Source organism: Bufo bufo, chromosome 4 (assembly GCF_905171765.1).
Source record: "Bufo bufo chromosome 4, aBufBuf1.1, whole genome shotgun sequence".
NCBI lineage: Eukaryota > Metazoa > Chordata > Amphibia > Anura > Bufonidae > Bufo > Bufo bufo.
The window spans coordinates 605,281,876-605,353,964 of record NC_053392.1 but is presented as its reverse complement, the minus strand read 5'-3'; positions in this window follow the sequence as shown (position 1 = coordinate 605,353,964).

Sequence of the window (72,089 nt, the reverse complement as noted above, 5' to 3'; positions counted from 1 at the left end):
ATCAGGAGAAGACTTCACCAGAGTGAATACAGAGGGTTCACCACAAGATGTAAACCATTGGTGAGCCTCAAAAACAGGAAGGCCAGATTAGAATTTGCCAAACAACATCTAAAAAAGCCTTCACGGTTTTGGAACAACATCCTATGGACTGATGAGACCAAGATCAACCTGTACCAGAGTGATGGGAAGAGAAGAGTATGGAGAAGGAAAGGAACTGCTCATGATCCTAAGCATACCACCTCATCAGAGAAGCATGGTGGTGGTAGTGTCATGGCGTGGGCATGTATGGCTGCCAATGGGACTGCTTCTCTTGTATTTATTGATGATGTGACTGCTGACAAAAGCAGCAGGATGAAGTCTGAAGTGTTTCTGGCAATATTATCTGCTCATATTCAGCCAAATGCTTCAGAACTCATTGGACGGCGCTTCACAGTGCAGATGGACAATGACCCAAAGCATACTGCAAAAGCAACCAAAGAGTTTTTTAAGGGAAAGAAGTGGAATGTTATGCAATGGCCAAGTCAATCACCGGACCTGAATCCGATTGAGCATGCATTTCACTTGCTGAAGACAAAACTGAAGGGAAAATGCCCCAAGAACAAGCAGGAACTGAAGACAGTTGCAGTAGAGGCCTGGCAGAGCATCACCAGGGATGAAACCCAGCGTCTGGTGATGTCTATGCGTTCCAGACTTCAGGCTGTAATTGACTGCAAAGGATTTGCAACCAAGTATTAAAAAGTGAAAGTTTGATTTATGATTATTATTCTGTCCCATTACTTTTGGTCCCTTAACAAGTGGGAGGCGCATATGCAAACTGTTGTAATTCCTGCACCGTTCACCTGATTTGGATGTAAATACCCTCAAATTAAAGCTGACAGTCTGCAGGTAAAGCACGTCTTGTTTGTTTCATTTCAAATCCATTGTGGTGGTGTATAGAGCCAAAAATGTTAGAATTGTGTCGATGTCCCAATATTTATAGACCTGACTGTATCTAAGCTCAGGTCCTAATACTCTAACAGTGCCAATATTACAGACTATAGTCAAGCGATTCTGTCCTCTCCATTACGGTCACAGATCAGGACCCAACTAAGGGACTATAAAAAAAAGGTCATCAGAAACCCTTGCAATGCTCAAAATAAAGCAGTCCCCTCGCCTCCGGCATGTATGAGCGCCTGTACGGATTACCTTGTGTGTGGTCGGGGGGGGGGGGGGGGGGCTGGGAGGTGTACAGCTGACAAGCTATTCACATACAAATGAACTTGTATAAGGATTCTTCTGTCTCTGCGGATTTATGCTGGAAATAACAGTAACGCTCGCTCTCCGGGGCACTGGGTATTTTTTATGATTTGTAATAAACATCTTCTCAGCTGGAAGAAAGGTCTCCGGAAAGGTCAGTCAGCTGGAAACCGATGCTGCACTTTGCAAAAAGTTGTCACTGCTGTCAACCTCTGCTAACCCCACGCACCTCAATCCCCACAGGGAGCTGCAGTACATTACTTGCTTTCCAAAACTAAGAAACAGTGTTATGGCTAATGTGATTGATCCTGGCATTTAACTGATATGGGGATTTTCAAGAGAACCTATACTTAAAGGGAAAGTCCAGGAAATAAAACCACAATCCCTGTTACAATCCACCCCCTAAAAAAAACACACCTCTTGACATCAATGGAGCTGAGCTGCAATACCAGACACAACCTATGGCCAGGTGTGGCGCTGTTTCTGTAAGAAAGTAGCAATTAGTTTTCATCCTGGATAACGTCTTTAAACTTTTGTGTCTAAATGACACAATCTAGGAGGTGGACTGGATACATATTGCTTATTTTTTACTCCACTTACAACCAGAGCTGCATTTAGAGTTCTGCTGACTGCCACTTTGTGCTGACAGACACAAAATACTGCACTGAGAGAGAAGTACCTTTTATGTGAAAATTTCTGAGACTGAAGCAGCAGGGGTTGCAATGAGATGTAAGTTCCTCCTGTAGCCAACAGCTATCCAGTATTTACCATTTGCCCCTTACTGGCAAGGGGCGCTACACTTGTTTAGGTGAAGTGCCAGGTGGAGCTGAGCAAATATATCTATGCTAGTTCCACTAGTGTAGAATAGAGGACCAGGACTTGGTGCTCGATTCCCCTGGGATTGTTGTGCGTCATTCTGATGCACTTTTTTTTTTTATGTCTTTTATCCTTTTTTTCTGTAAATATACCAATTCATCTGCCAGCGTAGAACCCATATAGTGATGGAGGCGTGGATAAATGGAGCCATTTAGCCTCTAGTTTTCTGGTATGATAGGATTCTCCATTGCTGGTGACAAGATAATATCCACCTTATGTAGTAATCGCACAGCTGGGGCAATATAAAAATAACAAGTGAGCTGAGAGGACAACCATACACCCCAGGGCGAGAAACAATCAGCAGCGCAATCTGCAATAATCCAACTTCGAGTAGATGTAGAGTCAGATACAGAGAAATCTTACGGGGGAGATCCATTGCTGAACAGCATTTTATTTATCTAGAAATCTGTGCTAATCAATTCCATCATATATTTATAGTCCTGAAAGCTTTGTTCTTCTGTATATATACAGTCATCACTAGAGGGCACTCAGGAGATTACGGCATACAGATATATACAGTCATCACTAGAGGGAGCTCAGGAGATTACTGCATACAGATATATACAGCCACCACTAGAGGGAGCTCAGGAGATTACTGCATACAGATATATACAGCCACCACTAGAGGGAGCTCAGGAGATTACTGCATACAGATATATGCAGCCACCACTAGAGGGAGCTCAGGAGATTACTGCATACAGATATATACAGCCACCACTAGAGGGAGCTCAGGAGATTACTGCATACAGATATATACAGCCACCACTAGAGGGAGCTCAGGAGATTACTGCATACAGATATACACAGCCACCACTAGAGGGAGCTCAGGAGATTACGGCATACAGATATATACAGCCACCACTAGGAGGAGCTCAGGAGATTACTGCATACTGATATATACAGCCACCACTAGAGGGAGCTCAGGAGCTTACTGCATACAGATATATACAGCCAACACTAGGGGGATCTCAGGAGCTTACTGCATACAGATATATACAGTCAACAATTGAGGGAGCTCAGGAGATTACTGCATACAGATATATACAGCCACCACTAGAGGGAGCTCAGGAGATTACTGCATACAGATATATACAGCCACCACTAGGAAGAGCTCAGGAGATTACTATATACAGATATATGCAGCCACCACTAGAGGGAGCTCAGGAGATTACTGCATACAGATATATACAGCCACCACTAGAGGGAGCTCAGGAGATTACTGCATACAGATATATACAGCCAACACTAGTGGGAGCTCAGGAGATTACTGCATACAGATATATACAGTCACCACTAGAGGGAGCTCAGGAGATTACTGCATACAGATATATACAGCCAACACTAGGGGGAGCTCAGGAGCTTACTGCATACAGATATATACAGCCACCACTAGAGGGAGCTCAGGAGATTACTGCATACAGATATACAGGGTGGGCCATTTATATGGATACACCTTAATAAAATGGGAATGGTTGGTGATATTAACTTCCTGTTTGTGGCACATTAGTATATGTGAGGGGGGAAACTTTTCAAGATGGGTGGTGACCATGGTGGCCATTTTGAAGTCAGCCATTTTGAATCCAACTTTTGTTTTTTCAATAGGAGGAGGGTCATGTGACACATCAAACTTATTGGGAATTTCACAAGAAAAACGATGATGTGCTTGGTTTTAACGTAACTTTATTCTTTCATGAGTTATTTACAAGTTTCTGACCACTTATAAAATGTGTTCAATGTGCTGCCCATTGTGTTGGATTGTCAATGCAACCCTCTTCTCCCACTCTTCACACACTGATAGCAACACCGCAGGAGAAATGCTAGCACAGGCTTCCAGTATCCTTAGTTTCAGGTGCTGCACATCTCGTATCTTCACAGCATAGACGATTGCCTTCAGATGATACGAGATGTGCAGCACCTGAAACTACGGATACTGGAAGCCTGTGCTAGCATTTCTCCTGCGGTGTTGCTATCAGTGTGTGAAGAGTGGGAGAAGAGGGTTGCATTGACAATCCAACACAATGGGCAGCACATTAGACACATTTTGTAAGTGGTCAGAAACTTGTAAATAACTCATGAAAGAATAAAGTTACGTTAAAACCAAGCACACTATTGTTTTTCTTGTGAAATTCCCAATAAGTTTGATGTGTCACATGACCCTCTTCCTATTGAAAAAACAAAAGTTGGATTCAAAATCTCCAACTTCAAAATGGCCGCCATGGTCACCACCCATCTTGAAAAGTTTCCCCCCTCACATATACTAATTTGCCACAAACAGGAAGTTAATATCACCAACCATTCCCATTTTATTAAGGTGTATCCATATAAATGGCCCACCCTGTATACAGCCAACACTAGAGGGAGCTCAGGAGATTACTGCATACAGATATATACAGCCACCACTAGAGGGAGCTCAGGAGATTACTGCATACATATATACACAGCCACCACTAGGAGGAGCTCAGGAGATTACTGCATACAGATATATACAGCCACCACTAGAGGGAGCTCAGGAGATTACTGCATACAGATATATACAGCCACCACTAGAGGGAGCTCAGGAGCTTACTACATTCAGATATATACAGCCACCACTAGAGGGAGCTCAGATTACTGCATACAGATATATACAGCCACCACTAGAGGGAGCTCAGGAGATTACTGAATACAGATATATACAGCCACCACTAGATGGAGCTCAGGAGATTACTGAATACAGATATATACAGCCACCACTAGGAAGAGCTCAGGAGATTACTAAATACAGATATATACAGCCACCACTAGGGGGAGCTCAGGAGCTTATTGAGGAAAGAAAGAAAGAAAGACATGGATGAATAATAGATAAAGAATTACTTTATAAAGAATGTATTTCCTGGATTTGTAGGAACATTTGGAAGAATGTCTGGGCCGGTAGAGGGGAGGGGGTGCATTTCATTTCTGCCAAGGTCTTCATGCCGCTCCAAGGCTGGATAATGAATGTTTGATTGTGGATCTCAGGGGTAATCTGGAAACTGATTGCTATTCTCACATTCATCTTCTCAATGATACTACAGGCTGAGATCAGATGCAATGTGGGCAGCAGAGGGTCATTCACGCTGGATAAGTGACCACTATAGATTCAGGGCACTGGAGATACAACACCGCCCATCATCTCTATTTATAGTTCGTAATATTCTGCAACATCAGGAGTGTCATCAAGTTTCACTATAATTTCCACTATAATTTTAGATTACTTCAGGACATTTCTTGTACTCCGGTGACATCTAAAGCTGCATTGAAAATTCATCTGATTTTATGTAACCTCGCATCTTCCTGCTGCCCCCTGCTTGATTGTGGTCATTGAAAAGCATATAGCAGTAATTGCAGTTTTCACACCAAACACTGTACAGGAGCAAAATCCTTTTTATAAAGTTAGAGCTCCCAAAAATATTGGTACTGAGAGAAGACATGGAAACATAAGTCTATGGTTGTTTAGGGTTTATATATTATATAATATATCAATTCTCTAATATTATATATACTGTATATATTAAATATTCCTGGTAGTCTAGGGTGGTTTAGGCTTTGATGAGATCATCCCTGGAGGTCTGTGGTGGTTTGGGGATGAATTATAAACAGCTAGGAATACATTTCCCTGGTGGCCTAGATTTAGAGGTTAACACCTAATATCTATCCTCCAATAATTCCGATTAACCACCAAACACCAATAGGACTCCCATCAGACCCCCAGCCTCAGATCAGACCCCCCAGCCTCAGATCAGACCCCATCAGACCCCGCCCAGCCTCAGATCACACCCCCAGCCTCAGATCAGACCCCCCAGCCTCAGATCAGACCCGCCCAGCCTCAGATCAGACCCCCATCAGACCCCCCAGCCTCAGATCAGACCCCCAGCCTCAAATCAGACCCCCAGCCTCAAATCAGACCTTCCCCACCCTCAATTAGCCTTTAGATCAGCCTCTATCAGACCTTCCAACATTCAATCAGACCTCAGATCAGACGATTAAAAAATAAATAAACTTACCTCTCCAGCTCCAGACGGCTTGGCAGATTCACTTACCCTCCCTGGTCTTCTTCCCGCCACGCTGTACTGTGACCTGACAGCGCACAGCGTCAGGTCATAGTGCACGTCTATGTGTACTACGTCCTGACACTGTACGTGACAGGACACAGAGCGGGGCCGGAAGAAGACCTGAGAAGGTGAGTACAGCCAGTGCAGTGCTGTTCTCACCTCCCTTGCCTCCCGCATGCTAATGACTGCTTCTATAATGGTAGCGGTCATTACTATATGTTCTTGCAGGGGGCCGGGGGCCACATGAATTGATCCCGGGGCCGTGTGCGGCCCACAGGTCGGAGATTCCCCACCCCTGGTTTAGAGGATAGCAGCTAGTGCGCCGACCGGGCAGCTGGGGGTGTAGTGAGTGAGAGTGATGATGTGCCGAGTGAGGGTAATAGTTGTACTCACTTTTCTGTAGCTCCCTGGGCCGGCGTGCAGTGAAGGGGAAGACAGCACTAAATCCTCCGGGGCACTCTCTGTTGCAGGAAACACCAGCCAGATGGAAGTTGAGGAGCCCTTGATGGTAATGAGCACGCTTAGGGTGCTTTGGTGGCTGGGCCCCTGTGTTCGTGACGCCAGCACGGTGAGCTGCAAATTAAACAATGCTGGAAAAGAACTGATCAGGCATATTCCCATGCATTCTTAATGGAGAGTAATCCGTTCAGGATGCATCAGGAGGTCTTCAGTTCAGTCTTTTTGACTGATCAAGCAAAAGATAACACCGCAGAATGCTACGGTTTAATCTCCGGCCAAAAAAACTGAAGACTTGCCTGAATGCATTTTTTTCCATAGGAATGTATTAGTGCTGGATCCAGCATTCAAAATACCGGAATGCCGGATCCGTCCTTCCGGCGCAGACCGGAAAAAAGGTGAAAAAAATAAATACTGGATCCGTTTTGCCGGATGACACCGGTAAGACGGATCCGGCATTTCAATGCATTTTTCTGACTGATGAGGCATTTGTAAGACTGATCAGGATCCTGATCAGTCTTACAAATGCCATCAGTTGGCATACGTTTTCCCGGATCCGGCAGGCAGTTCTGGCGAGGGAACTGCTAGCCGGATCACTCTGCCGCAAGTGTGAAAGTAGCCTAAGTATACAACCCAAGGGCGGTCTCCCTCATGGCAGGCAAACTCTCTGCTCCATTCTTTAAAAAGGTTGTCTGAACTGTAGTCCAAGTAGTGCCTGGCCTTGACTCTACAATGTAGGATTACTAAATGCTGCTTCTGGATTCCAAAAGTTCAAGTCTATCTCCTCTCTTCTCCTCTCCTCCTAACTCCTCACTCCTACTCTACATCTAACTTCCTGTGGCTGACCTATATAAATGGTGTTAGTGACCTCTAGTGTTGGTAGTGTGTTATGCATTTCACCAGCCTGTAATAAGAATTTAGCAGCATTGACAAAGGAAAATAGTGATTAGTGCAAGATGACATGAAAGGGCATATAGCAATACACACATAAGTGGGACACTACACTAGTATCTATGGATGGTAATTTAGGGGCGCATACATATTATCAGTGTCGGAATGGAGTACCTAGAGCCCACCAGTAAAAAGAAATTTGTGGGCCACCGTATGGATACATTCAAATAATAAAAAAAAACTTGTCAGATTATTTATTATAACATAGGCTGGTTGAGGTGCTGTACATTGAATATACAGTTGCAAGAAAAAGTATGTGAACCCTTTGGAATGATATGGATTTCTGCACAAATTGGTCATAAAATGTGATCTGATCTTCATCTAAGTCACAACAATAGACAATCACAGTCTGCTTAAACTAATAACACACAAAGAATTAAAGTTACCATGTTTTTATTGAACACACCATGTAAACATTCCCAGTGCAGGTGGAAAAAGTATGTGAACCCTTGGATTTAATAACTGGTTGAACCTCCTTTGGCAGCAATAACTTCAACCAAACGTTTCCTGTAGTTGCAGATCAGACGCGCACAACGGTCAGGAGTAATTCTTGACCATTCCTCTTTACAGAACTGTTTCCGTTCAGCAATATTCTTGGGATGTCTGGTGTGAATCGCTTTCTTGAGGTCATGCCACAGCATCTCAGTCGGGTTGAGGTCAGGACTCTGACTGGGCCACTCCAGAAGGCATATTTTCTTCTGTTTAACCCATTCTGTTGTTGATTTACTTCTATGCTTTGGGTCGTTGTCCTGTTGCAATACCCATCTTCTGTTGAGCTTTAGCTGGTGGACAGATGGCCTCAAGTTCTCCTGCAAAATGTCTTGATAAACTTGGGAATTCATTTTTCCTTCGATGATAGCAATCCGTCCAGGCCCTGACGCAGCAAAGCAGCCCCAAACCATGATGCCCCCACCACCATACTTCACAGTTGGGATGAGGTCCTGATGTTGGTGTGCTGTGCCTCTTTTTCTTCACACATAGTGTTGTGTGTTTCTTCCAAACAACTCAACTTTGGTTTCATCTGTCCACAGAATATTTTGCCAGTACTGCTGTGGAACATCCAGGTGCTCTTGTGCAAACTGTAAATGTGCAGCAATGTTTTTTTTTTGGACAGCAGTGGCTTCCTCTGTGGTATCCTCCCATGAAATCCATTTTTGTTTAGTGTTTTACGTATCGTAGATTCACTAACAGGGATGTTAGCATATGCCAGAGACTTTTGTAAGTCTTTAGCTGGCACTCTAGGATTCTTCTTCATCTCATTGAGCAGTCGGCGCTGTGCTCTTGCAGTCATCTTTACAGGACGGCCACTCCTAGGGTGAGTAGCAGCAGTGCTGAACTTTCTCCATTTATAGACAATTTGTCTTACCGTGGACTGATGAACAGCAAGGCTTTTGGAGATACTTTTATAACCCTTTCCAGCTTTATGCAAGTCAACAACTCTTAATCGTAGGTCTTCTGAGAGCTCTTTTGTGCAAGGCATCATTCACATCAGGGGTTCACATACTTTTTCCACCTGCACTGTGAATGTTTACATGGTGTGTTCAATAAAAACATGGTAACATTTAATTCTTTGTGTGTTATTAGTTTAAGCAGACTGTGATTGTCTATTGTTGTGACTTAGATGAAGATCAGATCGCATTTTATGACCAATTTGTGCAGAAATCCATATCATTCCAAAGGGTTCACATACTTTTTCTTGCAACTGTATTTATGTAGTGCAGTAAGTGCACTGTGTTATGTGCCACTTGTGCAGGGGGTGGGAGACTAGGGGCCCACCTTGCTCAGGGGCCCACTGGGGGTTTCCCCTGTACCCCTGTGGGCCAGTCCAAGCCTACATATTATGCCTGGTGTTTAAGGGTAGTTTAGGAGTTTATACACATTATTCTTGGTGTTCTATAGTTATTTGGGGCTCTCTACATATAAACGCTGGTGGTATAGTGAAGTTTAGCGGTTTATACATTTTATGCCTGGTGGTAGTATAAACATGAATTTATATTGTCTTAGGTAGTTTGCAGCAGTTTAAGAGTTTATACATATTAACCCTAGTGGTCTAGGGATTCATCCGTATTATCCTTGGTGGTCTAGGGTAGTATAGGGATTAATTCACATTATCCCTGGTGAGCTGGGGTAGTGTAGGGTTTTGAATGGCAGAAAACAAATTATTCTGTTATGTTGCCTGGATAAATAGCCGCAGCAGGTCAAAGGTGATGTGGGTATAATTCACACTCAGTTCAATGCGTTTTAGTAGACCGCGCGTGTTTCAGGTAACCACTCCAGAATCAGAGTATCCACTTCTGCACGTATGGGTAAATCATTAATCTCCACAGGAATCCCTTTTCCTCCACTGACTCCTATGGAATACCAAAATCACACTGATAGTGAAGTACTGCTACTGTCGATTGCAGGCACACCTGAAATTATACTCACAAGCGCACAGTAGTATGCAGGCACTTCAAAAAGACGCTATAGAAGCGAGTCTATCAAGGTCCTCCTTCCCGATGGTAATCCTATGAGGAGTTCGCTACAATAGTGAAGTACCGTCTCCAATTTGTATAAAACAAGTATTTTTTATACTCACAAATGTGGAGGAAAAGGGATTCCTGTGGAGATTAATGATTTACCCATACGTGCAGAAGTGGATACTCTGGAGTGGTTACCTGAAACACGCGTGGTCTACTAAAACACAGTGTAGGGTTTTGATTCATATAATTATAGGTAGTCTACAGCAGTTTAAAGGTTTATACATATTATCCTTGGTGGTCTATGGTGGCTTAGGCTTTTATACATATTAATCCTAGGGATCTAGCGTAGCTGAAATATTTATACATATTATTCCTGGTGGTCTAACATAGTTATGGGCTTATATATATATATATTATCCTTGGTTGTATAGGGCAGTTTAGGGGTTCATACATATTGTTCCTGTCAGGGATCAGAGAGGAAGGAAAGAGGGTGCACTCTGACTCCACCCTCACCCCCTGTCCCTGTCTACTTACACTACCTGCCCTAGACGACGGGGCGTAACTGGGCGACGGTCTCTTACTTACGTAAGTGCACAGAGGAAAGATACGGAAGGTCAACAAGGCAAGGGTCAGAAGCAGGAGAAGCGGGAGTACAAATGGAGCAGGCAAATGTAAAGTCAACAGTCAGAGCCGAGGTCAATCCAGGAGAGCAAATACGTACAAAGGATGAGACAAAGTCGAGGTCAAAGAACGAGATGAGGTCACAAGGTCAGGAGGTCAATCAGAACAAGCAGCCGCAGACTAGAACCAAGGAACAAGAAAGCACCAATGGACCAGTATCACAGGCAACCTGTAGCCAGCAGGCTGCCGGTATTTATAGTGGGGAGTGAGGGTCATGTGACGTGGCCAGCGTCACATGACCAACAGACAGACAAGTCGAGCACCGAGTGATCAGCTTGGCGCTCCAGGCAGACCTAGGAGCAGGGAGCCTCCCAGCTAGCAAAGCCGCCCTGGGACCGAGGCCGAACACAGATCCTCGCTCCCGAAGCTAAGCAGCAGGTCTGCGGCTGATCGGAGACCGAGTGCGCATTCGGCGCCCCGTTACAGTTCCTGGTGGTCTAGGGTAACTTATTCATATTATCCATCGTGCTGGGTTGCTACATATTATCTATGGTGGCCTAGAGTAGCATAGCAATTAATTCATATTATCCTTAGTGGCTTACAGCAGTTTAGGGCTTCATACATATAATCCTTGGTGGTCTGGGGTAGTAAAGAGGTTCATAAATGTTTAATTCATACTATTATTGGTGGTCTAGGGCAATTAGGGAATTGATTCATATTATCCATAGTGCTGTAGGATAGTTCATGGATTTATACAAAATATCTATGGTGCTTTAGGGTAGTTTAGTGGTAGTCTGTGGCAGGTTTTTATCCCTAGTTGCCTAGGGTAGTGTAGGGATTCATCTTATTTTGGGGTAGTTTATGGGTTCATACACATTATCTATGATCAGACTGTCTAAAGCCCCACTTACACCCACTTCCCATCCCCCATTCTTGGCCCATGAAGTCCCACTCACCAACCTGGAGGCTCAGGTGAGTCTAGATTAGGAAATGAAAGAATGACAAGTGCTCTATTATATTCTTCTATGGAAACCAAAAATATAAGGGCGTTATTGTCTCCTACACCTTGAAGAAACATCAAAAAAATTTATTTTACTTTCCACAGGAAAATATCCCCCCCCCCCATGTACTATCATTCCGTTATAGTAGCAGGTCACATGACTGCAGAAATTATACCGCTGTCACCTTAGGTTTGTATCGCTCCTGTCACTTCTGAGTAGGAGGAAACTTTTTTTTTTTTACTACAGATTGATGAAAATGTCACATTGTTAACAATTTGGTTACTCGAGGATCGAGGTTTAGTCATTAATATATTAAGGTGGAACTCCGCCATAAACTGGCAGTTACCTCACCTCATGTACTGTCGGATCAGTAAGCGATCTGAACAGAGAGCAGGCAGGAGAGACACTGGAAAATAAATTCCCTGCATCAGTTCCGGGAACCCATGTCTTTACAGTTTAAAGAGAACCAGTATGCGTAATGTGCCTTTAAAAGACTGCTACCGCCAAGCATGCGAGCCTCTCTATGAGTGTAGCCCCCTTACTGTAAGAGACTGTAAATATGCTGGAAGAACATTAAGTTACATGCCGTCATGTTGCATACTTACCGACACCGTAACTGGTAAATTTTGGGCATATAAGCCCCACCCTGAGACCGCCCCCAAACTTTCCAAGGATCATCCACTTACGGGTGGGATTTACATAAGCTCCATCCATTTTTGCATGGCATAGGCTGAATTTGATGAGACTGTCTCAAAAATTTAGGACAGTCCCTAGAAACAGGACTGTACCTCTAAAAAGAATAATTTATGTGTAATGTGCCTTTAAGAAACTGATACCGCCAAGCATGTGAGCCTCTTACCAACACTGTAATTGTTAAGTTTGGGGCATGTAAGCCCCGCCCAAAAAAACGCCCCCAAACTTTCCCAGGATCATCCACTTATGGGTGGGGTTTTCATAAGCCCTACCCATTTTTCAGAGGGAAGGCCGAATTGTCTGGGACTGTATCTGAAAATATGGGACATGGTGTGAACCCAGCCTAAGAGACTGTACACATGCTTGAAGAACATTAAGTTACATGCCCGCATACTGACCAACAGTGTGATCGGTAAATTTGGGGCATGTAAGCCCCACCCCGAGAACACCTCCCCAAACTTTCCCATGATCATCCTCTTATGGGTGGGGTTTACATAAACCCTACCCATTTTTGCCTAGGACAGCCCAGACTGTCTATAAAAATTTAATGCAACCGTCAAGCGTACGAACTGTAGCTATTACATTTTGAAGAACACGTGTATATATTACAAAATAAAGTTTACTTTTGCTGCATACATTTTCATGCCTCCGCCTGTCGTATTTCAATGTCATTTAATGAACCAGGTTTAACGCCCAGGAGAGGATGCAGACTGTGTCCTGCGCAGCAGCACGCAGCATGTCACAGGCAGTGAGCAAACTCCAGTCCAGGGAGGGGCAGAGATGACAGGTTGGCAATAGTCATACATCCTCTACACAGGGCTATGCAGATACATAGTTGTCACCCAGTGGATTCTTGAATGGTTGCTGTGCAACGCCCTAAAGCATTCTGCCTGATATTTACATGAACATGCCATGCGAAGAGGAATTTCAGATCTACTTATAGGCTGCTTTATGACAGTCTGCAGCTTACTGGAAGATATACCTACAGTTGTAGGTTTGTTACAGTGTATCAGTGCAGGACAGGAACATAATTTGTGCTGCTGCTGTGTTTGGCTAACATACGACTGACTAGACTTATAACTGAAAATGTTCACATTCATTGGAATTAAAATATATAATTTTATCTATATTTCTCCATTTACATCTAGAGCTGCAGCCAAAATGTTGCAGATTTTAGCCATACTCTGTAGTCAGACATGTGACCTTACAGCTTTGTTCTGATTGAGTAACTGCCATCTGAGCTCCCTCGGCTAACAATAAATAAACAGAATTTCTAATGCAGCTTTGGATGTGACTTGAGTATAAGATCTATTTAAGTTATGATCAGTTCAAGATACTTCAAAAGAAAACTTCTAGCAATGACATGAGTAGTGAACTTTATAAACTTGTTCTACTTCTTCTAGTGGCACACCTTCCTGTCTCTTGGTGGGTGACACTTCTCCACAGACGTAATGTGAAGTGACAGATGTGTAGGGAGAACACTGAACACATCACAAGGCATTAGGTACAGAGACGGAACATGGAGGAGATACAAAAATATCTTCTCTGTTGTCACTAAATGTCTGAGTCATATTCCGAATGCCATGCACAGATGTTGGGAGTATTTGCCCTTTATGTATTATTTGGTGTGGACATGTGAAAATAAAGAGCGAGAGATAGAAAGAAAGAAAGAAAGAAAGAAAGAAAGAAAGAAGAGAGAGAAAGAAAGAAAAAGAGCAGGAGAAAGAAAGACAAAGAAAGAAAGAACGAAAGAATGAAAGAGCAAGAGAGAAAGAAAGAAATAAAGAGAGAGAGAGAAAGAGTGAGAAAGAAAGAGCCCACATACAACCTGCATGTCTCTATATGGATCAGTCAGGGTAAACTGACTCTGCCCCTGTAGGAAACTAGGTGATGGACTTAGGTCTGCCACTAGTTCACTCTAGTGCTGGTTGAGAGGAGCTGCATGAAGTTTGCATCAAGAAAGCCATCTCTACTTTAAGAACTCCAGAAAGAAAGAACTAGAAGGTCCAGAATCTGCATGGCCAGTAAGATAGTCGCTGTTTAAGGCTGATAGAGACTTTACTGCAGTGAGGGGACATTGCTCATACACCTTCCCACATTTTGACACAGTCCCGAGCAGTTGAATCTTAATCCTGTTCCCCTCAGCTGGGAAATACAGACAAGTTTTTTAGAACCTTATTGAAAGCCCCAGATTCTGCAGAGATAGAGAAAGAGACTAGAGAGATAGAGGGAAGGAGTACTACAACCCCCATCAGTGGCGGATTATAATTGGGGCGTTTGGTTCGGCTGCCCTAGGCCCAGCATCGCTGGGGGGCCCAACGCCGATCTGAACGCCCACATACTGCGGCAGGGCACAGGAGCTCATAGTTCCCTGCCCCGCCGCCTATCACTGCCATAGGCTTCAGGTCTAGTAGGCCTGAGGCCTATGTGGTGGTAAAAGCGCGGAGTGTGTGGTGAAGTCATTGCGCGGCGTGCTCGATGATGTCATCGCGCGCCTGTATAGTGTCGAACGCAGGGTTTTGATGTACGCGCACCTGCCTCACCATTCTGGACACAGGTAAGTAAAGTATTAGCCTTTTTTTGTGTGTGTGTGTGTGTGCCAACTTTGGGGGGCAGAGGAGGACATATTACTGCAGGGACAGTGGGGGGAAATGTTTCCATGGGGGCAAATAACTTAATTGCGGGCAGTGTGGGGCAAATTACTTAATGGATGGCAGTGTGGGGGCAAATTACTATATGGGGGAAGTGTGGGGGAAATTACTATATGGGGGCAGTGTGGGGGAAATTACTATATGGGGTAGTGTGGGGAAAATTACTTTATGGGGCACTGTGAGGGAAATTACTATACGGGGCAGTGTGGGGGAAATTACTATATGGGGCAGTGTGGGGGAAATTACTATATGGGGACAGTGCGGGGGAAATTACTATAAGGGGCAGTATGGGGGAAATTACTATATGGGGCAGTGTGGGGGAAATTACTATATGGGGCAGTGTGGGGGAAATTACTATATGGGACAGTGCGGGGGAAATTACTATATGGGGCAGTGTGGGGAAAATTACTATATGGGGGCAGTGTGGGGGAAATTACTATATGAGGGCAGTGTGGGGAAAATTACTATATGGGGCAGTGTGGGGGAAATTACTATATGGGGACAGTGTGGGGGAAATTACTATATGAGGCAGTGTGGGGGAAATTACTATATGGGGGCAGTGTGGGGGGAAATTACTATATGGGGGCAGTGTGGGGGAAATTACTATATGGGGCAGTGTGGGGGGAAATTACTATATGGGGGCAGTGTGGGGGAAATTACTATATGGGGGCAGTGTGGGGGAAATTACTATATGGGGCAGTGTGGGGGAAATTACTATATGGGGCAGTGTGGGGGAAATTACTATATGGGGCAGTGTGGGGGAAATTACTATATGGGGGCAGTGTGGGGGAAATTACTATATGGGGCAGTGTGGGGGAAATTACTATATGGGGGCAGTGTGGGGGAAATTACTATATGGGGCAGTGTGGGGGAAATTACTATATGGGGCAGTGTGGGGAAAATTACTATATGGGGCAGTGTGGGGAAAATTACTGTATGGGGCAGTGTGGGGAAATTACTATATAAGGGCAGTGTGGGGGAAATTACTATATGGTGGCAGTGTGGGGGAAATTACTGTATGGGGCATTGTGGGGGAAATTACTATATGGGGCAGTGTGGGGAAAATTACTATATGGGGCAGTGCGGGGGAAATTACTATATGGGGCAGTGTGGGGGAAATTACTATATGGGGACAGTGTGGGGGAAATTACTATATGGGGACAGTGTGGGGGAAATTACTATATGGGGACAGTGTGGGGGAAATTACTATATGGGGGCAGTGTGGGGGAAATTACTATATGGGGCAGTGTGGGGAAAATTACTATATGGGGCAGTGTGGGGGAAATTACTATATGGGGCAGTGTGGGGGAAATTACTATATGGGGGCAGTGTGGGGGAAATTACTATATGAGGCAGTGTGGGGGGAAATTACTATATGGGGGCAGTGTGGGGGAAATTACTATATGGGGCAGTGTGGGGGGAAATTACTATATGGGGCAGTGTGGGGGAAATTACTATATGGGGGCAGTGTGGGGGAAATTACTATATGGGGCAGTGTGGGGGAAATTACTATATGGGGGCAGTGTGGGGGAAATTACTATATGGGGCAGTGTGGGGAAAATTACTATATGGGGCAGTGTGGGGAAAATTACTGTATGGGGCAGTGTGGGGAAATTACTATATAAGGGCAGTGTGGGGGAAATTACTATATGGTGGCAGTGTGGGGGAAATTACTATACGGGGCAGTGTGGGGGAAATTACTATATGGGGCAGTGTGGGGGAAATTACTATATGGGGCAGTGTGGGGGAAATTACTGTATGGGGCATTGTGGGGGAAATTACTATATGGGGCAGTGTGGGGAAAATTACTATATGGGGCAGTGCGGGGGAAATTACTATATGGGGCAGTGTGGGGGAAATTACTATATGGGGACAGTGTGGGGGAAATTACTATATGGGGACAGTGTGGGGGAAATTACTATATGGGGACAGTGTGGGGGAAATTACTATATGGGGGCAGTGTGGGGGAAATTACTATATGGGGCAGTGTGGGGAAAATTACTATATGGGGCATTGTGGGGGAAATTACTATATGGTGGCAGTGTGGGGGAAATTACTATATGGGGCAGTGTGGGGGAAATTACTATATGGGGTAGTGTGGGGGAAATTACTATATGGGGCAGTGTGGGGGAAATTACTGTATGGGGCAGTGTGGGGGAAATTACTATATGGGGGCAGTGTGGGGGAAATTACTATATGGGGCAGTGTGGGGGAAATTACTATATGGGGCAGTGTGGGGGAAATGACTATATGGGGGCAGTGTGGGGGAAATTACTATATGGGGCAGTGTGGGGGAAATTACTATATGGGGCAGTGTGCAGGAAATTACTGTATGGGGCATTGTGGGGGAGTTGCTCTTAGGGGACATTATTTTTGCAGACACTATACAGGCATTATTACCTGGAGCACAATATAGGGTGTTATTATTACTGGGGGTCTCTAGGGGACATTATAATTACTGTAGACACTATAGGGACCTTTTGAACAATTTATCAAACTGGTGTAAAGTAGAGCTGGCTTAGTTACCCATAGCAACAGATTCCACCTTTCATTTTTGACAGCTCCTCTGGAAAATGAAAGGTGGAATCTGGTTGGTTGCTATGGGCACCTAAGCCAGTTGTACTTTACACCAGTTTGATAAATGACCCCAATTATGAGAAATCTGTCTGTGTAACAAACTCTGTAGAGACGAGATGCGGCTGAAAGAATTTGCCATGGTGGTCTGGGTCAAACAGAGGAGAAGAGGAAAGAGAAGATCTACATGACAGGAGATGTCACTGGATGTAACAGGTATGTGGTGCTGTAATCCCCTATATGTAGAGCGGCTCACTATTGTGAACTGAGTCTGATTTTCTCCTTCAAGTCTTTTTTATTATAATCGTATGTATTTTAAATTTGGCAACTGAAATTTTAATTTGTCACCTGCAGTCCTATGTAACAGCCCAGATAACAGTGATAACTTTCTGTGTGCAGATAATGTAGTAGATGTTCCCTGCAGTCCTATGTAACACCCCACATAACACAATAGCTCACTGTGTCATGTGGGGTGTTACATAGGACTGCAGGTAACATCTATGACATCTGTACTCAGAGAGTTATGAGTTGGTATTACAGCGCTTGGTATTACAGCTCAGCCCCAATCACTCAGATAGGACAGAGCGGCACCAGGACCATGTGACCGATGAATGTGATGTCATATGGCCTAGGAAGAGACTGTGCAGCTCACGAAGCACCGCAGCCTCTTCATACAGAAAAAAAACCATAAACTTAAAATGGAGGGGGGGGGGGGCGAGTTGGGTAGACAGCCCCGGGCCTATCATGCACTTAATCCGCCCCTGACCCCCATCAGTACTTATATCCATACATTGCTAAAAGACAAGATGTGCGCTGTGAATTACTTGGAATTGTATTTGATACTCTTGGATGTACTACAATTGCCATTCTGCACTTTAGACTTAGGGTACTTTCACACTTGCGCCAAAGTTTTCCAGTATAGAGTTCCGTCACAGGAGCTCAATACTGGAAAAAAACTGATCAGTTTTATCCTAATGCATTCTGAATGGAGAGCAATCCGTTCAGGATGCATCAGGATGTCTTGGACGAAGAAAATACCGCAGCATGCTGCAATTTTCTCTCAAAATCCTGAACACTTTCCGGAATGCCGAATCTGGAATTTTTTTCCATTAAAATTGCCGCATTGACGGATCCGGTCTTCTGGCCTGCGCATGCGCAGACGTTTAAAAATGTAAAAATAAATAAATACCGGATCCATTTTTCCGGATGACACCGGAGAGACGGATCCGGTATTGCAATGCATTTGTGAGACGGATCCGCATCTGGATCCGTCTACAAATCGTTTTCGTTTGCATACAGATTTCCGGATCCGGCAGGCAGTTCCGGAATCCAGCAACGCAAGTGTGAAAGTACCCTTATTTATTTTCTACAACTGACTCCAGCACCAATGGCCGGCCACAGTACCTACATCTCCTGCCTGGCACCCGGACAACACTCAAAACACCATTGTCAACCCAACTACCATCAGGCAGAAAAAGAATATATATATTTTTTTTTAAACAAATCTTTATTGTCGTTGAGCCATATTGATCGACAGATACATGTCAGTTACAATAATTGCAGAACATGAACCATTATACATGTACAATATTACTTACACTTATATGCATTTAGGTGTTGGTACAACAATTTTTATTGTTTACATCCCCCCCCCTCCCCTTCCACAAAATCCCCAAAAAGCTGAACATAACCTCTCTGGGAATATTGTGACACTTTACAAGCCCCCTTCTCCAGTACCTCCCAAATTTGCGGAGTAATACTACAACTCCTAACTCCCTACAGCAGATTCTCCCCTCTCTAGCTTAAACTTGCCTAGCTGGCCCTTAAGGTCTTCTTGTAGATACCACGCCGATAACCGGAAGGGTTCCATTATGGGTTTATACTCTGATTCCTGTATGTATTTTAGGATAAATTTTTTCCATGTCCTGTATAATTTTTTCCCTAAAGTTTCTTTTTTAGTGACAGCATCTAACCATTCTAGATGAAAGGTATGTCTCAATTGTCTCAGCCATATCTCAATAGTCGGAGCATCTGGTTCTATCCATTTTGATAATAAACACTGTTTAGCTCCTAGCACCACTTTGTGACCTAACGTAGTGAGGCCCGTCTCCTTCCCATTCCCATCTCCTGCAGCTCCTTCAACATTATCTGCGTGCAATATAACTATCGATGGTGACAGCTTTTTGTGGCAACTGCTGGTCCCTTTCAAGATTTGATCAACCTGACACCAAAATTCCCCTAATCTTGGACAACTCCACAGACCATGAAGAAGGTCAGTTTTCGGCGTAGAACACTTAGGACAGGCAGTTATTCTATCAGGCTTAGTCGCTGTTACAGGCAGATCAAATCCATATAGCGCGTGGTGGATGATTTTGAAATGAGTCTCCCTCATCCTCTCGTTCACTACAGCTCTATTCAATGCGGTGATGCCTGCTCGAACAACAGGCTAAATATCCTGGACATTCAATTGGGCGCCCCATCTCTTGAAAAGCCCTCTGGAAGTGGAGTCATCCCATGCGTTCCTCAGAGTGTTATATAGGAGCGAGATAGAAGGTCTACTCCTATTAACAAGAAGGGCATCAAACTTGTTTAGCCGTAAGTCATTGGTGATATCTTTTACTAAACTCCTGCTATAATTCCTAACCTGCATGTAGGGAAACAAGTTGGGACCCTGCAAGCCCCACTTATCCTCCAGTTCTGATAAGGTTGCCCATTTAGCCTCTTGTTCGTGGAATAGGTCCCCAACTTTCCTCACTCCCCTGGTCGCCCAATTCTTTAAGCGTTTTTCACTTTGCCCCGAAATAAAGTTTGGGTTGTTATGGATGGGAAGATGTTTGGAGAACTGGTACAGCAGACCAAAAAGTTTCCTAAGAATCTTCCAAGTAATGATAGAATCCCTCAAGATTAGCGAACGTCTGGCTAAAAACGGGCAAACTAGTGTGTACAAGCGCCCTTAAGTCCCAGGGTGCTGCTAACTGTCGTTCTAGGCGTATGTTAAAATAGTATGCCGTATCGGTAAACCAGTCTATTAGGTGTCTACTAAGGCAGGCTATATTGTATCCCCGAACGTCAGGGAAATTGAGACCCCTTGCTCCCTTCGCAACTTTAATTTTCGTAAGGAGATTCTGGGCTTCTTTCCGTTCCAAATAAAGCTAATGAATTTACTTTCTAGCCCCGTAACATCTGCATGGCGTAGAAGTAGAGGTATGGTTTGGAGCGGATTTGGAGCGGATACAGTAACCGCGCCATCCACATCATTTTGACCAGGTGGCACCTCCCCATCAAAGACAGGGGCAATCTTTGCCACCTATCAAGGTCATATTTGATTTTGGTGATCAGTGGTGGGTAATTAAGTTGATAGATAGAGTGCGGCGACTTCCCTATTTTGATACCCAAATAGGTGATTTGAGATTTAGCTTGTGACAGCCCTACCCCAGCAGGAGAAACCCAGGTACGCTTATTGTCCTGGCCTAGCGGCAATAGCTCACATTTAGAGGTATTGACTTTGTACCCAGAGTACCTCCCAAACCCTTCCAGAGTCTCAAATATCTTCCCTATATGATCCCATGGCCTTGCGAGAAATAGTATGACATCATCCGCGAATAGCACAGCTTTCACCTGGGTTTTCCCAATTCGAATGCCCTCAAAAGCATTAGAATTACAAAACTCTCTGGCTAGTGGTTCCAATGCTAGGTTGAATAGAAGGGGGGACAGGGGGCAGCCTTGGTGCGTCCCCTTCTGCAAGCTAAAGGGTTTAGACAAGAAGCCCTGTGTGTAGACCCTGGCCGTTGGTTTGTGATAAAGCTGAGACAAAAAGACCATGAACGCGCTAGTGAATCCCATCTTATCCAGGACTGCCTCCAGCCATGCCCACCTAACATTATCAAAAGCTTCTTCAGCGTCTAATGTAAGCATGGCTGGAGACTCTCCCTCCTCAGGGGAGTGTTGTATTCTGTCCAAAACTGTTAGCACTGTCTGAATATTTGTCACTGTGGATCTTCCCTGCACAAATCCCACTTGTTCATGCCCTATTACATGGGGTAATATCCTGGCCAAACGATCCGCTATTATCTTAGATAGGATTTTAGCATCAACGTTAATTAGCGAAATGGGCCTGTACGACCCTGGCAATAATGGGTCTTTCCCAGGTTTAGGAAGTAATTTGATGTAAGACATGTTATCCCTATCTAATGTTGATTGTCCTTCAAGGACTTCATTAAACAAGACTACCATAACTGGTAAGACTTGATTCGACAGAGCTTTATAATATTCCCCAGTAAAACCATCTGGGCCCGGCGCTTTTGAGTTACTTAACTGTTTAACCACACCCTGAAGTTCCGACAGGGAAATGTCAGAATTTAGGGCCAGGAGTTGTTCAGCGTTCAGCCTGGGAAGCCGTACTTTGTCCAGAAGGGAATCGGTCATGTCAACTTGACCGTCATCTTTTTATTAATTTTCATAGAACTCTCCCACTATCAAGTTGATTTCTGCTGGATAATGCACCAACTCCCCCTCAGAGTTCATTAGACAGTTGATTAATTGAGGTTGCCTAAGGCCTTTCGCAAGATTGGCCAGTAGCTTCCCAGACTTATTGCCAAACTGGTACAACCTGGCCTCAAACTCCGTGCTCCTTAGCGACTCTCTGTCTTTTTCACACTTCTCAAACTTCTGGCGCTCCTCCACCCACCTCTTTTTATTACCCTCCGTTGGGTCTAGGTTAAAGCTAATATAGGCCTGTCTGACCCTCTGGCTTGCTTGGCTTGACATGGTTTGGGCCTTCTTTTTGAGCCCTGATACGTATCCCATGATTTTCCCCCAAGTGAGTCTCCAAGTGAGTTATATTGTCAGCTTTGTATTCTTCCCACCAGATCAGCTTGTCTATGAACTCTTCTCTGGAACATAAATGTGAAGGGAAGCGCCATATATAATCTGGGCCTCTAGGAAATGTGTCCGTCAGGACTAGAACCACCGGTGCGTGGTCGGAAATGACAATGTCACCAATGTCTGTCAGCTCAACTCTATGCACCAGAGAATGAGGTATCAGAATGTAGTCTATTCGAGACCATGAATTTTGTGAGTGGGAGTAAAAGGTATAACTCCAGAAAAAGAATATTAGATAGACAGACATGAGATATGAAGGAAGGGTATTGGATAGATAGATATGGGATGGATGGATGAATGGATAGATATTAGATGGATAGATAAATATGATAGATAGATAGATAGATAGATAGATATAAGATAGATAATAGATAGATAGATAGATAGATAGATATAGGGGTGTACATAGAAATCATGGGTCCCCATAGCAAGAATCTGAATTGGGCCCCCCTAACTTCGCCCACTACCCACCCTGGCCCATCCCACCACCTGTCCTGGCTCCTCCCCTGTCACACCCCCATTGTATTCCTTCTGACCCAGAGAATGAAGGGCACAGGTCAGTTTTGCCACAAAGGGAACACCGTAGGAACAAAACCCATAAAACGGTTGAGGAATTTTTTTTTTTTCAATTCCACCCCATTTGGAATTTTTTTGCCTGCTTCCCACTGCATTGTATGCCCTATTAAAGTACAACTTGTACGGCAAAAAATAAGCCCTCATATGGATATGTGAACGGAAAAATAAAAAAGTTATGGCTCAAGGAACGTAGTAAAGAAAAATGAAAATGAAAAAATGAAAAAACCTCCGGTATCTTAATGGTTAAAAGGGTTATCCAACCCCTATTATGACCCCCAAAATGCAACAGTTCTTCACCCTCATGGCCCCAGAATACGCCACATGCCCCCTCCCCTCACAGCAATGAGTTACCCTCATTCACGGCATCTGAGAGTGTTAAAAACCAGAAGTGTGGGATTCCTCATCAGGCGCGCTTTCTCCCAACAGGAAAAGCAACCTGTTCTACAAATAAGCCACAGCCTGTATTAGGCTTCCAGTCTCATTATTAGTATACGCCAGTTTAGGCCACTAGGTGGCAGCACTGAACTGTGATATAGTGATTTCTATACAGACTAATGGAGCAATTTACATCTGATGTAAGTTGTGGTCCACTTGGGGGACCTAACAAAAAGTAAAAAAAAAAGTTTTGAAAATATAAAAAAAAAAAACTTTCAAATTTAAAATCACCCCCACTCCCCAAAAAATAAAATAAAAAAAATAATATAGCATTATGGGCATTGCCGCATGCGAAAACACCCATACTATTAAAATATTTTAAAAAGTTAGCCCATATGGTGAAGGGCGTAGCAGAAATTTCTTTTTAAAAAAGGCCAATTCGTGTTTTTTTCATCACTTTATCTCCCAAGAAAATTGAATAAAAAGTGATCAAGTCATACACGCCCCAAAATCGTATTGTCAAAAATGACAGATCGTCCTGCAAAAAAATGAGCCCCAATATATCTCCGTAGACATAACAAAAAGAAAGTTATGAGGGTCAGAATATCGCGATGAAAAAAATAAATAAAAATTTTATGAAGTGAGTCCTGTGGTTTAAGTTTTATTTAGACTCTATTTTTAAAACATTTCTGTGGGGATTCAAGCTCACAACCATCTACAATAAAGGCAAGAACCTTAACCACTGGGCTATAGAGCTTAATGCTAAGTCTTTGCTGAAAAACCTCATAGCAGGGCCTGGAACAGAAGAAAAGTGGGTGGGGCCTTCCTTGCTCTACGGGCCCCATAGCAGCTGCATGGACCGCCTATATTGGCAGTACGCCACTGGATAGCTAGACTTTCAAGTCAGTTCTGGGTACTTTAATAACACCAGGATCGGGAGAAGCTGCGGTGTCAGCCGTGAACATTCGGATAAATGCACAGAGCTGTAATTAACAATACAAAGAGGATTTTCCGAGAAATATAATTCTTGGAATTAAGCACATCCTCCAGGCCCTCCTGTGAGATGCAGGGAGAAGTAACAGAGGTGCCTCCTCAGCAATGTCAAAGGGTACTTTCACACTTTCATTAAAGTTTTCCGGTATTGAGTTCCGGCACAGGGGCTCAATACCGGAAATAAACGCTTCAGTTTTATCCTAATGCATTCTGAATGGAGAGCAATCCGTTCAGGATGCATCAGGATGTCTTCAGTTCAGTCACTCTTACAGTATTTGGCCGGAGAAAATACTGCAGCATGCTGCGGTATTTTCTCCAGCCAAAATTCCGGAACACTTGCCATTGAAATGTATTAATGCCGGATCCGATACCAAGTGTTCCGGAAAACCGGATCCGGTTTCCAGTCTGCGTATGCATCCTGTTTTCCGGATGACAACCGGAGAGACGGATGCGGTGTTTCAATGGATTTGGCAGGCAGATTCGGCAACGGAACTGCCTGCCGGAATCCAACAACGCAAGTGTGAAAGTAGCCTTACTTATATCTGTTCCTAGGAAAGCTGAGTGATTAAAGCTCTGACAGAAGCTCTCACTTTCCCTGACCCCTGAACAGTAAATCTTTCTAGTAATGCATCACATTCAGAAGTGCATGGTGAGAGTGAAGAGGAGGCACATTGCTGCACCGCTATATGTATGACATTGTTATGGAGACACTGTGGCTGGCACTTTCACATGGGGGCACTGTAATAAGGGATCTGTGGCTTGTAATGTTATAAGGATGCTTTGGCAATCACTCTTATGAAGCCACGGTGTCAGGCATTGTTATGAGGAATCTGTGGCTGACTCTGTTGAGGGGTCACCATGACTTGCTTGTTCTGGAGTTTCAGTGCCTGTATCCTCTATGGAGAATCTTACCTTTACATTACATAAGGTATTCTCTGCATACAGCAGACACTCTACAGTAACCTTTACTCTCATTCATTAAGCATAACCCTACAGATCCTAACACGCCGTGCTGCTCTCAGCTCCCGGAGTTCTCATTGACTCGTCTGAGCCGAGGGGAAAATGACATTTTCCTCTGATGTTATTATTAGAAGATGGAAAAACAATAAACACTTATATGTTAACCGACCGCGGCGAAGACGATGGGAATATTGATCATTCTGCCCACAAAGATAACTGCACAGACTGAGCACAACTATACATGAGAAAGGTGACTGTCACACTTCAAGCACATAGGAGGGTAATACCGCCCCTACATACAATAATATAACTACTATAATACTGCTCCCATGTACAAGAATATAACTACTATAATACTGCTCCTATGTACAGGAATATAACTACTATAATACTGCCTCCCATGTACAATAATATAACTACTATAATACTGCTCCTATGTACAGGAATATAACTACTATAATACTGCTCCTATGTACAGGAATATAACTACTATAATGCTGCTCCTATGTACAAGAATATAACTACTATAATACTGCCTCCTATGTACAAGACTATAACTACTATAATACTGCCTCCTGTGTACAAGTATATAACTACTATAATACTGCTCCTATGTACAAGAATATAACTACTATAATACTGCTCCTATGTACAAGAATATAACTACTATAATACTGCTCCTATGTACAGGAATATAACTACTATAATACTGCCTCCTGTGTACAAGAATATAACTACTATAATACTGCCTCCTATGTACAAGAATATAACTACTATAATACTGCCTCCTATGTACAGGAATATAACTACTATAATACTGCTCCTATGTACAAGAATATAACTACTATAATACCGCTCCTATGTACAAGAATATAACTACTATAATACTGCTCCTATATACAAGAATATAACTACTATAATACTGCCTCCTATATACAAGAATATAACTACTATAATACTGCTCCTATGTACAAGAATATAACTACTATAATACTGCCTCCTATGTACAAGAATATAACTACTATAATGCTGCCCCTATGTACAAGAATATAACTACTATAATACTGCCTCCTATGTACAAGAATATAACTACTATAATACTGCTTCTATGTACAAGAATATAACTACTATAATACTGCTTCCTATGTACAAGAATATAACTACTATAATACTGCTCCTATGTACAAGAATATAACTACTATAATACTGCCTCCTATGTACAAGAATATAACTACTATAATACTGCTCCTATGTACAAGAATATAACTACTATAATACTGCCTCCTATGTACAAGAATATAACTACTATAATACTCCCTCCTATGTACAAGAATATAACTACTATAATACTGCTCCTATGTACAAGGATATAACTACTATAATACTGCCTCCTATGTACAGGAATATAACTACTATAATACTGCTCCTATGTACAGGAATATAACTACTATAATACTGCCTCCTATGTACAAGAATATAACTACTATAATACTGCCTCCTATGTACTAGAATATAACTACTATAATACTGCCTTCTATGTACAAGAATATAACTACTATAATACTGCTCCTATGTACAAGAATATAACTACTATAATACTGCCTCCTATGTACAAGAATATAACTACTATAATGCTGCTCTTATGTACAAGAATATAACTACTATAATACTGCCTCCTATGTACAAGAATATAACTACTATAATGCTGCTCTTATGTACAAGAATATGACTACTATAATACTGCCTCCTATGTACAAGAATATAACTACTATAATACTGCTCCTATGTACAAGAATATAACTACTATAATACTGCCTCCTATGTACAAGAATATAACTACTATAATACTGCCTCCTATGTACAAGAATATAACTACTATAATACTGCTCCTATGTGCAAGAATATAACTACTATAATACTGCCTCCTTTGTACAAGAATATAACTACTATAATACTGCTCCTATGTACAAGAATATAACTACTATAATACTGCTCCTATGTACAAGAATATAACTACTATAATACTGCCTCCTATGTACAAGAATATAACTACTATAATACTGCCTCCTATGTACAAGAATATAACTACTATAATACTGCTCCTATGTACAAGAATATAACTACTATAATACTGCTCCTATGTACAAGAATATAACTACTATAATACTGCCTCCTATGTACAAGAATATAACTACTATAATACTGCCTCCTATGTACAAGAATATAACTACTATAATACTGCTCCTATGTACAAGAATATAACTACTATAATACTGCTCCTATGTACAAGAATATAACTACTATAATACTGCCTCCTATGTACAAGAATATAACTACTATAATACTGCCTCCTATGTACAAGAATATAACTACTATAATACTGCTCCTATGTACAAGAATATAACTACTATAATACTGCTCCTATGTACAAGAATATAACTACTATAATACTGCCTCCTATGTACAAGAATATAACTACTATAATACTGCTCCTATGTACAAGAATATAACTACTATAATACTGCTCCTATGTACAAGAACATTTGAACATGGCCTTTTAGACTCATGATACATTGATGTACAAAGAAAAAGTGGTGCGCTACAATGGAAAATGTAATTGACAATATATGGCTAAACCCTCACACTGATATTAAAATGAGACTTTCGCCAATATATTCTTATATCAAGAACACACCCCGTCAATTTCTCTCAAAGTGGCACGGGACCTAACGCTAACCTATCTATGCCATATGAGCAATTACGGATAGGGGCATAGAGTCCGACACACGGCCAACAACTCCCAGTTGCCTCCATTGTGAAATCCCACATACAATGGTAGGAGGGAGGAGGCTGTGACTCCCACCTATCACCGGCTCATGTGACGCAGGCCGCACAGGTGCACCTGAATGTTACCATTAAATATAAAATCAAGGCACATTCAGACCTGCAGTTGCCACCCCTCCAGGCATGCCTGTACAGACAAAATAACAAAAGAACGTGGTCATAAAAGGCAGAAAGATGCTCAAAATCCCATATGCTGTTGCGCATATATAATCGGGGGAGCAGATCCTGCACATGTCGTCCGTTGCTAACAGCAATACCCAGCAAAAATGCTTACAATGGAGGATGCCGGCAGCGGACCACATGTACCACAGAAACATCCTACACGGGCTTTATATAGCTAATTACATCCACATATTTGGCTCCCCCATGTAGGATGTTTCTGTGGTACATGTGGTCCGCTGCCGGCATCCTCCATTGTATACATTTTTGCTGGGGATTGCTGTTAGCAACGGACGACATGTGCAGGATCTGCTCCCCCGATTATATATATGGGATTTTGAGCATCTTTCTGCCTTTTATGACCACGTTATTTTGAGCACTATTCTTGTAGAATATTTGCTGATTTCTGCATTTATTACACGTCCTCCAGCTCATTAGTCTCCTCCCGTTCATGCGTCTCACTTACGGATGACATTAGCGGTCAGGAATTATTTACATACGGTAGATGCATTTGCATATATATAACATTAGCCTCACATGACTAGAGATAGGATAATATTTCAGTAACTCGCTCAGTAAAATTGAAATTACAGAGATCAGCGGAGACGCCGAGGCCGTCACCCGTGGTGGAGGATGAGATGTTGCAGCTCTTTTGTCTGACAGGTTCATTCAGAAGCAGATCAGCGAGGCACGAGGTGTAATGTGAGGGCATTTAGGGTTCATGCAATATACATTATACATTTCCACCCTACAGGCAGGAAAGGGTGGCAACCAGTCACTGATATGGAACCACAGCTTCCAGCACGCTGTTACAGACTTGAATAGTTAGATGGCGGTTGTATAGAAAGTGAACCATGGGCAGTAAACAAGTTCAAATCCCAGCCCCCTCCCTCCAATCCTAATGCTCATAATTTTATATAATAAAATAAAGCTTTTTCCATACAAAGCCACAATAATACCACCGTACAATTCCTAACTAATACATCTAAATAGTATCCAAATAATGCTAAAATTGCATATACAGCATATAAAATTCTACCATATAGTGTCAACATATTAGGCAGTATGCAAGTAATACACTCTTAAAAGCCCATGTAATACTGCCTATACATTCTACATAATACCGCAATTCTGTTCCCAAATTCCAACACACAATGCCTAAATAATATATCTATACAGTATCGAAATAATGCTACGACATACTGTCCGTATAGCAATGCTCATACTGCCAATTACTATCTAAATGTACTGTCACTGTTCTTTTTGCGTGCAAATAATACCACTATACAATGCCTACATAATACTCCCATACAGTGTTTACATAAAACTGCTTATACAGGGTAAAAAATGCTGCCATACAGTGGCAACATAATATACAGCTCACAAAATACTGCTTTATAGATTCTACATCATACTGCAATTCAGTTCCCAATTAATACCTACAGGGAGTGCAGAATTATTAGGCAAGTTGTATTTTTGAGGATTAATTTTATTATTGAACAACAACCATGTTCTCAATGAACCCAAAAAACTCATTAATATCAAAGCTGAATATTTTTGGAAGTAGTTTTTAGTTTGTTTTTAGTTTTAGCTATTTTAGGGGGATATCTGTGTGTGCAGGTGACTATTACTGTGCATAATTATTAGGCAACTTAACAAAAAACAAATATATACCCATTTCAATTATTTATTTTTACCAGTGAAACCAATATAACATCTCAACATTCACAAATATACATTTCTGACATTCAAAAACAAAACAAAAACAATTCAGTGACCAATATAGCCACCTTTCTTTGCAAGGACACTCAAAAGCCTGCCATCCATGGATTCTGTCAGTGTTTTGATCTGTTCACCATCAACATTGCGTGCAGCAGCAACCACAGCCTCCCAGACACTGTTCAGAGAGGTGTACTGTTTTCCCTTCTTGTAAATCTCACATTTGATGATGGACCACAGGTTCTCAATGGGGTTCAGATCAGGTGAACAAGGAGGCCATGTCATTAGATTTTCTTCTTTTATACCCTTTCTTGCCAGCCACGCTGTGGAGTACTTGGACGCGTGTGATGGAGCATTGTCCTTTATGAAAATTGAATGATTTTCCTAAAATATGACGTAAAGTCATGATTTTATGAAAGACACGGAGGCGAGTATTGCTTAACCCTTTCTTTACTACACACAAATAGCAGCAAAGAATTAAACAACAAAATCCACCAATGGGCATACAGCCCTCCCCCTTAGTCACAGTATAAAGGGAACACCCCATAAGTCCTTCCTCCTCTTTCTTTGTCTTGATAACTCCACCAACGAACCAAACTGGAACAACCGGAACCAGGCGAACTCTAACCGGAAGACAAACATGTCTTGAACTATCGACTTGAAGAGAAGATGGCAAACCGAAATTGCAGAGGGTCGTCTTCATTCTTCAACGGATTTGATGAGATCAACCTTAAAAGAGAGAAAGCAACAGATAATCTCCAGCAACGCCAAAGCGTTAATCCTATTGATGTGACATAGCGTCAGACAAGGTAAGAACAATGTTAATAATTCAACAATATCCACAAAAGTCCTAAATAACAATAATGACAGAAAACATTTACATAAAAATTAATACATACCACATAACCCCAGGGAGGGATAATACATGGGAGGGGCAATACTCGCCTCCGTGTCTTTCATAAAATCATGACTTTACGTCATATTTTAGGAAAATCATTCAATTTTATTTCAAGACACGGAGGCTCATATTGCTAGTTTAAAGTCGATTCACCATAGAAGCGAAAACATGTGGATCCGGCCTAAAATAAAATTCCCTAAACGTGGAGACACGTGACCAGTCTGCCAGCTTCATGACGTCCTCCAGGCACGCACCGGACAGAGTTAAGGAAGTTGCGGAAGCGCCGCGAACAGAATGTGCCGTAAAAATGGAAGTATCTATACCAGAGAGAGACAAAATCCACTTCACCCAACGCGACAGAGTTACCGCGGCAACCGGAGCAAAAGGCCTACGGAAAGAAATAAACAACTTGAGGAAGACCTCAAAGACCGAGTTCTGGTCTCGTACTCCTTCAGACAAGTGACTGGACAGAGCGCCACTGAAGAAGGAAAAGAGGGATAAGACACCGAAGTGATATTAGTTTTTGTACGCCGGGAAATATTGAATGTTACACCTTCCGGAGTAAAGGACCGGGCGTCATGATCTAATGCCCGGACATCCGAAACCCTTTTACAAGAGACCAGGCAAAATAGAGTAACTAATTTAGCCGATAATTGGCGAAGGGACAAATCTTCATTTGAATGCCAACCTGACAGGAAAGATAAAACGGATGACACGTCCCAAGTGCTAGAAAAACGAGGCCTGGTAGGACGCGCAAAACGGGAACCTTTAAGTAACCGGCACACCAAAGGGTGACGTCCCGCCGAACAACCATCAAAGCCCCTATGACCGGAGGAAATGGCTGATCGGAACACATTTATAGTCCGATATGCTTTACCTTCTTCATAAAGAGAACTAAGAAATTGAACCACATTGCCTACAGCGGCCGTAGTGGGATCCAGGTTCCGAAGGCTGCACCAACTAGCCCAGGATCGCCAAGCCGTCCTATAGGCTCTTCTGGTCCCTGGGGCCCATGCGCTCTCCAATAGGAAAATAGCTGTCTCCGAAAGTCCCTCGGTCTGCCAGGGCAACCCGACACTCTGCAGGCCAGAAGACGTAGGGACCCCTCCAGTACCAGCGGATGAGGATGGTTCAGCGGATCCAGCAGCAGCGATGTCCGGAGAGGAAGTAACCTGGGAATCTCCACCAGAAGTTCCAACAGCTGTGGAAACCACGGCTGTGCGCTCCAGAAAGGAAGAATCAGCACCAGCTCCGAAAATTGAAGACGTATCTTGGCCAAAGTCCGAGGGATCATCGAGAACGGTGGGAATGCATACATCACGTCCTCCGACCAATGCTGGAGAAAAGCATCCACTGCCTCCGCGGACGGGTCCGGTCTCCAACTGAAGTATCTGGGCAGTTGGGCGTTCCAGCGCGACGCAAAAAGGTCGATCGAAAACGGGCCCCAGAGAGATTCGATGGTAGAAAATATCTCCATGTCTAACCTCCAGTCGCTGGCGTCTGAGATGTAGCGAGAGCTCCAATCGGCCAGCGTGTTGTGTAATCCTGGTAGGTACTCCGCCACTACAGAAACTCCATTGGACAGGCAATAATCCCAGAAATCCTTGGCCAAGTGTGTCAACATCCTCGACCGGGTACCTCCCATGGAATTGATGTACCGGACTGCTGAGATATTGTCCATGCGAAGGCGAATACAGGCCTTGGCCCTCCCACTGGTGAAGCTGCGGATGGCAAAGGAGCCTGCCAGAAGCTCCAGAGCATTGATGTGTAAGTGGGACTCTACTGTGGACCAAGGACCTCCCGTGGAAACACCCTCGCAATGGGCACCCCAACCGTGAAGGCTGGCGTCCGACTCTATTACTATATCCGGGCGCGGGCCGAACAGGGCCCTGCCATTCCAGGCAGAGAGGTTGGCAATCCACCATTCCAACTCGTCTCTCGTTTCCTGATCCAGAGAGATCAGGTCCGCATAAGAAGCACCGGCATGCAGGTGTGCGATTTTGAGGCGCTGCAGGGCCCGATAATGAAGGGGAGCCGGAAAGATAGCTTGAATGGAAGATGACAATAGACCTATCACTCTGGCCAAATGACGTAGGGAAATCTGCGGAAGGGATAGAGTGCGACGCAACTCTTTGCGGAACGACCGCACCTTCGCAATGGGAAGACTGAGAGTCAAGGACAGAGAGTCCAGCTGGAATCCGAGAAACTCCATGGACTGAGAAGGAATTAGACAAGACTTCTCTCGGTTGATAATGAAACCCAGAGCTGAAAGAAGATGAATTGACATCTGCAGGTGGGACAGCAGAGAGGCACGGTCCGCAGCCATAATCAGAATATCGTCCAGATAGATTATTAGTCTCACCCCCCGATAGCGGAGCCATGCCACTACTGGACGCATCAGTTTGGTGAAACACCAGGGGGCGGACGAGAGACCGAAGGGGAGGCACGAGAATCGCCAAACCGTCCCCTGCCAATGGAAACGCAGAAGATCCCTGGAAGGAGGAGAAATCGGAACCGTCAAGTAAGCATCCTTGAGATCTAACTTGGCCATCCAGTCCCCGGGCAGCAGCATGTCTCTTAGAAGATGGAAGCCCTCCATCTTAAAATGTCTGTACCTGACAAACACATTCAGTGCCTTGAGATTGATAACGGGACGGAACTGGCCTCCCTTTTTCTCCACCAGGAAAATACTGCTGATTACCCCTTCGTGATCGAGAGGGGCCGGTTCTACAGCTCCCTTGAGATACAAGGCTCTTAGTTCTACATCCATGAGGCTCTGGGATTCCTGTGAACGGAACGTGGAAGGAAGCGGGGATGGAAGCACAGGAGGGGCGACTAGCTCTATGTGGAAACCCCGAACCGTGGACAACACCCAGGGGTCGTTGGTAATGAGCGCCCAAGCATGAATAAAATGTTGGAGTCTGCCCCCTACACAGCTTTCCAAAAAAGGGAGAAGTGGAGGTAGACTTACCAAATGGGCGTCTGAGGTTTGGGTTTCCTCTGTAAGGTCTTCCCCGTCCGGAAGCACCACGGGAAGGGAAGAACGATGGTTGATGTCTCTGTTCATGGATAGGTGGGCGGTATGACGAGAAGGAGCCTCGACCCGAACCTCGGGTCTGGAAAGAGGAACGGCCGGACAGACGGCCCCTGGTACTGCCAGCCCTGGTGGAAACCCTTTCCACTGAATACCCTACGCATCGACGTTTGGGCTTTATCCAATGCGGTAAAGGTCCCTACAAATTTTCCTAGCTCCTTAATGAAGGGATCCCCAAAGAGGAAACCTTGGGCATCCTTGCCGGACTCTGACAAAGCCATATTGGTCAATTTTGGCTCAATTTTTAATAAAATGGCTTTGCGCCGTTCGATACTGAGGGAGGTGTTTGCATTAGCTGCCATGCAAATGGCTCTTTGGGCCCAACCACGGAGTTCGTCCGGGTCGACCATTTGGCCTTCAGCCTTGGCGGATTCCGCCAAATCAAAAATCTTTGTTAGGGGCCCCATAATATCAAGTAGCTTGTCTTGGCAAGCTTTAAGGGCCGAGTCTAGGCCTCTCTTGGGGCTAAATCCCGTTTTGGATAAGAATTGGACCATTTTTGGGTCCACGACCGGTGTATCACATACCTTATTAGGTATCGCCGGGCGAGGGCATTCTGCCCGGAGTTTGTTCCGTGCCTCCTTACTAAGGGGCTTACGGACCATGGACTCCAAGTAATTAGCAATGTGGGGAGCCGGAAGCCATTCCGCGGACCTGGGGTGGTGCAAGGAGTCCGGGTCAAAGAGAGCCTCCCCTGCTGGGTCCATAAGGGAAACGGATTGGCCCGGGTCTGCCGGGTCGACCTCTATCGGTCGCCGAGGTAACGATGAAAAGGAGACAGATGTCCCCTGAGCAGGTGACGTATCATCGTCAAACTCCTCTGAATCATTATACGATTCAATCAAAGCCTCCTCCTCAGATTCTCTGTCAGAATCAGACTCTAGCTCGGGGTGGGACCGAGCAGATTTCCAATGCCGTGCTTTTTCTGCCTGGCGCGGACAGGCTCTTTTGCGCGGCCGGGGCGCGCTGTCATTGGATGGACCAAGGCCATCAGTCATATCATTTCTGGAGGCAATAGGGGCTGGTATAGGAATGGGGTTAGGGGCCACCACAGATGAAGTATTGGCGATTAGGACCTGGGATATCGAGTGTGTTAACACTGAGGACATAGAGCCCATGGCAGAGATAATGGCCTCAGAGATAGATTTCTGCAGGGTCAGGGCCTGAGGGTCAGGTGATACTGCATTAGCCCCCCTTGGAGATGGGATAATCCCCATATTCTGTGGGGGACAAGGCAAGTCCCCATGAGAGGGGGTCCCAAGGGCCGCAGGTGGAGCCTTTTGAGCAGACATGATTATGCACAGTAAAAGCGATATTGTCTAAGGTGGGAAATAGGGAAGACAACCTGAGGCTAACTAACACTAAACCTAAACCAAAGCTGACCAGAAGATTGCTAGCAGAGTTAGTCACTCTGCAGCAAAAGGAGCCGCCGTTCCGGAGTGATGAAGCGTGATGATGGGAGACCGCACGCCGAATGAATAGAAACGGTGCGGCTCTGAACAGAGAACGTCCGAAATCTCGGAAAGTAACGCGAGAGTTCGGACGTAACAGCAGGAGTGGCGGGAACGAGCGGCAGGGAAAGGTAAGATGGCGGCCGAGATCCCGCGAGACGACGCGAGATCTCGGACGCGACGGTGCAGTGGAGGAGAAAGTAATCGCGTCGGCACCGAATACAGGTAGAGCAAACCAGAAATAACACAATAAACCCCCCGATCCTAAGTCCAGGATAGAGGGGGGGGGGGACAGGAGAGGAGAACTGTAAGGGGGAAACGGCAAACAAATCCTATGGGAAAAAACGTCAGACCAGCTAAAACAGGGAATCAATTATCAGGGGAACAATAAATCACCATAAAATGCTATGAAAACAGTAAAATTGATATAGGACAACAATACCACCACCCCTGAAAGCAGGAGGGTGGGATACTTAACTTGTGCAGCAGCAAAGAAAGAGGAGGAAGGATTTATGGGGTGTTCCCTTTATACTGTGACTAAGGGGGAGGGCTGTATGCCCATTGGTGGATTTTGTGGTTTAATTCTTTGCTGCTATTTGTGTGTAGTAAAGAAAGGGTTAAGCAATATGAGCCTCCGTGTCTTGAAATAAAATCATGTTTTTCTTGAAGGATGAAGACTTCTTCCTGTACCACTGCTTGAAGAAGGTGTCTTCCAAAAACTGGCAGTAGGACTGGGAGTTGAGCTTGACTCCATCCTCAACCCGAAAAGGCCCCACAAGCTCATCTTTGATGATGCCAGCCCAAACCAGTACTCCACCTCCACCTTGCTGGCGTCTGAGTCGGACTGGAGCTCTCTGCCCTTTACCAATCCAGCCACGGGCCCATCCATCTGGCCCATCAAGACTCACTCTCATTTCATCAGTCCATAAAACCTTAGAAAAATCAGTCTTGAGATATTTCTTGGCCCAGTCTTGACGTTTCAGCTTGTGTGTCTTGTTCAGTGGTGGTCGTCTTTCAGCCTTTCTTACCTTGGCATGTCTCTGAGTATTGCACACCTTGTGCTTTTGGGCACTCCAGTGATGTTGCAGCTCTGAAATATGGCCAAACTGGTGGCAAGTGGCATCTTGGCAGCTGCACGCTTGACTTTTCTCAGTTCATGGGCAGTTATTTTGCGCCTTGGTTTTTCCACACGCTTCTTGCGACCCTGTTGACTATTTTGAATGAAACGCTTGATTGTTCGATGATCACGCTTCAGAAGCTTTGCAATTTTAAGAGTGCTGCATCCCTCTGCAAGATATCTCACTATTTTTGACTTTTCTGAGCCTGTCAAGTCCTTCTTTTGACCCATTTTGCCAAAGGAAAGGAAGTTGCCTAATAATTATGCACACCTGATATAGGGTGTTGATGTCATTAGACCACACCCCTTCTCATTACAGAGATGCACATCACCTAATATGCTTAATTGGTAGTAGGCTTTCGAGCCTATACAGCTTGGAGTAAGACAACATGCATAAAGAGGATGATGTGGTCAAAATACTCATTTGCCTAATAATTCTGCACTCACTGTATATGCAGTATCCAAATAATGCTACTACATAGTGTCCATATAACACTGCTCACACTGCCATTTATTGTCTAAATATGACTGCTCTTTAGTGTGCGCATAATACCGTTATACAATGATTGTAAAATACTCCTATACAGTACAGTGGCTGCATAAAACTGCATACAACATGCCAATGCTAGCATAGTGGCAACATAATATGCAGCACTGTGGTAATAGACTTTTAAAGAGCCTACATAATACTGCCATATACACTTACCAAAAATATAAACGCAACACTTTCGGTTTTGCTCCTTTTTTGCATGAGCTGAAGTCAAAGATCTGAAACATTTTCTACAGACACAAAAGACCCATTACTCTCAAATGTTGTTCACAAATCTGTCTAAATCTGTGTTAGTGAGCACTTCTCCTTTGCCGAGATAATCCATCCCACCTCACAGGTGCTGATTAGACAGCATGAATATTGCACAGGTGCGCCTTAGACTGCCCACAATAAAAAAAGCCACTCTGAAATGTGCAGTTTGATCACACAGCACAATGCCACAGATGTTGCAACGTTTGATGGAGCGTGCAATTGGCATGCTGACTGCTGGAATGTCTACCAGAGCTGTTGCCCGTGCAATGAATGTTCTTTTGTCTACCATAAGCCGTCTCCAAAGGCGTTTCAGAGAATTTGGCAGTACATCCAACCGGCCTCACAACCGCAGACCATGTGTGACCACACCAGCCCAGGACCTCCACATCCAGCATGTTCACCTCCATGATCGTCTGAGACCAGCCACCCGGACAGCTGCAGCAACAATCGGTTTGCATAACCAAAGAATTTCTGCACAAACTGTCAAATACCATCTCAGGGAAGCTCATCTGCATGCTCGTCGTCCTCATCGGGGTCTGGACCTGACTGCAGTTCGTATTAGTGGGCAAATGCTCACATTCAATGGCGTCTGGCATGTTGGAGAGGCGTTCTGTTCACGGATGAGTCCCGGTTTTCACTGTTCAGGGCAGAGGAAGACAGCGTGTGTGGCGTCGTGTGGGTGAGCGGTTTGCTGACGTCAACGTTGTGGATCGAGTGGCCCATGGTGACGGTGGGGTTATGGTATGGGCAGGTGTATGTTATGGACAACGAACACAGGTGCATTTTATTGATGGCATGTTGAATGCACAGAGATCCCGTGAGGAGATCCTGAGGCCCATTGTTGTGCCGTTCATCCACGACCATCACCTCATGTTGCAGCAGGATAATGCACGGCCCCATATTGCAAGGATCTGTACACAATTCCTGGAAGCTGAACACATCCCAGTTCTTGCATGGCCAGCATACTCACCGGACATGTCACCCATTGAGCATGTTTGGGATGCTCTGGATCGGCGTATACGACAGCGTGTTCCAGTTCCTGCCAATATTCTGCAACTCCGCACAGAGGAAGAGGAGTGGACAAACATTCCACAGGCCACAACCTGATCAACTCTCTATGCGACGGAGAGGCAAATGGTGGCCACACCAGATACTGACTGGTTTTCTGACCCCCCTCCCCTAGTAAGGCAAAACTGTTCACATTTCAGAGTGGCCTTTTATTGTGGGCAGTCTAAGGCACACCTGTGCAATATTCATGCTGTCTAATCAGCACCTGTGAGGTGGGATGGATTATCCCGGCAAAGGAGAAGTGCTCACTAACACAGATTCAGACAGATTTGTGAACAATATTTGAGAGTAATGGGTCTTTTGTGTCTGTAGGAAATGTTTCAGATCTTTGAGTTCAGCTAATGCAAAATGGGAGCAAAACCGAAAGTGTTGCTTTTATATTTTTGGTCAGTGTAGATACTGATAGAATACTGCAATTCAGTTCCCAAATAATACCACCAGAGATGAGCGAGTCCTCTCCTGCATAACGGAAATAGGACGGATCCGTTATGCAGGCCATAGACTTCTATTATGACGGAATGAATAATAGAATGCCTCTAAAGGCATTCCGTTATGCATTAGAATTGCGTTATGGTCCGTGGTAACGGAATCCATAACGCAATTCTGCTTTTACCACCAAACGAAGCGTGAACGAATTTCAAAATATGAAATTCACTAATCTCTAAATACCACCATACCGGCTAAATTATACTGTACAGTGTAGTGTAAATTATACTGTGCACTGTTACTTCATTTATTATGCTCCAGTCACCCCCAAAGATAAAGTCATATTTATGCCGCCTTCTCATCTGTCAGCACTCTGCTGGAGGATACTGGGTGCTGGTGCAAAACTACAACTCCCAGCATGTAGCAGTTTTCTAAAAGCTGGAGAGATACATATAAGAGAGGTCTGCTGGGGGTAGTAGTTAATAAATCCCTGTCAGACGCAAGAATATTTTTTTCTTCTTCGAGACGCGTTTCGTCCATGGCTGGTGTGGGGATTAGTTCCACCCGATGCTCCTGGTGGTAGCGCATCAAGACGTCAGATCACTGGGAGTTCAATGCACAGACAGGACAGATTTCTAGATTTTGCATTATTGAAGATTTTCTCGAATTTGTGTTTTTCTTTTCTGGATCAGGAAGCTCAGCAGATACAAAGTAAGAAAATGTATGAGCCACACGTCGGCCCACAGGGGCAGGTGTGAGGGTGGAGAGGATGGGCGTGGAGACTGAAGTTATGAGGGTGCTTGTAGTCTTCACGGTGGCTAATCACGACTCCACAGGCAGTCAATGGAGGGGCACAACCCTTCTTCCCCTCAGGCCACACCCTGGATTTTGGAGTCTCCTGCCCAGGGGTGGCTGGGGTGTCCATAGTGGTAAGATGGAATAAGCAGCCATGTACAAGGCAGGAGAAAAGGAGGAAGATGGTGACGATCGAGTATTGAGATCACAGACCAGACTGTGCAGTCCTAGATCAGATGGCGGGCGCCACAAGCAAATAACCCAAACCACAGGCAGTAAAGTCTAAAGCTGTATGTAAGTGTGTTACCTTTACTGACTCAATCCAAGCAGAGCCTCCATGGTCCTCAACCTTCTGCAATGTTTCAGTGCTTCTTTCTCTCAGAGGGGATTACCAGCAAAGTTGCTTTTCTGGCATCTTTTACTCACAAGAATGGTGTTCTCCTAGAGGAGGATCTGTCTTGGGCTTCTTGGCAGGAGCACATACCAAATAGGTCTTCACTCTAGATTGCTCACCTGCAGACCCTCCACTAACCAGAGGAAAGTGGGACCAGCCCATAATCTGGCAACTAATACTAAGAAACTGCCAGTTAACTGTTTCTTACCTATACATAGCTTTTCTCAGAGGATATTCCTAGCAAAGTTGCTTTGCAGCTTTTAGTCATAGGAATGGTGTTTTCCTAGAGGAGGATCTGTCTTGGGCTTCTTGGCAGAGGTACACACCAGGCCTTCACTCTAGCTAGCTTACTTGCAGACCCTCCACTAACCAGAGGAAAGAGGGACCAGCCCATAATCCGGCAATTAATACTAAGAAACTGCCGGTTAACTGTTTCTTACCTATATGTACCCTTTTTGGGTTACATAGTGCATAGATCATGGTCAGCAACTTGTACCACTTTAGCAATGAACTTTGTATTAACCCTTTAGCAGTAACCCTGGTGTTAACCCTTTAGCAGTGAGTTACTGCATATATACTGGGTAATGCATATACTGCACACCTCTCCCGAACCCTTGAGAGTAGGCAAATCTCCTGGGCACTGTGTCATTAAATTATACTCTCCCCATTCCTGCACTCCTCCTCACTTGCAGGCACCCAACATCCTTACACCTGTATGCATACAGAGTATCTGGTCTGGGGTCTGTATTATTGGGGTTCTGACCTGGGAGGGTCTTAAAGTGTAACTTTCATTCGTTTTTTTATTTTTGTAATGTGTAGGGGCAGTAATACTGACCATTTTTGTGATATACTTTAATCACTGAAATTGTACATTTCTATAAGAAAAATAGCTCTAAAGTGGCCCATTTTCAGCCTTAGCAACGCCCCCCCCCCTGTCGTCTGTTTACATAACACAGTCAGTATGGAGCCAGTCTCCACAGTTATGTAAACAGAAGACAGAGAAACATTGCTAAGGCCCAAAATGGGCCACTTTTGAGGTATTTTTCTAATAGAAATGTCTGATTTCAGTAATTAAAGTATATTACAAAAATGGTCATTATCACTGCCCCTACACATTACAAAAATAAAACAAGAATGACAGTTACACTTTAAGTCTCTATCTTTTGGGGGCCTGTTGTGAATTGTCTGCTGTTTAGGTTCAGGGGGTCTGTATTTAATTAATGGGTTCTAGAGAATGTGTAAGTATTTAGGGGTATGGTCTGGGGTCTCTAAGTTTAGAGGCTCAGGAAGGTCTGTATTTACGCAGAGCATCTGGGGTTATCTGTATTTATATCTTACTTGCCAACTTTCCAGGAATGTTCAGGAGGCTCCAGAAAAAGGGGAGACCTCCCTGACGCCCGGAAGAATTCGTAAATTCCCGAGTTGGCGCAGAAGCCTACCGGTGTCCCCTGGAAAGCTGTGCATGGCATCAGGACGCTGTCTCGTTAGACAGAGCCATGGTGAACCAATACACAGTGAAGGGGGGGGCAATGCATCATGAAAAGAACATGTCCTATGAAGAAGAGGGGCGTGTAAGTGTCGAAAAAAGTTTCTGTTCACGCGCAGCACTTTTGGACCTCCCAGATAGCACTTTTGAAGTTGGTATCATTTATGTAGGGATCTTTATTTATGGGTTTGATCTGGAGTCTGTATTTTTATAAAGAGCCTGGTCCGGAGTTCCTGTTATTTCAGGTTTATGATTAAGAGTCTGTATTTATGTGTATTAAAGGGGTCTCATCTGGGGTCTGTATTTGTATAGGGGATCTGGCCTGGGGCCCATATTATTGTTACGGATCAGTGGAAGATATGGAACCACTGTGTCAAGTGATCAGTTTGGGCATTATTCCGTTGCTCCACTGGTCTTCACCCTTTAACCCCTATACAGGGATCTGGTCTTCGCCGCAGGTTGGCAACTGGACCGCAACCTCCTGGAATGGTCCCGTTACACTGCAGCTGACCTGCAAGGAAACAGAGACGCTGGAGAAAAGCACCAGCGGTCCGGGAATATCGCAGAACATGGATCAGGCAGAACAGCAGAGCAGGAACCCAAACAGACATACATACAATCATAGGACACTGTTCAGACAGAATAACAGGAACCCTGACAGGCAAGGTAGAACTGGAAGACATAAGACCAGGCTTCAAGAGCACAGACAAGGCAAAAACAGACGGACTAAAGGCAAGTAATCTGAACAGGCTTCAGAAATGCAATGAAATGCAATATTGCACAGCTCGGGTCTGGATACAAACCGAAAACAGGATTCCAAAAAGAGACAAAACGGGAACTACACGGGGAAACAGACGAGCCGATGACTGACAGGTGAGGTAACAGGTGACTAAGACAGATACACATACAGACTCAGGCAGATGCAGACACGTGCTAGAATGCAGAACTTAAAGAAGTATTCCGATAGGTAAAACTTATCCCCTCTCTACTCGGCTATCTCCGGAACTCCCAGAGAATTGAATAGAGTGGACATGCACATGTGCGACCGGCCGCTCCAGTAATTTCAGGGGAGCAGCAGAGGGTCTGCAGGGGGTATGGGGCCCCCGTTCTCGTGATCGGTGGGGGTCCCAGTGGTAGGACCCCCACCAATCTGATAGTTAGTCCCTATCCTGTGAACAGGGGATAACTTTTCCTACCAGAGTACCCCTTTACCCCACAGGGACTAGACAGAACTAGAAGCAGACACTGTTCACAACCCAAGCCACCGCTGCCAGTATGCATGGACCGTAGAGAATATGCCCTGCCGCACCGACACACGGCCCTAGACACACATTCACACAACTCTGACAACAAGCAAACATGGTAACAATGGCGCACCCAAGTATCCGCGGCAGCAGAGGACAATGTGCACTTCAGCACCGACACACGGCCCGAGATACACAATCAAATGACTAGTGCATACGGCAAAAAAGGGACACGGAGAACAGTGACAAACACAGGGAGCACAGGAGGCAGTTCACACAATTTTGCACCCAGCACGCACAACACCAGCAACCAGTATACACGGAATTAGGACGCACACTACGTTACCAACACACGGCCATAGACACACATCCACACAACTCCGCAGCCAGTACGCCATAGGGCCAGCAGCCAGCCTACACGGCAACGCAGTGTCACAGTGAACACTGTGACAATTATTTTTCCTTTATGATCTAGAGTCGGATCTGTATTTGTGTAGGGGGTCTTTCCTGGGGTCTGTATATAAAGGGTCTGGTCTGGGGTCCATAATATTTTGGGGGTAATGTGTGGAGCCAGAATTTGTATAGGGGATCAGGCCTGGGTTCTGGTCTGGGGTACATATTATTTTTCGTTTATGATCTAGGGTCTGTGGTTCTGCTCTATATTTGTGTAGGCAGCCTGCCCTGGGATCTGTATTCGTGCAAGGGAGTCTGGTCTGTGCTCTGTACATAGAGAGTCTGTATTCCGTGTGATGAGGGTGATCATAAGTAAGTACTATATGTGATTCAAAATCCATCGGTTGGGGGGGTGTCCTATATACAGTCAGGTCCATAAATATTGGGACCGACACAATTCTAACATTTTTGGCTCTATACACCACCACAATGGATTTGAAATGAAGCGAACAAGATGTGCTTTACCCACAGACTGTCAGCTTCAATTTGAGGGGATTTACATCCAAATCAGGTGAACGGTGTAGGAATTACAACAGTTTGCATATGTGCCTCCCACTTGTTAAGGGACCAGAAGTAATGGGACAATTGGCTCCTCAGCTGTTCCATGGCCAGGTCTGTGTTATTCCCTCATTATCCCAATTACAATGAGCAGATAAAAGGTCCAGAGGTCATTTCACGTCTGCTATTTGCGTTTGGAATCTGTTGCTGTCAACTCTCAAGATGAGATCCAAAGAGCGGTCACCATCAGTGAAGCAAGCCATCATTAGGCTGAAAAAACACAACAAACCCATCAGAGAGATAGCAAAAACATTAGGCGCGGCCAAAACAACTGTTTGGAACATTCTTTAAAAGAAGGAACGCACCGGTGAACTCAGCAACACCACAAGACCCGGAAGACCACGGAAAACAACTGTGGTGGATGACCGAAGAATTCTTTCCCTGGTGAAGAAAACACCCTTCACAACAGTTGGCCAGATCATGAACACTCTCCAGGAGGTAGGTGTATGTGTGTCAAAGTCAACAATCAAGAGAAGACTTCACCAGAGTGAATACAGAGGGTTCACCACAAGATGTAAACCATTTGTGAGCCTCAAAAACAGGAAGGCCAGATTAAAGTTTGCCAAACGACATCTAAAAAAGCCTTCACAGTTCTGGAACAACATCCTATGGACAGATGAGACCAAGATCAACTTGTACCAGAGTGATGGGAAGAGAAGAGTATGGAGAAGGAAAGGAACTGCTCATGATCCTAAGCATACCACCTCATCAGTGAAGCATGGTGGTGGTAGTGTCATGGCATGGGCATGTATGGCTGCCAATGGAACTGCTTCTCTTGTATTTATTGATGATGTGACTGCTGACAAAAGCAGCAGGATGAATTCTGAAGTGTTCGGGCAATATTATCTGCTCATATTCAGCCAAATGCTTCAGAACTCATTGGACGGCGCTTCACAGTGCAGATGGACAATCACCCAAAGCATACTGCAAAAGCAACCAAAGAGTTTTTTTAAGGGAAAGAAGTGGAATGTTATGCAATGGCCAAGTCAATCACCTGACCTGAATCCGATTGAGCATGCATTTCACTTGCTGAAGACAAAACTGAAGGGAAAATGCCCCAAGAACAAGCAGGAACTGAAGACAGATGCAGTAGAGGCCTGGCAGAGCATCACCAGGGATGAAACCCAGCGTCTGGTGATGTCTATGCGTTCCAGACTTCAGGCTGTAATTGACTGCAAAGGATTTGCAACCAAGTATTAAAAAGTGAAAGTTTGATTTATGATTATTATTATGTCCCATTACTTTTGGTCCCTTAACAAGTGGGAGACACATATGCAAACTGTTGTAATTCCTGCACCGTTCACCTGATTTGGATGTAAATACCCTCAAATTAAAGCTGACAGTCTGCAGGTAAAGCACATCTTGTTAGTTTCATTTAAAATCCATTGTGGTGGTGTATAGAGCCAAAAATGTTAGAATTCTGTTGATGTCCCAATATTTATGGACCCGACTGTAATTGTCCAATATGGGGCATAATGCCATAACTATTATACGTCCCATATCGGAAACTCCCCGATGTCTCTTCTTGTGGGACGCTTTAGCCACAAATTTCCAGAGATCCTGAGATGCAAAAATAAAATTATCTTACCCCCTCCTACTACTCAGTATACTGTAGACAAAAGTCCTTCACACAAGCCACTGCCAACTTTTCCATCCAGAAGGATAAGGATGACCAAAGTGATGGATCTCATCCAGAAGACCTCTGCAAGTACAAGGAGTTTTCATCCGTAATCAGCTATATCTGTAACTTCAACCCGTTGGGGCAAAACCTTTTGGTTGTCTTCCCCTTTAAATAATTATATATTTTTTTTACTTCCATTAGTTCTCCATGTTAATTGCAGTGAGGAAGTCACTTCATCAATATGGTCAAGTCAAGCAGAGGTAAGTGAATAACCAATAAAGGCAATGACGCGCAGCAGTCACAGGCGCCATTAGCTTTACATACAGATAATGATCCGAGGAGACTTCACAGACATGAAATCTACAATGTGACCAGAGAGCCGGATCTAGACAAAGTTACTTTAGATCTTCTCTGCATATTGTTATACATGCCCCGCGCGGTATACAGAAACAATGCTGCAATCTGGAAACCGTAAGCAAGTAAAATAGTAACATAGTTTGTAAGACTGAAAAAGGCCCTATGTCCATCCAGCCTGTTATCCTGCACGTTGATCCAGAGGAAGGCAAAAAAAAAGACTGAGGTAGAAGCCAATTTTCCCCACTTAAAGGGGTTGAACCCGGACAGACCTCCATTTTAACCCCGACAGCCCCCCTGACAGGAGCATCAGAGCAGTTCATGCTCCGATGCTCTCCTTTGCCCTGCGCTAAATCGCGCAGGCCAAAGGCATTTTTTGGAGATCCGGTGACGTACCGGGGCTCTCCATGGGGCTGCCAGGAAGCCCGGTGACGTCACCGGCACTGATGGGTGGGATTTAGCTGTGTCACGGTCATATTGGTGTTTGACCGTGACGCGGTTGCCGTGCAGACTGGTTGCCAGGGGCAACGTGTAGTTTGTGGTTTGCACGTGCACTTCCCCTTTAAGGTGTGCCTCCCTGCTGTTTGGTGAGCTAGGGGTTAATCTTCTGGCTAGTGGGGATTAAGGTGTTTCCTGGGTGTGGCCGCAAGCTTGATATATACCTGTGGCTTGCTGGCTGGGGGCAGTTGTACTACAGCCTTGCTTGGTGTTGGAGCTTGGTGTTAGTCCTTGAGGGCCACCTTATGGAACATAAATTGTCCTCCCTTTTGTACCTTTACCCTCACTTGTTGTATGTGTGGTGTGGGTTCATGTTCTGGGTGTGTGAAGCGTTTTGTTGGTTGTTACATGTCTGGGCTTTTGTTGGTGTTGGTCCCTGCATGTATGCTATACGTCACCCGTATACGTCGTCCGTGAGGGGGCTGGTTTCCCGGAGGGGTTAACCATTAGTCTGTATGCAGCGCTGCCTGGGGCTGCCGTGCTCCTTGCAGTATCAGGAGTGCTGAATACCTGTGTGTGTGTGTGTTGTCTGTACGGTGTCATGTTTGGTGTGTGGGCACCTGTACTTATGCTCTGGTTCCAGTCATGGTGGCAGCGGCAGCAGGTAAGTGAGTTTTTAGGTGTTCTTACCTGCCGATCCAGATGCTGCATATGGTCACTTCCCTTCCACCTGTTACTAGGCAGCTGGAGACTCCGGTTTGTCTGAGTCCCTGAGGAACCGGTTGTCTCCTATTCCTGACCCCTATGCCAGGGACCGTCAGGGTCAGCAGGATCCAGGTTCCAGTGCATGAGCCCTTCCACCTTCAGGGTTTGCTCATGCGGTCAGGAGATCAGGGTCAGGATTAAGGCGGCTGTAGGTTGTGGCCTGCTCCCTTCATTGTTGTCTGGCCTAGTAACAGTTCCCATTATACGGTGGGGGGTTTCCCCCACTCCCCACCGTGACAGTAGCGCTGCCCTAGCCAGTAAAACGGCTAGGGAAGCGATAAAGCCCACCCATCAGAGCCGGTGACGTCACCGAACACACTGCCGGGCGGAAATTTCCGCCCGGCCGTGTGTTATTGAAAACAATTTAAGAGGTGAGGATATCACAACTTTAGCTCTAGCCGCTGACTATAGGAAAAAAATATGTTTTTCAACTAATTTTCTATACAACGTGTTGGGAAAAAAAATAATCCCATAAACATTATCTGTCACAGTGGGAAGAACAACAATGACTCTAAATTAAAAACCAGGCAATCAGCGGGCGGACGGAGGGGGGCATTCTCTATATTGTACTTTACCTAATTATCTGCCGCCATAATGTGATGTTATACAGAAGCAGAAAGAAATTTTCCTATGTCAAGTTGTCACGTGAAATAGAGAAAGCGCCTGGAGTGCTGTGATATTCAACGCCCGCCATTGACTCCACTATAAAGTGATAGCTGGAGCCCGCAGCTCATTAACCCCCCCCCACCACCACCCCCGAGGAAAGTATGGAAAGACACTCTGCAGTCTCCTGATACGTGGGGTTCTGCTCTGGGTTAAGAATTACCCTTTGTAATATCACAATGAGTGTGGCAGGCGCAGCACTATGAAGTGCCTTTTGCGCTGTGGCATTAGAAGAATTTTGATATCTCAGACTTTTAGTCAAACCAGACTGTCTATTAGGCCTCATGCACATGACCGTTGTTTTGGTCCGCATCCGAACCGCAGTTTTTGCAGCTCGGATGCGGACCCATTCACTTCAATAGGGCCGCAAAAGATGCAGACATCACTCCGCGTGCTGTCCGCATCCATTGCTCCGTTCCGTAGCCCAACAAAAAAAATATAACATGTCCTATTCTTGTCTGTTTGGCGGACAAGAATATGCCTTTCTACAATGGGCCGCCCGTTCCGCAAATTGTGGAAGGCACACAGACGGCTTCCGTTTTTTGCAGATCCGCGGTTTGCGGACCACAAAAAACGGAACGGTCCTGTGCATGAGGCCTCACTCTGTAATTCCTCTAGCGCCGTTCTATGGAAACCGTAGGTTTAAAGAGCACACCAAATGCTTGAAATAACTTCTTTATTAACTTCAACTTTTCTTCATATATAAAACTGCCGCCTCCGCAGCAGATAGTCCATGTACATAGCACGTGTTGAAAAGATATCACAAAATGGCGGTATGCAGTTAGCAGTAACTATTTGCAGATTGGTTGAGTATGATCTGGTATGGTTGGTTGCAATTTGGATTGCAATATGTTTGTATGGTATTTGTAGTAGTTCACAGTTTGCAATTTGTATTTGTACTTTGCAACTGGTGGACCTGTAAGTAAACACATATATATCTAGTTCAGTATACAGTTCTAAACGCAATACTAACAATATGAACATTATATAACTTGTTTTAAATACCTATTTTGGCCTCTTGTTCCCCTAAAACTCAGCTCTCAGTGGAGTGAATTTCTCTTCAGCTCCTGTCTCTGGTGAATAATGATTTTAGCAGCAGGAGCTGGGGGAATTCCCAGACAGGCTGTCTGTGAGGCTGGCTGTGATTGGTGAAAACTCTTGTTGTATGAGAAGCTGGCTGTGATTGGTCTAGACTTCTGCCCAGTAACAACAGATTAACACTATGCTTTCTGTTGTTTTTGCTGTGTCACTGAGCTTACCTTACACTATAAAATGAATCTTAAAGGCATATTATCTTTTTCTGCTTCTGTGAACACAAAATATAACAGTTATATGACATCCAAAATATGATGTCACAATAAATAACTCTAAGCTTTTGTCTTTAACACATAAACATAGGAACTGTATTAAGGTTATTAGCAGGTCTAGTTGTGTACACATATAAGCTATATTAGCAACCTAGGACAGGTCTTAGCTGGCCAGCTACAATGAGACCATACGAAGCAAGTAACAACCCTTACCGCTATAATACATACAAGATTAGCAGTCATTGACAGCGTATTTAACCCCATAGTGACCAGCTTTTTTTTATTTTCAGTTTTTTCCTCTCAACGTTTAAAGGGGTTGCCCCACAAAACAATGTTCTACAGTTTTCAAACCAGCACCTGAATCTGAGCACTTTTGTAATTGCACGTAATTAAAAATGTATTATAGCCACTGAGTTGTTTACTGAATACTATCTGTATAGCGCCACCTGCTGTTTGCTTTTTTCTAATTTCTATGTCCCGCTCACTGTGACAGAAGCACATGCTCAGTTCCGTCCTTCAGCTGCATCAGAAAGGGCACTCCCACTGAGAAAGGACACTACGGTTCATCCGTAGAGCGGCAGCACTCACAGAAGTGCAAAGCTCGCTCTAAAACAGTGACTACAGAAGACAGTGGGTGCATCTTAATGGGTTGATACAATCATCATAACTACACTCAAGCCTTGCTACTCACCTGAATAGTAAACCTGCCTAATTTTGCAACAATATGATACAGTCTAATGTACAGTGTACCCATTTTTCCTGATTGCAGTACCACTTCTCACCACTTGGCGAAGGGCCCTTATTTCCATAGACTTCAAGGCAATAGCGCCACCAATAAAGGAATCTGATTGAAAAAAGCTTTTTCTTTAAAATTGCATACAGTTATAGTCCTGATATTATGTAACTTTTTTTTACTACTTGCTACAATCCTTGAATATAAATGTGCTACTCACACCATACATAAAATTAATATATCACATGCATTTATATCTTCATTCAGAAGAGTCAAAACATTTTTCATTATCTGCAACTCATTTCTTTGCATGAAAATAAACCAGTTCCTTAATGAAATGTGCTGAATGTACGGGGCAGATGAATATGCAAAGTCTTGATACATTTGCAGTATAAATCAATCTTACACTGGGACGTTATAGATAGCATGGCAATGATCTGGTCTTCTGTTAATGCGGAGGCAGACAGAGCAATATTATATCAAAGCAGAGTTATCAGACATAAAAGAGTGAATTTTCTATGAGCAGTTGCCTATTGTGTCCCCCGGGAGCGACGAGTCAGGGAAGGGGGGGGGGGGGGGGGGGGGAGAGATGAGTTTGTAAATGCCCGAGACTTCGGCTCTGGGAACAAAATGAGAACAGGGAGGTTTTACATTTGAAAGATGATTTAATGCCTCCGGTGAACTTATTAGAATGTGACTACTTGGGCGTCTGCGGCAGAACACAAAGCATTGTACAATAAGCATCAATCTGAAGAACGCGCAGTAAAACCACAATTGTTCCTGTCGTGTGGTTTAATCAACCTGCTTCACAAAAAAAACAGGTGCTCACGGGGATGTCGACACATGTGCCACAGAATCACATCTAGATATCCAAGTTACTAGTGTGAAACCTATGGGGCAATTTCTTCCAGTCACTTTAGGAAATTTCTTTTCATATGTACTATTAGCCAATATACCAAATATAATACTGAACCGAATGGGAAAGAATATAACTACTATAATACTGCTCCTATGTACAAGAATATAACTACTATAATACTGCTCCTATGTACAAGAATATAACTACTATAATACTGCTCCTATGTACAAGAATATAACTACTATAATACTGCTCCTATGTACAAGAATATAACTACTATAATACTGCCCCCTATGTACAAGAATATAACTACTATAATACTGCTCCTATGTATAAGAATATAACTACTATAATACTGCTCCTATGTACAAGAATATAACTACTATAATACTGCCTCCTATGTACAATATAACTACTATAATACTGCTCCTATGTACAAGAATATAACTACTATAATACTGCTTCTATGTACAAGAATATAACTACTATAATACTGCCTCCTATGTACAAGAATATAACTACTATAATACTGCTCCTATGTACAAGAATATAACTACTATAATACTGCCTCCTATGTACAAGAATATAACTACTATAATACTGCTCCTATGTACAAGAATATAACTACTATAATACTGCTCCTATGTACAAGAATATAACTACTATAATACTGCTCCTATGTACAAGAATATAACTACTATAATACTGCCTCCTATGTACAAGAATATAACTACTATAATACTGCTCCTATGTACAAGAATATAACTACTATAATACTGCCTCCTATGTACAAGAATATAACTACTATAATACTGCTCTATGTACAGGAATATAACTACTATAATACTGCTCCTATGTACAGTACAAGAATATAACTACTATAATACTGCTCCTATGTACAAGAATATCACTACTATAATACTGCCTCCTATGTACAAGAATATAACTACTATAATACTGCTCCTATGTACAAGAATATAACTACTATAATACTGCCCCTATGTACAAGAATATAACTACTATAATACTGCTCCTATGTACAAGAATATAACTACTATAATACTGCTCCTATGTACAAGAATATAACTACTATAATACTGCTTCTATGTACAAGAATATAACTACTATAATACTGCCTCCTATGTACAAGAATATAACTACTATAATACTGCTCCTATGTACAAGAATATAACTACTATAATACTGCTCCTATGTACAAGAATATAACTACTATAATACTGCCTCCTATGTACAAGAATATAACTACTATAATACTGCTCCTATGTACAAGAATATAACTACTATAATACTGCTTCTATGTACAAGAATATAACTACTATAATACTGCTCCTATGTACAAGAATATAACTACTATAATACTGCTCCTATGTACAAGAATATAACTACTATAATACTGCTCCTATGTACAGTACAAGAATATAACTACTATAATACTGCTCCTATGTACAAGAATATAACTACTATAATACTGCTCCTATGTACAAGAATATAACTACTATAATACTGCCTCCTATGTACAAGAATATAACTACTATAATACTGCTCCTATGTACAAGAATATAACTACTATAATACTGCTCCTATGTACAAGAATATAACTACTATAATACTGCTCCTATGTACAAGAATATAACTACTATAATACTGTCTCCTATGTACAGTACAAGAATATAACTACTATAATACTGCTCCTATGTACAGTACAAGAATATAACTACTATAATACTGCCTCCTATGTACAAGAATATAACTACTATAATACTGCTCCTATGTACAAGAATATAACTACTATAATACTGCTTCTATGTACAAGAATATAACTACTATAATACTGCTCCTATGTACAAGAATATAACTACTATAATACTGCTCCTATGTACAAGAATATAACTACTATAATACTGCTCCTATGTACAAGAATATAACTACTATAATACTGCTCCTATGTACAGTACAAGAATATAACTACTATAATACTGCTCCTATGTACAAGAATATAACTACTATAATACTGCTCCTATGTACAAGAATATAACTACTATAATACTGCTCCTATGTACAAGAATATAACTACTATAATACTTCTCCTATGTACAAGAATATAACTACTATAATACTGCTCCTATGTACAAGAATATAACTACTATAATACTGTCTCCTATGTACAGTACAAGAATATAACTACTATAATACTGCTCCTATGTACAGTACAAGAATGTAACCACTATTCACACTATATAAAGCAATAAATAGGTAATAAACAGCAGTGGTGTCTGTAGAAGGGCGGTGGGTATCGGAGAACATTTATTAAGCCTTATTACGGTGGTTAGGCCTGGCTCTGGCTCTTTGATGAAGAGACAACAGATTATAAATCATTGTTATCTGGATGATTTATTATCTCAGACGGTATAATCTCTGCACATTACTGGGACAGTTATTTCATGCCCCCGAAAATCTGTATATTTTCCCTTAACAATGTGTATAGTAGATTCAGACGTGATGTATTATTTTCCCATCCTTACACAGTCTCGCACCCGCAGGGTGGTTGCCATAGCAACAAGATGCCAGGTACCATTTTACTTATGTATAAATCTCCAGGATGAAAAAAAAAAAAAAAAAGTTCACCTCCACCGCTATTCATATCTCTACAGAAATTCCATTCATTTTTTTTATTTTGTTTTTTAATTTTTGCTGTCACTTTTAATCTATGTTTTTTTGTCCTCCCAGTTCAAATAAAAAACTAACATCTAACCACGAATATATCATCCAGGGTATAAGTAAATGTTTGTTGTGAAGGATAAATGAGAAAAGGCTCTAGGGGGCAGATATCTTGCGTTATTGGACCCCGATACAGCATGTGGGTGCACCTCCACCAGCATACTGCAACTTCTTTCTTCCCTTAAAATAAATCATAAGTGTAATACCATTTTTTTGCTATGATTTCTCTGAAAATTCAACTTCTGGAGATATTGGTAACATCCCTGGTATTCCAGCGTGGTAAAGGGTTAATGGTAAAATCACTTGCGAGCTAAGGCAGTGAAGCAGTTTATTCTTACATCCCTGGTGGTCTGGGGCAGTGAAGGGGATTAATGGTAACATCTCTTATAGCCCAGGGCAGTGAAGGGGTAGTCGATGCAATTCCTGTTAGGTTAGGAAAATAAAAAAAAGATGATATCCATGATGGTCTAGGGCAATGGATACATTAATAGCAACATCTCTGGTGGGCCAGGGCATTGAAGAAATTAATAATATCTCTGTGGGCTACAGCAGTGAAGTATAGATCATCTATATCTGATCAGTGGAGGTCAGACTCCCCGAACTTTCCCGCTAGACCACTAGGGAGTTTACTATTTACACATTCAATGTCAATGGCATCATGCCATAGACCACCAAATTTGTTAACATTAACCTCATCAATGCCCTAGAACTACCAGGGATGTCATCATTAATGTCTTTACTGCTCTAGCCCACAAGAATATTACCATTAACATTCCTGGTGGACTAGGGCTGTAAAAGGAGTAAAAGATAATGTCCTTGGTGGTATAGGGCTGTGAAAGGAGTAGAAGAAAACACCCCTGGTGGTCTAGGGCTGTGAAAGGAGTAGAAGAAAACACCCTTGGTGGACTAGGGCTGTAAAAGTAGTACAAGATAACATCCCTGGTGGACTAGGGCTGTAAAAGAAGTAAAAGATAACGTCCTTGGTGGTCTAGTGCAGTAAAAAAAATAACATCCTTGGTGGACTAGGGCTGTAAAAGGAGTAAAAGATAACGTCTGTGGTGGTCTAGGGCTGTAAAAGGCGTAAAAGAACATCCCTGGTGGACTAGGGCTGTAAAAGGAGTAAAAGATAATGTCCTTGGTGGTCTAGGGCAGTAAAAGATAACATCCCTGGTGGTATAGGGCAGTAAAGGGAGTAAAAGATAACATCCCTGGTGGACTAGAGCTGTAAAAGGAGTAAAATATAAGGTCATTGGTGGTCTAGGGTTGTAAAAGGAGTAAAAGATAACATCCCTGGTGGACTAGGGCTGTAAAAGGAGTAAAAGATAATATCCTTGGTGGTCTAGGGCAGTAAAACATAACATCCCTGGTGGACTAGGCCTGTAAAAGGAGTAAAAGATAATATCCTTGGTGGTCTAGGGCAGTAAAAGATAACATCCCTGGTGGACTAGGTCTGTAAAAGGAGTAAAAGATAACATCCCTGGTGGACTACGGCTGTAAAAGGAGTAAAAGATAACATCCCTGGTGGTCTAGGTCTGTAAAAGGAGTAAAAGATAACATCCCTGGTGGACTACGGCTGTAAAAGGAGTAAAAGATAACATCCCCGGTGGTCTAGAGCAGTAAAGGGATTCATAAAAACATGCTTGTGAGCTAGGTTGGTTTATATATCAGGTTGTCTGCAATGTTGTAACTGACAGGAATATTGTGGCGGTGGCGGTTTAGCATGGCAAACCCATAGACATATACAGATTCTTTAAATGGGATTATCTCATGTTTATTGTAAAAAAATTAAAATCACACCTCATACAGCACATGACAACCCCTTTCTAACAAAGCTAGAACCAGCCCTGGACCTCACATGGATCCAGGGATCTCCCCATTCATTGCTCTAGTTGCTCTGCTAGATTCTCTTCAGGCCGGCAGCTCAGGGTCTGTATCCTTTCACAGTGGGTGTGTCCTTTCTATAACAGTATTCTCCCAATCACAGCTCGGGGGGCGTGTTCTTTCTGTTGCAGCTTTGTCACAGCTTCTAATAGTAGTTGGAGTATGGAACTGAGCATGAGCGACCACCTCTGTGATATTACTGCGGTGGACAGAGAAATAAAGAAAAGAACAAACAGCAGGTGGCGCTATACAGAAACCGTTTTTTTAATAACTCAATGGCTTTACAATTTTTTTAATTACATGCAGTTACAAAAGTTTTCAGATCCAGTTGCTGTTTTTTGTTTTTCCTGGGACAACCCCTTTTAAAGTAATATTGCTCCAAGAATGGGGCAACACCTCTCCTTCAAGTGTTGTCCATGGTGGGGAAATGATTCTACTGCCCTGATATTTCAGAGGAGAAGCCTATTGACTGTGTGGCCTTGTGAGGTGCCCAGTCTACCCATGGCACATGCCAAGTCCCACCTTAGAGGTACGTGTATTTCTATCTTATGTCGTCATAGGATCGTTAATCCATGAGATCAAGATTTTAGCGAGCATTGTGTGGTGCTCATGCTCAGAAAGATCGATGACCCATAATGCTGCACAATGTACTTACCTATCATGGAGGCAACGCTAGTGGCCTCACCTAGACATTGAAGAAGCCACCAGCAGCGGTCTGGTACGCCCTCAGACTGGACCTTGTGTAGAGGATGTCTTGACCTCCAAAAACATCATTAGCATGTTTAATTAATGAGCCTAATGAGACACGGGGGGGGGGGGAATAATCGGAATATATTTACGTCCCTTTAATTCCGTCGCTAAGTGCTCACATTATCCAGATAAGTGATGACTTTGCTCTCAGCTAAATGGATAATTCCGTATTTTTCAAGAAAAAAAAAAGAAAAAAAAAACTAACGAGGCACGGCGACACAATTCCTGCTCAGAATCTCCAGCCATAAAACCTCAAGACAGACTTAATTCAATTAACATTAATTCCAGAATTAGGTATTCAGCTCAGCCCGGAGGGCGAGAAACTCCACATTTTTAGTAGAAATGTCAATAATTCCTTGACAACAATATACGGCCCCCACCGGTCTCCCCTGTGACTTATTCGCCTTGCTGATCCTGTTCCAACACTTCCTGGTTCCCTGCCGGTTTCTACTTCCTGGTCCTTCTAAGCACACAGCTCAGCCAATCACATGAGCCCTGGGGTTCCCGCCCTAGACAGTGATTGGCTGAGCAGTCATTTCCTGTCTGCCGAGAAGGACCAGGAAGTAGAAACCTGTGGAGGACCGGGAAGCATCGTAATGGGAGCGGGAGTGGCAATGGTAAGGTAAGTGGCACCTATTTTATACCATTCTGAACCCTTTAAAAAAATAAAATCCAATTAATTGGCAGGACAATCCCTTTAAAACCTTTTGTTTTCTTCCAGGGTGATTTAAGGGTATTTCACTGGTGATATGAGGTGGCTGGGGGGGTGGACAAATATACTCCTGGCGGTCTATTCTGAGTCTATAGGTATTAATGCTGGTGTAGGACAGTGAAAGGTCTAATGCCACATGCCTGATGTTGTAAAGTAGGGATTGGACATAGACCATACAGGGAAATTTCCCAGTGGGCCAATGCCTAGGACGGCCACCCAAGCCCTCCTGACAGCCGCTAGCCAGGCTCATATTGATCTGATTCTCTCTTACGCACCTGACCAGCAACCGCAGGTGCCCTCCTGAATTCAACTGTATCAATGTCCTCAGGATAGCAATACAGTTGAATACTGTGGCGCAGTTGGCAGTATTTTCTGATGCACTGGGATATTTGGTGCCGCTGGGCAGTACGGTATATTATCTGTGGTCCCGATGGGGCCACTTTTACCTTTTTTTCCAGGGCCAGTTTTAGTTCCCAGTCTGCACCTATAAAAAGGCAACATGAAATGAGTGATGGTACCCCCTAGGCATCACTCATGGGGTACAAGTACCAAAGATAGTGAAGCTAGGGTCTAGGGTACTAAAGGAGTGAAAGTCAACATCAATGTTGGTCTTGGCTAGTGAAGGTTTAATGGTGGAATCCCTGGTGGTCTAGAGTATTGAAAGGGTTCATGACACCTTCTGAGAATCGATGGTCTCAGCAGCCTTTGACATGAAGCTCATCACATACACAATATTTTTCACGGCCAGGTGGACCCCATTTTTAACAGTCGTTTAGACAGGAGCGCACCCGTCCTAAGGGCGTTAAAAATGAGTACATTTCAGGAGTTAAAATAAAATAACAAATACTCGCACGTGAGGGAACACTTGCATCACACTGGAGGCAGCAGAACGTGAGGCTCCCACCGTTGTGACGGAGCTCCTAAGCTGTGATATAATCTATTGCAGCCATGCTCAACCTGCGGCCCTCCAGCTGTTGCAAAACTACAACTCCCATCATTCCCGGACAGCCTACAGCTATCAGCCTACAGAAGGGCATGGTGGGAGTTGTAGTTTTGCAACAGCTGGAGGGCCGCAGGTTGAGCATCCCTGATCTATTGTGAATGGCAGATCGTGTGTTATCTGTATAGAGGTGTTACCTGTCATTGCAATTCTGCCTGTGATGATAATGATAATGATTACTTAAAAGTAACCTGTACAGAACAGGAAATCATGACCTATCATTAGACCTAGTGGCCAGCGGGACAATTGCAGGATTATACACCTTATTAAAAATAGGTGACGGAAATATATTTTTAAAAAAAGCAAAAATTCTAAAAATAAAAACATGAATTAAACAATAGGTCATTTTCTGATTCCCTTTAAGTGGACATCTCCCTCTTAGCTCTGTTGTCCCTGGATTATAAGGCACCTCATAAGGCTCCTTTTTTTAACAGTTTAACCCCTTCAGGACCAGGTGATTTTCTGTTTTTGTGTTTTCGTCTTTTTACTCCCTGCCTTCCTGGAGCAAATTTTTTATTTTTCCTCTCACATAGCTGTATGAGGGCTTTTTTTTTTTTCCGTACTTTCTAATGGCACCATTTAATATTGTATGCGATGTAGCGGGAAGCTGGAAAAAAATTCCAAATGGTGTGGAATTGGGGGAAAAAAAATGCAATTCTGCCACACGACGGGTTTTGTTTTTACGGTGTTCCCTACGCGGTAAAACTGACCTATGGCCTTTATTCTCCGGGTCAGTATGATTACGGCAATACCACATTTGTATCGTTTTTCTTGTGTTTTAATGCTGTGAAACCATTTTGAAGTTCAGTTTAAAACTGGCCCCCCCATAGTACCAGAGGATACTCCGGGGGGCCCCGGTTTTCATACCATAATGGGCCCCAAAGGTCCAGAAGAAAACAAAACATTGAGAGCTGCCTTTGGAACCAATCTCTTGCCGTTAGTGTCTAATTCTTTTAATCAGGGGTTGGGCCCTGAGAATAATGCCCTCTGAAGGGCCCAAGGAACCCCAGTGACACTCTGTTGGAGTGTGTATAACTTTTTGATCACTTTTTATGCTATTTTATGGGGGAGGAGTGAAGCGATTGAAAAACAGCGAATCGGCCATTTAGATTATTTCCCGTTAGAGCGTTCACTGTATGGGATAAATACATTTATACTATAATAGTTCAGGCATTTACGGACGCGGCAATCCCTATGATGTTTCTTTTTTTGCTTGTTTACTTATTTTTATTTGAATTATGGAAAAAAGGCGGTTACTGTGACACTGCTGCCCTAACAGCGGGGTTACTGAACAGACTTTGTAGGTCCCCAGGGCTGACGGCCGGCGGCTCCTCCAGTCTAAAGTGTGGTCACTTGGACAACTGGTGACCTAATTGTAGCAGGTAGTTGTCACGGATGGTGTTGCAGGAAACAATAAGTAACAAATAAAGATCCGACTGACTTGATCCCAAACTAAGGAACAAAAGGGTGAGCCCTATAAAAGCCCTAGAGCTCTCCCTGGCTGCTCAGCCCATGCAAAGATCTCAATGATAGAAAGTTGCAAGTCCACGTACCTTAGACTGAGTGACACTTGCAAACCCTATAATAGTGAGGGGACACGACCACCGGCTCCCTGCACTCAATACGGAGGGAGTCAGGGTCACCTAGAATCAAGCCAACAGGAAAACACAAATACAGAAATAGACTTATCTTGAGGAACCAGCAGTTGCAAATTCAAGCAGTGAAGCCAATCCAGGAAGTAGTATAAACCGCAAAGTGAAGCAGTATGGGAGGAGATATATAGGGAGGCAATCACTGCTAATAGATGACAGCTGGGAGAGGGAGAAGAGATGTCAAAGCGAAAGCAAAACAAAAGAACATCATGCAGGAGGTACTGAAGAACGTCTATCAGAACTTCTCAGAGATCTGGCGGTGACAGTAGTCCCCTCCGATCATGCTGCCATCTATGACATCAGTAATCAAATAGTTAACAGCCGGGATCCATGCAGCGCTATTCCATCGAGAGCTGCACCAGAGGAAACATATGGCAAAACTGACGAGGAAGGAAGTGAATTTTAGACCACCACAGACTCCAACAGACAATGCAACTGGGCTGGAGTCACCGACATCCAAGCTTATATCCAATAGGTTATCCAAGATTAGAAAAACATGGCTGTCTTCTAGCCAAAACAGCGCCACTCCGATCCACAGGTTGTGACTGGCATTGCACCTCAGCCCCATTCGCTTCAATAGAGCTGAGCTGCAATATCACATGCAACCTATGGACAGGGGTGGCGCTGTCTCTGAAAGAAAGCAGCTACAAGTATACTTTTCTAACCCACTATAACAGGGCTCCTAATGGTTAAATCCTCATCTCGGCAGTAAAATGGCTGCCTGCGACCACACGTCTGATTAAATACGCATTTCTTCAAACAGATAAAAGAGCAAATAGCTGATACAGTGTTTTATGAACGATAAAATCCTGAAATATTAGCATATGACAAGCAGCTCCTGCTTAAAAGGCGATTAACTCCCCGAAGAATCGCTGTAACTTTGACGATTGCTTTAATTAAGCATGTAATTAGGAGCTCGCCACGCGGCAAACTTCATACACAAGGCTCCATGAGACAATACAGAGCGCCAGGGAATGGGGAGGAATATGAGCTTATTACTGTGGAGGTGGATGTGTGGCAGATCAGCGCTCTTCTGCTTCTCGGAGGAAATTATATTACATGTAATAAAGCAAAGGCTTCGACAATAACATTCCCTACGAAAAGCAAAAAGTTGCCAGTCCTGGCCAAAGTCACTGTGTAGCCCCAGCCACAAGATAGGCCCCCCCATATCTGATCGGTGGGGATCTGACATCCTGCACCCCTGCTTCACCACAGCTCTGTCCCTGGTGTATCTGGATGGAGCTGGTTACCATTTGCAGAACCCCAGACCTGGGAGTATCTGCAATGTTTGTAATGTTAATGCTATGTACTGCACGCTCGGTTGTGCCAGCATGAGCAGGGCATCACCAGAGCTTTGGGTGTGGGCTGGCTCCACCACCTTGCTCCAGAAGTTTCCAGTCACAGTAGCTGTAGAGAGGGAGGAAGAAGGAGCATGTGCTCCTCTCCCATAGACTCCAACTCCAAGCCCTGGAGACTCGGTCACCTCCACGAGCTCCAGGAGATGCAAGCAAGAAATAAAGGAGGAGGATTTGTATGGCTACAGTGAGAGAGAGAGACACAGCAAGGTAACCCAGCTTAAAGCATTCCAGATCCTGCTGCTGCATAGGGGAAACAAGTCAAAGCACCCTACGCACCCCAGAATAGTGGACACTACAGCCACTGTTGCTAGATTGTAGTTGCTAGCTAGAGATCCCAGTAAGGGAGATTTTAGCAAGAGAATAAGTAGTCAGATGGCCAAACTGGGAGGAGAGGAATTTGCATTGTGTATAGATAACTGCTGGATGTACTACAACTCCTATTGTGCACACAGCAAAGAGAGACTCTTGTTAAGTTCAATCTGGCCACGTTTCTGACTCTCTTACCACCACACGCTGGGGATTGCATTTCCATCATGTGCCCTGCCGAGCACCAACATGGACATTAACACTATGAGCACCCCCACACTATCAGGTAGGGAAACCACAGCTACAGGGAGTGTCCGGAGGCAACACAAGGGGCCCCTCCTTCACTGCACCAACCCCAGGGAGCGACGGCCTTAGGGAGTACACTGTGACACATCATCATCACGGCCACTACCACTCCCATCCTCTGCTCCGCTCCTCAGGGGTTCGCTGCACATTCACTTCAATGGGAGCACAGCTGCAGTAACCAGCTCTGTCCACTACACAATAGATGGAGCTGTGGAGTTCCAGCTACTCCTGAATAGTCGGTAAGTGTGTCGGGTGTTGGAACCCCATCAGTCAGATACTGAGGATAGGCCATCAATAGTAAAATCCTGAAATACCCCTTTAAGTCACATGTCTGTCAATGGTGTAGAACTACACACTTGTCTGTTTCCAAGGGCAACCAGCAGCGTTTTAGAATGTAGCTATGAATATGAATAGAAAAAAATAAATCATAAAATATCTCAAAATCAGTACAAAAATAATAACATAATAACATACCGTATTTTTGGACTATGAGACACACTTTTTTACCCCATAAGTGGGGGGAAAGTGGTAGTGCATCTTATAGTCTAAATGCTAGTGACTGCTTCTACAGTTCACAGAAGGACCCGGAAGAAGCCGTCCAGAGCAAGCAAGACAAGTTTGGGGTTTTCTATAACGTCTGATTTGAGGTCTGATGGGGGCTGGGGGGGTCTAATGGGGAGCTGATATGAGGTGGATAGAGGCTGGGAGGTCCAATCTGATGCTAATGGATACTGATCTGAGGCTAATGGAGGCTGGCGGGTCTGATCTGAGGCTGATGAAGGCTGGGGGGTCTGCTCTGAGGCTCATGAAGGCTGGGGATCTGATGGGGGCTGATCTGAGGCTGATGGAGGCTGGTGGGTATGATGGGGGCTGATCTGAGGCTCATGAAGGCTGGGGATCTGATGGGGGCTGATCTGAGGCTCATGAAGGCTGGGGATCTGATGGGGGCTGATCTGAGGCTGATGGAGGCTGTGGGGATCTGATGAAAAATGGGGGTCTGCTTTGGGAGTCTGCTCTGAAGTCTGATGGAAAATATTTTTTTCTTATTTTTCTCCTCTAAATCCTAGATGAGTCTTATAGTCCGGTGCATCTTATAGACCAAAAAATATGGTACATCTGATAAACTTGTTATATAGATTTTAATTGGGAAATATTCAAAGTGGAATTGCACTTTAAAGGGGTTGTCCAGTTTTTGTAATATTTATGGACTATCCTCAGGATAGGTCATCATCAATATCTGATCAGTGGGGGTCCGACTCCTGGCACATCACTGATCAGCTGTTTGAAGGGACCACGGCATTTGAATGCCATTTAGATTGTATTGGTCATCAATATCATAAAAGTAGACAATCCCTTTAAGGAGAGACGCATAATAATACAAACATAACAAAAGTGCAGATAATAAAATGAAGTGTCTTTGTAGGGATTGAGTGACATTTCGTCGGCGGGCCCTCTGTCTGAAGTCATCTCCCATCGAGGAGACTAATTAAGCCTTAAATGAGTCCTTAAAATTAAGTAATTAATAATCCATTGCATTAGGCTTCTGGATATTGGGCTTGTGGAAATCGTCGTTGCGAAATCAAAATGCAAATGTGGCTGAAGGATCGAAGTTCACGCTTTATGAATAATAGAAATGGAGCAAGTGAATGGGATTCAATCATCTTGGAGCGTAAGATGCTCAGTCTTCACCAGGGACTCAATTAAAAAAATACATGTTAAGGCTCGAGCAGAGAATGCTTATTAGGCCACAGGAGATGGAGATTTAAAGGGACACTCCAGGCTAAACTGAAGTGCTAGGCCTTACTGACGAAGAAGTGTCCTTGTTGCCCAGGGTAACCAATCACAGCGCAGCTTTCATTTTACCAGAGAAGTCTAAGAAATGAAAGCTGAGCTCTGATTGGTTGCTATGGGCAACGCAGACCATCTCACTGTTATAGTGCTGTCCCCTTAGTGCCCCATTACAATAGTGTTACCCCCTACAGTTGTGCTGCCCAATTAGTGCCCCCTTTACAGTAGTGCTGCCCCCTTACAATAGTGCTGCACCCTTACTGTCCCCCTTACAGTAGTTTTGCAGCCTTAGTGCCCCTTTACAGTATTGTTATCCCTTTGGTGCCCCATTGCAATAGTGTTGCCTCCTTACATTAGTGCTGTCCCCTTAGTGCCCCTTTACAATTGTGTTACCCCCTTACAGTTGTGCTGCCCAATTAGTGCCCCCTTACAGTAGTTCTGCACCCTTAGTGCCCCCTTTACAGTTGTGTTGCACCCATAGTGCCCACCTTACAGTAGTGCTGCCCTCTTACAGTAGTGTTGTCCACTTAGTGACCCATTACAATAGTGTTACCCCCTTACAGTAGTTCTGCACCCTTAGTGCTGCCACGTTAGTGCCCCCTTACAGTGGTGTTGTCCCATTAGGGCCCCATTACGATAGTGTTGCCCCCTTACAGTAGTGATGTCCCCTTAGTGCCCCCTTGCAATGGTGTTACTGCCTTACAGTAGTGCTGCACCCTTAAAGCCCCCTTACAGTAGTACTACCCCTTTAGTTTTCCCCCTTACAGCAGCACTGCCCCCCTAACAGCAGCGCTGCCCCCTAAGAGTAGTGCTGCCCCCTTACTGCCACCCTTACAGTAGTGCTGCCACCTTAAGTGCCCCCCTTACAGTAGTGCTGCCCCATTAAGTGCCCCCCTTACAGTAGTGCTGCCCCATTAAGTGCCCCCCTTACAGTAGTGCTGCCCCATTAAGTGCCCCCCTTACAGTAGTGCTGCCCCATTAAGTGCCCCCCTTACAGTAGTGTTGCCTCTGTAGTTTAAATAAAATAAAAGTAATACTCACCTAGCACTGTTTCCCCGATGAACAGAAGACATAATCTTTTGGCTTGTACGCCATGATGTCACTGCCTGCTGGAGCGCACAGACTAGGAAATGGTCGAGCAGGGATCTTACTGCTACTTCACCATTGCATTCATCAAGACATAGATACAGGACATGACTTGGGATGAAATCGGACATGACTCCCCAAGACCACCGAAATCCAGAACTCTTGTGCCAGAACCAGGACGGTTGGAAGGTATGCCCTCAGGCCCTACTCTAGGTATAACACAGGGTAATACTTTTGTATGCAGCATTCCTTTAAAGGTCCCAGAGGGTCGGAGAGGTTACAGTTCAGCAGCCAGGGTACAGTCAGGCTCCATATACTGCTGACTCAGCGGTATTCCTGTAACAGTAAATTAACTAATGCCACCAAGGCAATGAGACCTATCTTGACCCAGGTATTACTTAAAACTTCACTTTTATTTTTAGTGTACTAAAACCTACATAACAATAGGTAAATGAAAAAGGAGGGGGTAACTTTATTAGTTTTCTACTATTCAACTAGCTGAATCGTAGAAAACTAATAAAGTTACCCCCTCCTTTTTCATTTACCTATTGTTATGTAGGTTTTAGTACACTAAAAATAAAAGTGAAGTTTTAAGTAATACCTGGGTCAAGATAGGTCTCATTGCCTTGGTGGCATTAGTTAATTTAGTTATTAAATACCTTACCCAGGTTCTGTCCTAAATTTACTTCTTATATTCCTGTAACAGTGCCCCCACTAACCATGTCACATTTATAATACCGGTGTTTTCTTATGTAGCAGGACCAGGGTCCAACTGCTATCTCTGTACCCCCTAAAGCTACCCTCCTCCCACCCAGAGTATTTGGATATATGGTACAGTCAGCGCTATCGCGTTTCAGACCATAGAGAGTCTGGCCTCATTAATATCTGCTGTAATAGTGACCTCTACAGGCCATATTGTGCAACTACCACCAGTTAACAAAAGAATGAAGAAGTGTCCAGAAACTTGGACAGATGCAAAACCTCAGTTGAGGGTTTGTTACAATTGCATCCAGTCTAGACAATCTTCTGAGATACCAAAGCTGTTACTCTAAGGTGGTCCTCTGTGTTTAAGAAATGTGACCTCTCCATTATCACTTGCAGCGGAGTCTGACCCCAGTGACAGAGTTAAGAGTGGCAACAACTATTTTATTAGTATTTACATCGTGCATTATAGAAGCTCAGAAGCTGTTAGGGAGATATCTACAGCAAGATGTCAACTGTTTTCAAGAGTAACCAACAGAATAGTGAGTGCAGCTCTGGAGTATAATACAGGCTGCAACTCAGGATCAGTACAGGATAAGTAATGTAATGTATGTACACAGTGACTCCACCAGCAGAATAGTGAGTGCAGCTCTGGAGCAGGGCCGGTACAAGGCAGGGGCCGAAGGAGCGGGTGCCCTGGGCGCTACCATTTGCGGACAGGAGGGGGGCGCAGGTGAAGTGCCAGCAGCAGTGGCGTCGCCAGGGGGGGGCCAGAGGGGGCCACGGCCCCCCCTACATCATGCTGTGCCCCCCCATGTGCCCCCCCAACTAAAATGACCCCCCCCCCAAGTGAGCAGCCGCCGCCGGGCACAGGGAGATGAGCGCTTCCATTGCGCTCATCTCCATTGTAAACTGTCTGTGCCAGCGGAGGTGCAGGGGAGGGAGAGGCGTGTCCCTTCCCTTTCCTCTGATAGGCTGCAGGCAGGCACCGAAGTGGAGGAGAGGCCCCGCCCCCTAATTACTCCTGTTTACCTTTCTAAAGCTAAAGGACCTTTGATGATGTCATCACAGGTCCTGTAAGGGAACTGCACAGTGTAAAGTATAGTTCCCAGGTTAGAACAGTGCATCTGCCAGGACCTGTGATGACATCATCTTCAACATCACAGGTCCTGCAGAATCTAGCAAAGGAACTGCACCAAAAATGCTATAGTTCCTAGGTTTCAAAGGTACATCTGCCAGGACCTGTGATGACATCATCACAGGTCCTTCAACCCCTAACAGCAAGTATTAAAAGTTCACAAGCAGCTCTGTATTGATCCATACAGACTGGAATGGAGAGGTAAGAGGAGGTCCTCCACTTTTCATCATTTACCCCCCCCCCCCCTCCATGCCCTGTTTTTACTCATTGCTCACTCATGTATACTACTTCAGACAGTTACCACTACCTCATGTACCTCACAGTGACTATAATGCATAACTGACCACATATTTCTATAAACACTGCATCTACAGTATTATACCTTCTATGTGTCACATCAATACACTGCTCTGTATATATATATATATATATATATATACACACACATACATGCACACACACTGCATATATTACACAGTATTATACATGCAATATGTACAGATATATAGTATATACCGCAGTGCACTGATATGTGAGGTATGAGGTATAATAGATGCTGTGTGTACAGATATCAGTACACTTCTGTATATACTATATATGTGAGGTACGAGGTATAATAGATGCAGTGTGTACAGATATATAGTATATACAGCAGTGTACTGATATGTGAGGTACGAGGTGTCAATACACTGCTGTATTTACTATATACCTGTACACACTGCATCTATTATACCTCGTACCTCACATATTACACTACTGTATATACTGTATACACTGCATATATTATACCCCGTACCTCACATATCAGTACACTGCTGTATATACTATATACCTGTACACACTGCATCTATTATACCCTGTACCTCACATATCAGAACACTAGGGAATATACTATATACCTGTACACACTGCATCTATTATACCGCGTACCTCACATATCAGTACACTGCTGTATATACTATATACCTGTACACACTGCATCTATTATACCCTGTACCTCACATATCAGAACACTAGGGAATATACTATATACCTGTACACACTGCATCTATTATACCGCGTACCTCACATAACTGTACACTGCTGTATATAATATACATCTGCATCTATTATACCTCTTTTGTGTGCCAGGGCTGTTTTGTAATCCCATTCCGGCCCTGATGGCATAAATTATAAAACGCAGCAGCAAGAATAGTTCATGGAACAAAGGGAGGGGCTATAAAAGGGGAATGGGGGCCCAATTTAGATTCCTGCTATGGGGCCCAGTGATTTTTATGTACGCCCCTGGCTGCAGGCACTAGGCCGGCAGCCTATCAGAGGCCGGCGCAATGACGTCATCGTGCCGCCTGAGCCTTACATTACAGCGTGGGACACAGGAAGAGGCTGCATCGCATCGCTGACACTTAGGTAAGTATAAGTGTTTTTTTTTTGTTTTTTTTTACAATAGTGTTACTGGCACATTGGGGGGGCTTATTACAAAACTGGCACATGATGATGGGGGGACTTTATACTGGCACATGATGATGGGGGGGAACTTTATAGTGTCTGTGACTTTCAAAGTCCCACAGTCCTTTGTTCTATTGCTTTAAGTATATTCTTGTTTTGAAACAACATTGATTCTTTCTTAAAAACGGGGGGGGGGGGGGGGGGGGGCGCAGTTTGCCATCTTCGCCCTGGGCACCAAATGGCCTTGTCCCAGCCCTGCTCTGGAGTATAATACAGGATGTAACTCAGGATCAGTACAGGATCAGTAATGTAATGTATGTACACAGTGACTCCACCAGCAGAATAGTGAGTGCAGCTCTGGAGTATAATACAGGATGTAACTCAGGATCAGTACAGGATAAGTAATGTAATGTATGTACACAGTGACTCCACCAGCAGAATAGTGAGTGCAGCTCTGGAGTATAATACAGGATGTAACTCAGGATCAGTACAGGATCAGTAATGTAATGTATGTACACAGTGACTCCACCAGCAGAATAGTGAGTGCAGCTCTGGAGTATAATATAGGATGTAACTCAGGATTAGTACAGGATCAGTAATGTAATGTATGTACACAGTGACTCCACCAGCAGAATAGTGATTGCAGCTCTGGAGTATAATACAGGATGTAACTCAGGATCAGTAATGTGACTCAACATTTTATATAGATGACATTTACATGCTGTAACAGGGTTTCATTTCATACTAGCTACTAAAGCAGTCTTAAGCATACCCTTTACTGATGACATTTACACTGCGTGGTCCTGTCAAAGTGCAGAGGGTGCGTCAGCTGCAGAGAATGCAGAGCCTCCAGGTGTTACAGCAATGCCCCCGTTGCTCCTAGAGACTCATTTGCATATAATAAAACATCATTTTTCATAGCAATGCGGACACATATGAACATGAGACCAACACAGATGCCTTCAGCTGCCAAGTGCACATGTAAAGGGTCAGCCAGGTACAAATCTGCAGATGCCCTATAACTCCCTACATTACTGCACTTTGAAGGGTTGCACTTGCACTGTGATTTATGAAGTTGTGTGCACTTATACTGTGTTATATTGCTGAACTGCATTTTATATATTTATTGTAATATATCCTGTTCCTTTCCACTGTATTTGTATTGTGGAAATGGTTAATGCACAGCCACCTAATACTGAGAGACATTGGGCCAGATTTATCATTCCTCTGACAGCTCACTCCACTTTAACATATGGCTAAAGTCAGTTTTAGCCAAGTCAGATTTATGATCGGCCCTTTAAGACTGTAATAAATGTGGTTTGACGGTAGCAGTTTATCCGTCAGTAAGCAGCTTTACAAAAGTCGCACATCTTTACGAAAAAGTCGCATGTTTTTATGAAAAAGTCGCATGTTCTATTAAAAAGTCTCATAAGATAAGCATGGTCCTCACTGGAGTGAAATTGGGACTTTTTTGCGACTTTTTTGCGACTTTTTTAAATAGTCCCAATAGTAAATCTGTCTAGAGATTCATTTACATAAGAAAACACGCCCACTTTCAGAAAACTGGCGAGCATAGTGCAGAGCAGAAAAAAGTCGCAAATTTGTGCGCAGTTTTAGCGTTTGGGACTTTTTTGGGACTTTTTCACTCCATTATTCTGACTTGAGCTAATGATAAATCTGGCCCTTTGAGTCCTGTCGGCGGTAATAATTCAATTAAGAATTATTAATTATGGTCATAAAATAAATAACCATGAAAAAATAAAATTTATTAAATTTGTAAAAAATTCTTGAAATGATGACCTGGTGAGTTGTAGACAACCTAATCGATACAATTCACATCTGAGTCCGATTATATAGTTCTGCATTATACAATAATACACAGGTATAAAAATATGCAGATTTTACACCAGTTGTAAAATTTTGCAAAAAAAAAGACATCCATATATAAATTTTTCTCTAAATTTATTGTTCTACATGTCTTTGATAAAAAAAAAAATGTTTGGGTAAAAAAAAAAAATGGTTTGGGTAAAAGTTATAGCGTTTACAAACTATGGTACAAAAATGTGAATTTCCGCTTTTTGAAGCAGCTCTGACTTTCTGAGCACCTGTCATGTTTCCTGAGGTTCTACAATGGCCAGACAGTACAAACACCCCACAAATGACCCCATTTCGGAAAGTAGACACCCTAAGGTATTCGCTGATGGGCATAGTGAGTTCATAGAACTTTTTATTTTTTGTCACAAGTTAGCGGAAAATGATGATTTATTTTTTTCTTACAAAGTCTCATATTCCACTAACTTGTGACAAAAAATAAAAACTTCCATGAACTCACTATGCTCATCACGAAATACCTTGGGGTGTCTTCTTTCCAAAATGGGGTCACTTGTGGGGTAGTTATACTGCCCTGGCATTTTAGGGGCCCAAATGCGTGCAAAGTAGTTTGAAATCAAAATCTGTAAAAAATGGCCGGTGAAATCCAAAGGTGCTCTTTGGAATGTGGGCCCCTTTGCCCACCTAGGCTGCAAAAAAAGTGTCACACATGTGGTATTGCCGTACTCAGGAGAAGTTGGGCAATGTTTTTTGGGGTGTCATTTTACATATACCCATGCTGGGTGAGATAAATATCTCGGCAAAAGACAACTTTTCCCATTTTTTTTATACAAAGTTGGCATTTGACCGAGATATTTATCTCACCCAGCATGGGTATATGTAAAATGACACCCCAAAACACATTGCCCAACTTCTCCTGAGTACGGAAATACCACATGTGTGACACTTTTTTGCAGCCTAGATGCGCAAAGGGGCCCACATTCCTTTTAGGAGGGCATTTTTAGACATTTGGATCCCAGACTTCTTCTCACGCTTTAGGGCCCCTAAAATGCCAGGGCAGTATAAATACCCCACATGGGACCCCATTTTGGAAAGAAGACACCCCAAGGTATTCAATGAGGGGCATGGCGAGTTCATAGAAATTATTTTTTTTTGCCACAAGTTAGCGGAAATTGATATATTTTTTTTTTCTCACAAAGTCTCTCTTTCCGCTAACTTGGGACAAAAATTTCAATCTTTCATGGACTCAATATGCCCCTCAGCGAATACCTTGGGGTGTCTACTTTCCGAAATGGGGTCACATGTGGGGTATTTATACTGCCCTGGCCTTTTAGGGGTCCTAAAGCGTGAGAAGAAGTCTGGAATATAAATATCTAAAAAATTTTACGCATTTGGATTCTGTGAGGGGTATGGTGAGTTCATGTGAGATTTTATTTTTTGACACAAGTTAGTGGAATATGAGACTTTGTAAGAAAAAAATAAAATAAAAAATTTCCGCTAACTTGGGCCAAAAAAATGTCAGAATGGAGCCTTACAGGGGGGTGATCAATGACAGGGGGGTGATCAGGGAGTCTATATGGGGTGATCACCCCCCTGTCATTGATCACCCCCCTGTAAGGCTCCATTCAGACGTCCGTATGATTTTTACGGATCCACTGATACATGGATCGGATCCGCAAAACACATACGGACATCTGAATGGAGCCTTACAGGGGGGTGATCATCCCATATAGACTCCCTGATCACCCCCCTGTCATTGATCACCCCCCTGTAAGTCTCCATTCAGATGTCCGTATGTGTTTTGCGGATCCGATCCATGTATCCGTGGATCCGTAAAAAACATACGGACATCTGAATGGAGCCTTACAGGGGGGTGATCAATGACAGGGGGGTGATCAATGACAGGGGGGTGATCAGGGAGTCTATATGGGGTGATCACCCCCCTGTCATTGATCACCCCCTTTGTAAGGCTCCATTCAGACGTCCGTATGTTTTTTACGGATCCACGGATACATGGATCGGATCCGCAAAACACATACGGACATCTGAATGGAGCCTTACAGGGGGGTGATCAATGACAGGGGGGTGATCAATGACAGGGGGGTGATCAGGGAGTCTATATGGGATGATCACCTCCCTGTCATTGATCACCCCCCTGTAAGGCTCCATTCAGACATCCGTATGTGTTTTGCGGATCCGATCCATGTATCAGTGGATCCGTAAAAATCATACGGATGTCTGAATGGAGCCTTACAGGGGGGGTGATCAATGACAGGGGGGTGATCAATGACAGGGGGGTGATCAGGGAGTCCATATGGGGTGATCACCCCCCTGTCATTGATCACCCCCCCCTGTAAGGCTCCATTCAGACGTCCGTATGTGTTTTGCGGATCCGATCCATGTATCAGTGGATCCGTAAAAATCATACGGACGTCTGAATGGAGCCTTACAAGGGGGTGATCAATGACAGGGGGGTGATCAATGACAGGGGGGTGATCAGGGAGTCTATATGGGGTGATCAGGGGATAATAAGTGACAGGGGGGGGGTAGTGTAGTGGTGTTTGGTGCTACTTATTACTGAGCTGCCTGTGTCCTCTGGTGGTCGATCCAAGCAAAAGGGACCACCAGTGGACCAGGTAGCAAGTATATTAGACGCTGTTATCAAAAGCGTTAGGGGTTAAAAAAATCGCATCTCCAGCCTGCCAGCGAACGATCGCTGCTGGCAGGCTGAAGATCCACTCGCTTACCTTCCAATCCTGTGAGCGTGCGCG